Source organism: Homo sapiens, chromosome 10 (assembly GCF_000001405.40).
Source record: "Homo sapiens chromosome 10, GRCh38.p14 Primary Assembly".
NCBI classification, from domain to species: domain Eukaryota; kingdom Metazoa; phylum Chordata; class Mammalia; order Primates; family Hominidae; genus Homo; species Homo sapiens.
The window spans coordinates 4,940,684-5,012,772 of NC_000010.11; the positions used below are offsets into that span (position 1 = coordinate 4,940,684).

The window sequence follows — 72,089 nt, forward strand, 5'->3', positions numbered from 1 at the left end:
CTTAGGCCATGCACTATTCCTTCATTGCCATTGTCAGGGCCATGTTTGCTACTTCTGGGACTGGGTTTTATTACTTTCCTTCACCTTTTCTGCTTTGCATGGGAAATGCAGATACCCATGTAGGCACAAAAGGGCATTTTCTTCCCTCTCTCTTCTGAAGTTTTGATAATTAGAGTGTATAAAACAAACTGACAAGTGAAAGGTTAATATAAAAAGACAGCAAATTTGTATATATGTACATGGACATCAGATTCCTGCCAATAAGAGACTCCAGGGTGGTCCTGATGACAGAGGGTTTCATCACATCCTGAGGCTACAGAGAGAACAGGGGCTTGGGGTCTCTGGGGGAGGTGGAGTCTCAGGTAATGGGGGAGTGGAAGAGGCACACATGGTGAGCCAAGGCTGTCCCCACATAGATGTGAGCCTCTCAGGGGCTCGCCAAGCTGACCTCAAGAAGGTAGGTGGCGGCCTGTGGAGAAGCTTCTCAGTCAGACCTTTAAAGTGTCAGGATCTTAGTCTGTTTTTCCTGGAAGTTAATCTTTCCTTGATCCAATAAGGCATATAAAGGGGTCCTCAGAGAAAGGCTTTTACCCTCTGTTCACTTCACTAATGTACATTTCCTCAGCACTTACAAATCTCTGCGAGAGAAGAAAGCTTTTCAGGTCTATTTGTGTGTCAGCAGCCTCTCTGAATTGTGACCCCTCTGAATAGCCACATAAAATATGCCAAAAAAGTACATTTTGAGTGGCACATTTTGCTTTCCTTCGCCCTGTATAACACGTCTTAAAAACAAGAGTGTACCATGAGGTCCACAGCCGGTGGCCCCACTCCTGCCTCCTGAACAAAAGCTTCAACAAAAGGGATAATTTAAAAATGAGCAGCTCTATTTCATGGGCCACTTTCCAACCACCTGGCACTAAAGTAAAAGACCGGTGCAACTCAGAACAGGTACAATGATCCAGGCTTGTGACTGGCAGGTCTAGAATGCCATAGAAGTCCCCTAGTCACTGTGAGTCAGCAAGATTTTCCAGAGAAGGAGGTTGGAGATAACACTATGGAATCACTTTTAGAGGATCACGCCTGGTGGATGTGAGTGCCTTATTGAGGGGTGGGGTAGAGCAGACTTTTCTGACACGTGAAAGCAAATGGGCCTGCTCCACCCTTCAGTGCAAACCAGCCATCTGAAGCTGCTCTTATTTAATCATAGGGAAACAGTCACTTGCTTCAGTAGAAAACATTTTCAACTTACTCTACTATCGCATAAAGCAAAGGCATACAGTTGAAACCACTTGTGCTTTTAACATTTCTGGACCCTCCTATACCTATGAATAAATTTAAATGACTTGCTTATTCCAAATGAAATCCCTATGTTATTTAGGAAACATGTTTAGGAAAATACTGGACTGGAGAGAAAAACAACTCACAAAGAGTCCTGTACTCTTCCGGTGACCTACTTCACATTTAGAAGTTTGGTTAGTTTTTATGCCAGTCAAAACATCCTGCCATGTAACTATGGAGCATGTTCAGTAAAATCAAATGTTTTGCCCACACAGACAATAAAAATGAACTTTAATGTTTTTTGCCTTGGTCTTCAAAAATGCACCCAAAGGAGAAACACTGCATTTCCCAAACAGGACAAAGTGATTTGGTGCCAATCTCTTAAGAATGAAGAATGAAGTGTTTAGCTAGTTTGAGAGTCAAGAAAAATTGAGAAATGCAGAACTCAAGTTTCACACTAGAATATCGTTGTTACAAGTAACAGGAGGAAAGAAAAACCCATAGTCTTGGCATTACCCATCATTTTTTAGGGAATTTTCTATACCTTCTCTGTATATTGATTTTTCAACCTTGGATGCCAAGAAGGTATAAAATCCCATGTCCAGGCATCAGTACACACCCTCTTCTCTCAATGAGAGAAAAATACCTAGGACTTGTGGGGATACAAGGAACCCTTTGGCCAAGTGATTAGTCTTTGGTCCTTAACACTCAGCCTAGTACATTTTGGGCTGGGAGAGGGGAGGTGGAAAAATGGGGAATATTAACCTCACGACTAAACAAACACTAATGTTCCTTAGTGGAAAAAAGGTTATCCTGTTGAACCAGCAAAATGACTAGAGGTTTCTGCAAACGGCTAGAGGTTTCTGCAGACATTCTAGTTCATCAAAATATTTTAATTAATTTTAATAATCTTAGCGAGGTGCTAAAAGAGGGACCCTAATGGGATGTGAGACAAACACAAAGAGATTTTAGTTTTATGAAAAGCAAACTCTATGACTTCACAAACTAGATTTTGTATTAAGGTCGCAATGTAGCCAAGTAATTCTGGGCATGACTGTTTAAAACAGGAATGTGAAACCAGAGAAAGGCAGCCCTCCTTTGGCTGGGCGATGGCATAGCAGACCAGGAACTTTCCCCCACATGGTGCTCTATACAGGACAGGGGTGAATCAGCTCAGCTACACCATGTGCCTTAGAGACTCTGAACATGAGACATGTGGAAAAAGACCCTAAAAAATAATTACAGGCAGAATGCAGGAAAAACAGCCAGATGGCCAGGCATGGTGGCTCATACCAGTAATTCCAGCACTTTGGGAGGCTGAGCCAGGAGGATCTCTTCAGCTCAGACCAATCTGGAAAACACCTTGAGAACTCATCTCTGCTAAAAAGAAAAAATTTTAAAAATTAGCTGGGTGTAGTGGCACCTGTCTGTAGTCTCAGCTACTTGGGAGGCTGAAGTAGAAGGATTGCTTGAACCCAGGAGGTCAAGGCTGCAGGGCATTGTGATTGCACCATTGCACTTAAATCTTGGCAAAATTTTTTACAGTGGCAACACAGGTTATGGGATGGAGAGAAGAACAAGCCTGGCTAGCAAAAGAGGTTTCATTATTTAGATGAAATCTCCCAGGAAGCAGCCCTCAGAGAGAACAGCTGAGAAATGTTTTTCTTTAGACCTTTAAAGGTATCAGATTCTCAGTTAATCTTTCTTCTATCCAAGGGAGATTCTCAGAGAAAGCCCAGCTGTAACAATGCAAATTTTCTCTACAGATGCAAGTATTTCCCACTAAAGACAGCTTTTTGTCCCTTCTAATATTTCCTGCTTTTCTGAATAGCTGTCTTGAAATGTGTCAAATAAATGTATTTTAGTGTAAAATGTTTTGGTTCCCTTGAAGCTCAACTTTGAGTCCAACTAAGACAAGAGGGGATTTATAACCATAGAGCACGGTGAGGTCAGAGGAGAAAAATTACTAAGAGAAAGCACCCAGAGATGAGGGTGGCAGCAGCAAGGCAGAAATTCTGGAATACCAAATGATATGGTTTGGCTCTGTGTCCCCACTGAAAAATCATGTCAAATTGTAATTCCCAGTGTTGGAGGAGGGGCCTAGTGGGAAGAGATTGAATCACGGGGGCTGACTTTCCTCTTACTGTTGTCATAATAGAATTCTCATAAGATCTGGTTGTTTGAAAGCATGTAGCACCTCCACCTTCTTTCTCTCTCTCTCTCTGCCTCTCTCTCTCTCTCTCTCTCTACCTCCCCCTCTCCTGCCAGCCAAGTGAAGACATGCTTGCTTCCCCTTCACCTTCCTCCATCATGGTAAGTTTCCTGAGGCCTCCCCTGCCATGCCTCCTGTGCAGCCTGCAGAACTGTGAGTCAATTAAACCTCTTTTCTTTGTAAATTACCCAGTCTCAGGTAGTTCTTTATAGTAGTGGGAGAATAAACTAATACCGAAAATTGGTACCAAATAGTGAGGCATTGATATAAAGATACCTGAAAATGTCAAAGCAAATTTGGAACTGGATAGTAGGCAGAGACTGGAAGAGTTTGGAGGGTTCAGAAGAAGATGGAAAGATGAAGGAAGGTTTTAAACTTCCTAGAGAATTGGATACTTCTGTAGAAAATGCTGATAGTGATATGGACAATGAAGTTCAGGCTGAGGATTTCTCAGATGGAGATGAGAAACTTATTGGGAACTGGAGTAAAGGTCACTCTTCCTGTGCTTTAGCAAAAAGATTGGCATCATCATGTCCCTACCCTAGAGATCTGTGGAACTTTGAACTTGAGCAAGATGATTTAGGGTACCTGACTGAAGAAATTTCTAAGTGTCAAAGGAAGCAAGATGTGTCCTGCCTGCCTCTAACAGCATATTCTCATATGCATGCCCAAAGAGATTATCTGACACTGGAAGTTACATTTAAAAGGGAAGCAGAACATAAAAGTTTGAATAACTTGAGCCCCACCATGTAGTAGAAAAGAAAAACTCATTTTCTGAGGAAGAATTCAAGCCAGCTGCAGAAATTTGCAAGATAAAGAAGAGCCAAATGTTAATAGACAAGACAATGGGGAAAATGCCTCCAGGATATTTCAAAGACCTTCAAGGTAGCCCCTTTTATCACAGACCTGGAGGTTTAGGAGAGAAAAATAATTTCATGGGCCAAGCCCAGGGCCCTACTGCTCTGTGAAGCCTTGGGACACGGCACCCTGCATACCAGCCACTTCAGCCCCAGCCATGGCTAAAAGGGCCTCAGACACATCTTGAGCTATTGTTTTAGAGGATGCTAGCCCCAGTGTGTTGTGACTTCCATGTAGTGTTAAGCCTGCAGGTTCTCAGAGTCCAAAAGTTGAGGTTTGGGAGCCTCTGCCTAGATTTCAGAGAACGTTTAAAAATGCATGAATATCCAGGAAGAAGGCTGCTGTGAAGATGGAACCCTTATGAAGCACCTCTGCTAGGGCAATGTGGAAGGGAAATATGGGGTTTGAGTTCCCACACAGAGTTCCCACTGGGGCACTGCCTAGTGGAGCTATGAGAAGAGGGCCACCATCCTCCAGAACCCAGAATGGTATATCCACTGAAGGCTTGTACTGTGTGCCTGGAAAAGCGGCAGACACTCAGTGCCAGCCAGTGAAAGCAGCCATGGGGCCTTTACCCTGTATAGCCACAGGGGTAGAGCTGCCCAGGACCCTGGGAGCCCACCTCTTGCATTAGTGTGGCCTTGATATGAGACATGGAGTCAAAAGAGATTATTTTGGAGCTTTGAAATTTATTGACTGCCTTTCCGGGTTTTGGACTTCTATGGGGCCTGTAGCCCCTTTGTTTGGGCCAGTTTCTCCCTTTTGGAACAGAAGCATTTATTCAGTACCCATACCCGTATTGTGTCTAGGAAGTAACTGACTTAGTTTTGATTTTATGGCTTATAGTTGAAAGGGACTTGCCTTGTCTCAGATGAGACTTTAGAATTGGACTTTTGATCTAATGTTGTAATAAGTTAAGACTTTCAGGGACTGTTAGGAAGGCATAATTGTCTTTTGAAATGTGAGAAGAATGTGAGATTTGGAAGGGGCTGGGGCGGAGTGATATGGTTTGGCTCTGTGTCCCTACCCAAATCACATGTGAAATTGTAGTTCCCACTGTTGGAAGAGGGGCCTGGTGGGAGGTGACTGAATCATGGAGGCTGACTTCTCTCTTGCTGTTCTCATCATATGGTTCTCATGAGATCTAGTTGTTTGAAAGTGTGTAGCACCTCCCTCTTCTCTATTTCTCTCCCTCCCTCTCTCTCTCTCTCTCTCCCCTGCCAGCAATGTGAATATGTGCTTGCTTCCCCTTTGCCTTCCTCCATGATTGTAAGTTTCCTGAGGCCTCCACAGCCATGCTTTCTGTACAGCCTGTGGAACTGTAAGTCAATTAAGCCTCTTTTCTTTGTAAATTACCCAGTCTCAGGTAGTTCTTTATAGCAGTGTGAGAATGCACTAATGCACAAGAATACAGTCACAGCAAAGTTTCCCTACTCTCATATTTCCTCAGTACTAATCAAATATGCCCATGCTCTGCTCTTGGCCCTCTATGGGAAGGTGGGGTTTTCAATGCCTTACATCATCTGGGGACCCAAGGCTGGAACTGCTCCCTCAGTGAATCACTGGGGGTGGAATTGAGATAGATAGGGGGTCCATATGCTTAGGACAGTGGATGTAATTGGGCTGTACCAATGAGGAGTCTGTGTAAGGGAGGGAAGTTCTGTGTCTACAGAAAACAGGGGAAAGTTATGTTACTACAGGTAGAAATTATGAGCCCCTGGGGACATCCAATATCAATCTTCTTTTACCTAATTTGGTACATAACTGTCAAGTATGTTTTCCTTTATACTGGAGAATAATGTTAAAAATGAAATCTCCTGCCAATCTAAAAAACTCCTCCATAAAAATGTAGAAAAGAAAGAAAATAATTTTCTTATTCAAAAGGCATTAAACCACACTGCAATGTGCACCACAGGTAAGGTCTAATGAGATTAAAAGGCAGAAATGAATCTGACCTCTTTAAAAAGCCAAGGAGTACAGCCTTTACACACATCTTCTCATGATAAATGATAACTGGTCCTCACATAAGAAGGCCTAACAACACTGTTTTTTGATAACATTCTTTCATGGCTTCATCCCAAATTCACCTGGTAATTGGGTTAGCCATCTGTGCTAGTCAATCACCTGTATCACTAGGAAAAATGACATTTCTCCATGACAAGCAGGCAGTTGTAGCTTGGAGCAAGGGACCCAGGGAGATAGGAATTTTCCTTTTTTAATGTTTACATTTCCAAAGAGCTGGCTCTCTTACCCTTAACAAAACACTCACATGTTGCAATTCTGGTAAGAGGCTTAGTTGGCTTTTAAAAATATTTACATGAATATCAAAGGGACTGAGGTAGGATTTACAAATACAATTTTTTCTCAAGGAAATAATCTAAGAAATGGGCAGAGAAGAAAAGTCTCTATCCTTGTTGGCAATAGAAAAAACTCAGTTTTAACAATTGACCCTTAGAGAAGTCTAGAAACTTGAACATCAAGCAAACATGATTTCTAAACAGAAGTCTTTAAGAAACATAATTACAGTTACATGATCTCCTTTATGAAGTGGATATTGACCTGATATTTTAATGATCAAATATAAGTGCTTATTTTGACTTATGCCAGAATTTGCTATGAAATTAATCATATTTTTAAACCTCTAATACTTAGCTTGCTGCTCAGTACTAGAAGCCAGAGGTAAGTGTCATATTAGTCAGCCTTCATTCTCACCTGACTGTAGATACTAACTATGAAAGCTAGAAAAAATTTCTGCTATTGCTAAAGTCGAACATAAACAAGGTTGAACACTGGTTAAAATGGTGACGATGGATTTTATTAGTAATCCAGTGTTGTAATAGGGAAGAGGTCCAGTATGGACTGAACTGAACTTTGATTCATACAAGGTGACTCACCATTTTAAGGGAGAACGGGTGAGAGGGAAAGGCTGAGCAGGGACTGAGTGGAATCAGCAAAGTGGAAAATTTCAAAAAACAGAAAGGGGCTGGTTGGCCAATGTGATTATTCCCTCTGGGTTTGCAAACAAGAGCTAATGGAAGTTGGGCTCCTGCCCTGACATGAGGATTCAAAGAATAGTGGCCTGTTTTCAGATCTTTAAACTATTTTATGATCTTTCCGTTGAAACTTTTTGTCAGTGTTAAGGGAAATGAGAGAAAGTACCCTATTTTCAGACATCTATGTTGATACATAACCAAGAGGTTAAAGGAAATAAACTAATGGTGCACCACTTGGAAAAAGTTTGTCCTGACTCCCAGGGAGAGAAAGAAAAGGAGCTAGAGAGTCAGCAGTTGTTAAATGTGCTTAACCCACTTGAAACTGGTGCCACATTACTTAGTCAAGAGGTGGAGGAACCACCATCCCTGGAGTATAAAGAGGCTGCAAACATAGTCTCTCCCTCCTGAACTAGGCAAGGCACTGATTTTGGCTGGAGATCTACCAAGCTGGGGCAGGGCAATTTCCCCTCTGACAATATCCCATGGGAATTAATCAGCAAGGGACTTCAGCTCGATATTATTGGGCATACAGGCCTTTTCCTACATCTGATGTACTGAATTGGAAAACTTCCAATCCTTTCTACAGGGAAGATCCTCAGAAGATGACTGAATTGTTTACCACTATTTTTGCCAGCCATCACCCTACTTAGGCTAATTTGCAAGCCCTCCTAAATATTATGCTTACTGCAGACAAGAGAAAGCAAGCATTAGGCAATGGAAAGGAGGAAGCATGGTGTCTTCATGAAAAAAGCCCAGATGATACCCCAGACCCTGATAAGATTCTACATGCTGACCCAAACTGGGTCCCAAGTGAGGAGGATGGGGCCTGGACAAATCATCTGGAGTATTCTAAAGGGTGATAGGTCAGGGGTGCCGAGACCTAAAAGTCTGAAAAAAGTGCAGGAGCTTCAGCAGAAGCCTAACAAGGATTCCCTCAGAGTTCATGGATGTATCTGTCAAACATATAGAAAGCATACAGACTTAGACCTGCAGGATCCTGAAAATGTCAGAATGATAAACATGACTTTTATAGAGCAAAATGCCCCAGACATCACAAAGAAGTTACAAAAGCTGGAGGGGAGCTATTGGAATGAACACTTCTCAATTAATTGACATTGTGTTCAAGGCCTTATAATAGCAGAGAAGCCAAGGAAACCAAGGCACTACTGAAGGCAGAGATACTCATAGCTGCCATGGGAGGAAACCTGAAGAGAAAGGAACCCCCAAGGTGGAAAGGGAAAGTAGAAAAAGATCAATGGGCTTACTGTAGGGTGACAGTGCTTTGGAAGAAAGACTGCCCCAAGCTGAGTCAGGGGGAGCCCAAGTCACTTATGGCTGTTAAGTTTGGAAAAAATCCAAGGAGGACCGAGGGTGCCCAAAGTTCCCAAAAGCTCCAACCCTGTCCAGCATTAGGATTTCACCACAGGACATTCGGGTAAAACTGACAGTAGGGAAACAAAAATTGGACTTCTTAATTGATACGGGTGATACTGACATCCCAAAGTGTGGACTTTCTGACACCTATGTCAATATGGTTGGGGTGAATGGAGAGCTAAAACTGGTTGGGGGGGGGGGGTTGTGACCCTTATCCTGCAAGGTGGGCAATGAGGTATTGATAATAGCTAATCAATTATTTTATGTGTGGGACTGCCCAACCTCTGTGCTTGGTAGAGATCTCTTGTGTAAGTTAGAGGCATTAATTGTCTTTGAACCAGAGAAACGTCCAATGTGCCTCCAGGTACCCCCAGAATCCAGATTGCAGCTACAGGCCCTCCTGATGAAATCAAAAACTCCACAGCTTGAAGTAGAGATGATTCCACCGGAAGTCCTCAATAAGGTAAAGCCGGAAGTATGGGCTTCCGACCAACTGGGGAGGACAATTAATGTGAATCCCATAAAAGTCAGGCTAAAGGAAGGTATCTGACCTGATTAAAATAAACAGTACCCCTAAAGAAAGAGACTCTAGAAGGCATACAGCCAGTACTGGTTCGATTCTTTTGACATGGCTTAATAAGACTTTGTCAGACCTTGTATAATACACCCATCCTGCCAGTAAAGAAGCCTCACTCACACAAGTACAGGTTTATGAAAGATCTAAGGGTGACCAATGATATCGTGGAAGACATCCACCCCACTGCGACCAATCCATACACTATGTTTACTTCCTTGCCCAGAGACCATGAATGGTCTACAGTGTTAGATTTACAGGATACTTTCTTTTCTATACCAGTGGACCCAGAAAGTCAATTATTATTCACTTTTGAGTGGACAGACCCTGAAACAGCTTGCACGATTTCAATACTGTTGGACAGTGCTTCCTCAAGGGTTTAAAAATTCCCCAACTGTATTTGGGGAAGCAGTGGCTCGGAACATAAGAGACTTACAGTTGGAAAATGGGACACTACTACAATATGTGGATGATCTGCTAATCTTAAGCCCCTCAAGGCAAGAGTGTCAAGATAACACTGTACAGACTCTAAACTATTTGGCAGCCTGTGGGTACAAAGTCTTGAGCAAAAAGGCACAGATATGCAAACAAACTGTAGAATACTTAAGATTTCTATTACAGAGAGGAACCAGAGCCCTGGCAGAGGAGAGGCCAAATGCAATTGCCTCTGCCGCAATGCCCAGAACCAGAAAGTAGTGGAGGGCCTTCCTGGGAATGCAGGGTTCTGTAGAATTTGGATTCCCAATTAGGCACTGGCAGTAAAGCCACTATATGAACTGTTAAAAGGGGCCAACCACGACCACTTTGTATGGGAAGTAAAACATCAGACTGCATTTGAACAACTAAAGCATAAGTTAACATCTGCCCCAGCTTTGGGACTGCCAAATTATCATAAACCCTTCCAACTTTATGTGCATGACAGACTGGGTCTAGCACTTGGGGTCCTAATGCAAAAATTTGCAACCAGTGGCTTATTTTTCAAAACAGCTTGATTCAGTGACAAAGGGCTGGCCCCGTTGTCTCAGCGCAGTAGCTGCCACCTGCCTGTTGCTCAAGGAAGCTAAGAGGATGACTTTAGGTCAGCCCATCACGATTTATGTGCCCCATGAAGTCCTGGAGTTATTAGAGCAGAAGGATGGCTACTGGCTAATGGTGGGCAGATTAGGCAAGTATCAGGCTATCCTCCTTAATGATCCTGAAGTAAACTACAGGCCAGCCACTGGAGCCTTAAACTCTGCCACTTAGTTGACACCTACTGGACAACCAAAGGAACTAGTACACAACTCCCTAGCGGTTATAGATCAAGAGTCTTCCAGTCAACCAGATCTGAAGGACACAGCCCTCCAGGGTAGAGACTGGATGCTCTTTGTGGACAGAAGCAGCCTGGTCACCAACAGAAGGAGGAATACTGTCTAGGCTATAGTGTCTCTCTCGGAGGTGATAGCTGCAAGAGCTCTCCCAACAGGGACTTCTGTGCAAAAGGCTGAGTAAATCGCCCTTATGAGAGCCTTGCAACTGACCAAAGGGAAGAGAACCAATATCTAAACTGATTCCAAATATTCTTTCATGATAGTCCATGCACACAGAGCTATTTGCAAGGAAAGGGGACTGCTAAACATGTGTAATACTAAAATTAAATATGCAGAGCCACGTTGGAGCTATTGGAGGTGGTGACAACCCCAAGGGAAATAGCTGTTAGGCATTGTCCATTGCCATCAGCACAGGAATTCCAATCTAGCTAGAGGGAACACTTTCACTGACTGCACAGCCAGGCACACAACCAACAGCAGTGCTGAGGTCCAGGCATCTTTAATTCCCCAAATAGATCTGACAGCTTTCAAATCCCAGTATCCTCTTGAGGATAAAAAGGCTACCAAGGACAGAGGATGTATTCAAGATAAGAAAGGTTGAAAACTAATTGATGAAGGCGTGGTTTGGATGCCGACACACCTTGTTCAACCAATGCCAAAATATACACATGATAGCATGCATTTCGGATGAGATGCCTCATTAACTTTCTTGCAAAAATATATAAAAGGAAAAGGCCTGAAGGCTCACTTGGAAAGTATAACACAACACTGAGACCTTTGTGCTGAAAACGAGCCCAGTAACCATAGCAGAGGACAGCCTGGACAATAGGAGAGAGGTTTTGCTTTGGAAAACTAAATTTCTAAATTGACTGGGGCATGTCTCAGATATTTGGGGCTCACAATACCTAAATAAATTAAAAGCAGAAACTAAAACATGTTTTTGAAGCAATGTTAGTATTCATGATAACCTTATTCATAATAATTTTATTCACAATAATCAAAAGGTGAAAATGCAAGTGAGCATCAGCAAATGAAAGGATAAACAGAGTTTTGTGTCTACACACAAAGGGACATTATTTAGTTTTAAAAAGGAAGGAAATTCAGATACGTGCAATAATATGGTTGAACCTTGAGGACATTTTACTAAGCTACATAAGCCAGACACAAAAGGACAAACACTGTATGACTCCAACTATGTGAGGTGCCTAGAATAATTAAATGCAAAGACAGGAAGTAGAATGGTGGTTGCCAGAGGATGAAATAAGGGGGAAATGGGAAATTGTTGTTTAGTCAGTAGAGTTTTAGTTTGGGATGATTAAAATTGTAGTATACGTATACTGGTGATGCTTGCTCAGTAAAGTGGATGGACTTAATGCCAATAAACTATACGTTTCAAAATGGTTAAATGATGAATTGTATATTATATATATTTTACCACACTAAAGAAAAGGTTTAATGACAAGTGACAAAGCCAAGATACATTGAAGATCTACACCCATTTCCTTCTTTCCTAGGCCCTGGAGAAATGCAGAGATGCAGGTTTAATGAAGTCCATCAGGGTGTCCAGTTTCAATCACTAACTGTTGGAACTGATCCTCAGACAAGCCAGGACTCAAGTACAAGCCCATCTACAACCAGATGAGCCCTTAGGGCCACTGGGGCCATTTCTGACTTTGTGCTCTTCACACACTTCCTTACATTAGAATAATGTAATTGTTCAGTATGTTGTGCTTTAATTTTTTAAGAGAATGTCAAAGGCTAGCCATGACACTGTTATGTGTATTTCTTTTAATTTAACTTTTCCATAAATATTAAATAATGTAATTGTTCAGAATTAGTATCAGAATTGTTTCATAAATATTAAATAAGTTAATTGTTCAGAATTAGAATTAAATAATGTAATTTAGGTCTCCAAAACTTTTTTAATTTTCAATATTTTTAACTTTTATTTTAAGTTGAGGGGTGCACGTGCAGGTTTTTTATAAAGGTAAACTCATGCCATGGGGGTTTGTTCTACAGCTTATTTTGTTACCCAGATATTAAGCTTAGTACTCATTAGTTATTTTCAACATCCTCTCCCTTGTCCCAATTTTGATAAATTGGTAAAGGCAACAGCCTGAATAGAGGTGCATTCAAAAAAGTGTAGGAAGAGAAGAATGATACAGAAGTGTAGAAAGTATTCAAAGAATGGGTTATAAATACACCTGACAATTGAGATGACAATTTTCTTTGAGATGGCAGAAAAAACAGCATGCCTATATGCTCTTAGGAAGAATCTAGTAGAAAGAGAAAAACTGATGATGCAGGAGAGAGAGGATCAGAATTGCTGAATCATGTTTGCATTCATTTCCTATTTCTGCTGTAAAAAAATATCACAAATGTTGTGGCCTGAAACACCATAATTAATTTTCTCACAGTTCATCAATTATGAAACATCATAATTTTCTCAAATTCCAATGAATTTGGAATCAGAATTCCAAAATCTGGTTCAACAGGCTAAAGTCAGGGTGTCCACAAGGTTGTATTTCTTCTTGAGGGTCTAGGGGAAAATGCTATTCTGGGCCATTCCAGGTTCCAGAGAATGTGTTCCTTGGCTCATGGCACTTATTCTATCTTGAAAGCCAACTACATGGCATCTTAGGATCTCTGTCCTATGCGTCTTTCCTTACACATCCTCTTTGATTGTGGCCCTCCTGGGTGCCACTTGTAAGGATTTTGAGATGACATTGCCTATCCAGATGATTCAGGAAACGCTTCTATCTTAGGATCCTTAACATAATCACATCTGCAAAGTTTGTTTTGCCAGGTCAGGTAACATAGTCACAGCTTCCAAAGATAAAGGCATGAGTTATTGGCAGGGCAGGGGGAGGGAGCAGTATTGAGCCTACTGTACTAGCTTTGTGGAGAACTTGAAGCAAGTAAGCCTTAATTTTCTAGCCTTGCTAATAGAAAGTACTATATCACCAGCCACTAGGTCCTGAAAAATCTAGATTTCATCTCAGATATAATGAAATAAAAACCTGTTCCTTAGCTCTGATATCATTTATACCCTATCATATGTCCCCTTCTAGTCATAGTCCCTTTATTCCCTTAGTTTACCATTTCTCCCAGGATTTGTGAATATCTTTTTTCACTGTACATGCAGAGAACTCCAGCATTGCTGTTCTTTACATTCTCAACAACTGAAAGTTTCTACTCATACTTAGATTATACTTCAGGCAACTACTTCTATGCTATAACTTATACAGACAAAGAAGTACTTATAACTGCTCTATGAACCTTTAACTTTAACACACTTCATACTAATGAAGCCTCTTACGCTTCGATTTTCACTACACATCAGTTCATCAAGTTCTTAATTCATTAAGGGTTTCGGTCATTGGGTCTCTCATGTTTCCTCTTTCCAAATTCATTAAGGGTTTCGGTCATTGGGTCTCTCGTGTTTCCTCTTTCCATTCTTTCAATCTCCACACAAGTTTACATATTCAGATTTGCTTACATAATAAAGTAAATTGAAATCCTCAGACTACACTCATTCTCTCTAAATTTCTCCTTTAGGTTTTCTGCTGGTTGGGGTCTCTTGTCCTTGTACCTATTGATCTGTGCTTATAGCAAACAAACTGGATCAATCTGCTTATAGCCAGAACAAATTGCCCTGATTGTATTTTTGTAGATCATCTAGCCAAAAGCTAAAATCCTACACCAGAGATTCTTATTCATTTGATCTGTAGAAAAGTTTAGGTATCACTATGTTTCCTTTATTTTGTTTTTGGATTTGTATAAAATTAAAGTTTACAAGTGCAGTTTGCTACATAGATATATTGCACAGTGGTGAGGTCTGGGCTTTTAGTGTAGCTATCACCTGAATAATGTCCATTGTACTTACCCAAAAATTTCCCAGCCTCCCAGCCTTCTGAGTCTCCACCAGTGGAAGACGGAGGATCCAGTGGGCAGATATCAAGTGCCTATAGGTGTGCCTAGGCATGGAGTTGGGAAACCTCTGCTCTTTGATGAATTTTAAAGAGGTTATTTGGGTTTTGTTGTAATTATTGTTGTTGGGTTGAGTTCCTTATAAATTCTGGATATCAGTCCCCTGTTAGATTCACAATTTGCAATTATTTTCCCCCATTGTATAGGTTGTCTGTTCTCTGTTGATTTTATTTTATTTTTTTTTGCCTTTACAGAAGCTTATTGGTTTAATTAAGTCATATGCGTCTCTTCCTATTCTCTCATTTGTGTTTTTGAAATCTTAGTCTGAGTTCCTTGCCAGGACCTACTTAAGAATTTTTTGCCCCAATAAGTTTTCCTTAGATTTTCTTCTAGCACTTGATAGTCTCAGGTCTTACATTTAAGACTGATTTATTTCCAGTTGTTTTAAAAGCTTGCAAAGCTATTTTGAGGCATAAGCAAGGTTGCAAATGTCTAACTTTTTGAAAATATCAATTTTTCATTATGGTTTAGGGGTTAGGATTGTATTATCACCAACATGCATTTTATGAGAAAAGCTTTGCTAAGGTCACTCATGTTTATTTCCTTGCCCTTGGCATGAGCTACAGTGGGAAGAGTGCTGCAACCCAGCCCTAGCCAACACCGCATGAGAGGGACTGTGCTGCAGGCTTCTGAGAAGGTATCTCTCACATCTAGAAAGAAGCTTTTAAGATGTGGCAGCCCCTCTTCTTAAAGTGGCTCTTGTCCTGTTGCCCTGGGAGTTCTAAAATTGCTGCAGCAGCCTCCACCCAGCCTGAGGATGACATCAATACATAGAGGAAGAAGAGTCAGGAAAAGATGAGAGAAGTTACAGACTCTCTTGGGCGACCCCGAGAGCTTACCATTCCTCAGACTTCTTCACATGGTGCTAACAGATTTGTATATGTAATGAGACAGTTTCCTGATTCCCCTTGGAGGACTTGCGAGGGGTGTGGCTCACCGGTTCAAACTGCTTGAGGGAGGGGGAGCATGGAGATGGGCAGGTGCACAGGCCAGGGCGAGCGCTTTGGGCTCTGGCTCCATGGTAGTGTCTAGTGGTGGGTGCCTGCAACCACAGTGTTGTAAAGCTCTTTCAGCTTTGCCATCTGCAGACGGCTTGAGTCTGCAGCTCCATGGACCCTCTGACTTATCTCAAAGGCAGAGGGCCAGTGTGACAGCTTTCTATATCCCAAGCTCTTGCCAGGCATCCCAGAAGAGTCAGATCACATGTGGGCTCAAAGGATGAGGGCAAGATTTTATTGAGTGGTGGAGGCAGCTCTCAGCAAGATGGATGGGGAGCCGGAATGGGGGAATGAGTAGGAAGGTGATCTTTCCTTGGAGTCAGGCTGCCCAGTGGCCGGACTCTTCTCCAATCCTCCTAGGCCAAATTCCTTTCAGTGTCCAATGTCCCTCCTCTTCTCTCTTTCTGTGTGTCATTGTTCTGCCGTCCATCTGGTTGCCTCCTTGTCTCTTCACCTGCTGGTCTGCCCAGGAACTTAGGTTTTGGGGGTTTTTATAGCAGCAGAATGGAGGTGTGGTGGGCCAAAAGGCAAATTTTCGGGGCATGAAAACTGAAATGCCTGTTCTCATTTAGGGGCACGGCTATCCAGGCTTGAAGGTGGGGCCTTTGCTGGGAAACCACCCTCTTCTACCCAGTATTTCCCTGTCTCCTGTCCATATCACATGGAGTTTAAACCATTCAGAAATAGGTTTTTCTCACCTGGTTTTATGCTAACCAAAACAACTATAATATTAATACTTTTCTCTTTACAACCTCCCCTGCTTGTTGACCTATCCAGGAGTGGTCGCAAGGTGTGCAAGCTGCTGAGTCACCCTGACTGCATCAACCCGAGTAGATTGTAGGGGTGAACAATAGTATCGAGAAATAGTAAAATAGCAAACAGTGCAGACAAGGCAGACGTCTCAAAAAGTGCTCAGTGGAATTGTCACTCATCCAGAGTCAACATTGGTGACACAGTTGTTTCTTCAAACAGAGTTCCCTCTATGAAAAAACTGAGCAAGGTGGAATTTACTTTAAATTTCATGGGTTGTGAAATTTCAACTAATGTCATAATTAAAACTTCCTACATATTGCCTTAGGCACCTCTGTCTTTTCCCCAAACTTTTCTCCAGGGCATCAGCAGCACCTCAGCCTCTTCCACAGCCTCCCAGCTCTTCCTTTTTCCTCCTGCACGGCTTTTGGCATCCCACCATTTTCCACAGCAATGCAGGCTAACTGTGAGCTTCCACAGCCTCTCACAGACATGACTTCACCCACAAGCCTCTGTGAGGCTCAAGTGTACCCCTTTTTGTTCACATAGAACCTCTTCACCCCAGAGAATTGAGTCAACCAAACAGGAAATCTCAGGACAAACAGTGCTGGCAAACATCATTTTGTTTAAAGTATCATATCAATATATATTTGTTGAGAAAATATTCGGAGTTCTTTGCAAACTGTAACACTTGTTCAGAAAAAATAGTGAGAAGAAATTAGGATCATTTATTTACTTGAGGCACATGAGTGTTCTCTATGTATGACTCAAGGACATCCCACTTCTGTCCTCCCTGATCTTCCATCTTCCATCTGCTTTCCATCCTCTTCCCATCTCCCTTTCCTCATATTCCTCTCCCTCTCCCTCACCTGTAGGACTGAGAATTCCTGTGGTCTCCTGAGATCAGTTTCTTTCCACCACATTGTAAACAAGCTGTGGAAAGTTTTAGTTCTTAGCGACTCCACGACCCACACTAGTCAGGCAGAAGCCCCCATGTACAAGGTACCCCTTGAGCCTTGGCAAGGTGCATGACACACACTTGGTCACTGGAGGAAATGATGAGTAGAGAGTGACAAATAGAAGAGGGGAACTTTAAGCTTGAGCCCTCTGGAGTGTAAGAGTGGTTGAGGCTTGGCACTTGCCACCTAGATTTCAGACAATGTGTCAGGAATCCTGGATACCCAGAGAGAATCCTGTTCCAGGGCCGGATCCCCAACATAAAGCTTTTATTTAGGCAATGTTGAGCACTAATATGTGGTTGGAGCTCTGCAGGGGGTCTCCATGGGTGCACTGTGTAGCAAAGCTGTGGGAGAAAGGCCTTACCCCTCAAAATTCCAGAATTATAAATCTACCAGGCGCTAACAACTTCAGCCTGGAAAAGCCATGGGCATTAAACTCCAAACTGTGAGAGCAGCCATGTGGGCTGCACCCTGCAAAGCCACAGGTACAGTGCTTCCCAAAGCCCCCAGAAGCCTACCCCTGTCACCAGTGTGCCCAGAATGAAGAATATAGAGTCAAGGAAGATGATTTTGCAGCTTTAAGGTTTAATTTCTGCCCTGTCGGCTTTATGACTTGCATGAAGCCTCTTCCTCTTCTCTTTAAGCTGACATTTCCCTTTTGAAATGAGATTGTTCAACCACTGCCTATAAAACCATTGTAATTTGGAAGGAAATAACTTGGTTTTTGATTTCACAGGCTCATAGCTGGTAGAAATTTTTCTTGGATCTCAGATAAATCTTTGCATTTTAGACATTTAAGTTGATTCTAAACCTGATAAGGCTTTAGAGACTCTTGAGGTAAACTGATTGGATTTTGTATGTAAGAAAGACCTGAAATTTATGTCTGCAGCTTTTTCTCCTTTATATCCTCAACTAACAATATTTTGGGGTTTCTATGATTCTTTGCTAAAATTTGGATTCCCGTTTCAATTTCTCTTGTGCATAATCTGTAATTATTTTCTCTGTAGTTACCATTGGAATGACATACTGCATCCTATAGTTATACCATCCACTTTGAAATCAATGTGAATTTAACTTCAATTCCATACAAAAACTTCTTTTCCACAGGTACCTTTCTGCTTCACATTATTGATGTCACTAATTGCAACTTTATACATGGTGTACATGTTAACAGAAAGGTATTCTTATTGTAATGTAAATCTTGAAGAAAATGAGAGTAAAAAACAAATTTCACAAATACATGTTTCCACGTTTTTCATACACCTACCTTTACGAGAGGTCTTTATACCTCTATATGACTTCACGTTGCTGTCTAAACTTCTTTCATTTCAAAGTGAATGACTCTCTTAAGCATTTCTTGTAGAGCAGTTCTAATGGCAATGAACTCCTGCAGCTTCTACATCACATAGTCTTACTAACTTTGTAATTTTTAAGAAATAATTTGGCTGGGTGCAGTGGCTAAGGCCTGTAATCCCAGCACACTGGGAGGCCAAGGTGGGCGGATCACAAGGTCAAGAAATAGAGACCATCCTGGCTACCATAGTGAAACCCTGTCTCTACTAAAAATACAAAAATTAGCTGGGCATGGTTGTGCACGCCTGTAGTCCCAGCTACTCAGGAGGCTGAGGCAGGAGAATTGCTTGAACCTGGGAGGCAGAGGTTGCAATGAGCTGAGATCGCACCACTGCACTCCAGTCTAGTGACAGAGCAAAACTCTGTCACAAAAAAAAAAAAGAATTTTTTTTGCCAAATATGGAATTATTGGCTGTAATTTTTTTTAATTGATCACATTAAATGTATCACTTACTATATCCTCCAAAGACTCTCGTAAGAAATCTGTGGATCACCTTGTTCAGGATCCCTTGTACCCCATGATTCTTGTTTCTCTTCCTACTTTTTGTTTTGTTTTGTTTTGTTTTTTATTTATTTATTTATTTATTTTTAATTTTATTATTATTATACTTTAAGTTTTAGGGTACATGTGCACAATGTGCAGGTTTGTTACATATGTATACATGTGCCATGTTGGTGTGCTGCACCCATTAACTCGTCATTTAGCATTAGGTATATCTCCTAATGCTATCCCTCCCCCCTCCCCCCACACCACAACAGGCCCCGGTGTGTGATGTTCCCCTTCCTGTGTCCATGTGTTCTCATTGTTCAATTCCCACTATGAGTGAGAACATGTGGTGTTTGGTTTTTTTTGTCCTTGCGATAGTTTGCTGAAAATGATGGTTTCCAGTTTCATCCATGTCCCTACAAAGGACGTGAACTCATCATTTTTTATGACTGCATAGTATTCCATGGTGTATATGTGCCACATTTTCTTAATCCAGTCTATCGTTGTTGGTCTTTTAGGTTGGTTCCAAGTCTTTGCTATTGTGAATAGTGCTGCAATAAACATACGTGTGCATGTGTCTTTATAGCAGCATGATTTATAATCCTTTGGGTATATACCCAGTAATGGGATGGCTGGGTCAAATGGTATTTCTAGTTCAAGATCCCTGAGGAATCACCACACTGACTTCCACAATGGTTGAACTAGTTAACAGTCCCACCAACAGTGTAAAAGTGTTCCTATTTCTCCACATCCTCTCCAGCACCTGTTGTTTCTTGACTTTTTAATGATCGCCATTCTAACTGGTGTGAGATATTTTTTTTTGGGAGGGGGGATTGAGTTTTGCTCTTGTTGCCCAAGCTGGAGTGCAATGGTGCAATCTCGACTCACTGCAACCTCCACCTCCTGGGTTCAAGCTATTTTCCGGGATTAGCCTCCTGAGTAGCTGGAATTACAGGTGTGCACCCCCATGCCTGGCTAATTTTTTGTATTTTTAGTAGAAATAGGGTTTCACCATGTTAGCCAGGCTGGTCTCGAACTCCTGACCTCAGGTGATCCGCCTGCCTCGGCTCCCAAAATCTCTTGCTATTTAAAGATTATCTCTTTGTCTGGCTTTTAGAGTTGGATGATAACACATACAGATCTGGGTCTCTTAGAGTTTATACTATTTGCAGTTCTTTAAGTGGCCTGAATTTGTAGATTGTTGTCTTTAACCAATTTGAAAAAGTTTTGATGTTTTTATTCTCCAAATAATCTGTCTACCACCATGGGTTTGCACTTCTCCTTCTGGGAATCCAATACTATCATACTGGTCGGCTTGAAGCTGTCCCATAAGTCCCTTAGGACCGGTTCACATTTCTTTATTCTTGTTTCGTGTCCTTAGACTCAGGAACTTCAAATGCGCTATCCCTATGTGTATTGATTATATCTTCATCCTGCTCAAAGTTGCTATTGAAACACCCTCTGGTGAGTTCTTCATTCAGGTACTTTTTTTGCTCCAATTTTTTCCTTTTTTATAATTTCTATATTACTACTGTATCGTGATTTTCTTATTGTTTTCAGATTTTCTGTAGTTCTTAGTCCATATTTTTCATTAGCAATTTTAGCATATTTAAGCAGCTGTTTAAATGCTTCTCTACTAATTTTAATGCCTGTGATTCTTCAGGAAAGATTTCTACTAATTTATTTTCTTTCTCATAATGAACTGTGATTTCTTGTTTCCTTGTATGCCTTGTCATTTTATTTTATTTTTTTGAGCCAGAGTCCTGCTCTGTCGCCAGGCTGGAGTACAGTGGTGCCATCTCGGCTCACTGCAACCTCTGCCTCCTGGGTTCAAGCGATTCCCCTGCTTTAGCCTCCCGAGCAGCTGGGACTACAGGCGTCCGCCACCACGTCCGACTATTTGTTGTTGTTGTTGTTGTTGTTGTTCTTGTTGTTGTTGTTCTTATTTTAGTAGAGACAGGATTTCACCATGTTGACCAGGATGGTCTCCATCTCCTGCCCTCGTGATCTGGCCGCCTCGGCCTCCCAAAGTGCTGGGATTACCACTGCTCCAGGCCTGTATGCCTTGTTATTTTATCTAATTGGGCATTTGAAAAAATAAACATCTTTTTTACTGTATATAGATTTGTTCTATGTCATGACAGTCATTAACTTATATGTGTGGCAGGTTCTCAGTCAAGGCATCAGCCCTACATAAAACCTCAAGTCCTTCTTAGTTTGTTTCTGAACATGCACCTACGTGGACTGTGTTTGCCCTTTTATGTATCCCCAAATAACCAATGGCTTTTGAATTGCTTACTATTATGAAATTTCGCATCCCAGTTTCTCCTCAATGGCTTAGATGGACTATTGCATGTCTCTTCCCCTGGCCTTTTGCCTATAACATCTGTATGTGTATAGTCACCCTGAATCTCTACTGAGCCACTCCAGAAATAAATAAGTTTATTTCAGTCAATTTTAGGTATTTTCTGATGTTTCCATGAGTTATATGGGAATCTTAGAATCCACCATCTTGTTGAAATTACTCTGTGAAAAATTTCAATATCTTTATAATATTACATTTATGTCAATGATAACAATTTACCTATTTTTCAATTTCTGTTTGTTTTATGAAAAAGCAAATAGAAGCAATCAGGGCACTGCAAGTTGTGACTACTCCAAGATGTGAATCATGGATCATGCAAATTACAATCATGTTTTAACCTGACCTCCAAAGGGAGAATAAAGTAAAAATTATCCCATGCGAGGATTATTCACCAGTTTATATGTCATTAGTTACCAGTTTTTCTTTATGAATAATGTTTAGCAATATTATAAAGTATATCTAATAGTTATCATATTTTGGCTTGTTACTTTTTGGTAGCAATTCATAAAAATGGCTGGAAAAGACAAATAAGGCACTGTTTGCATGTTACAAATTATATCCAAAGTCCAAAAGCTGTTAATAAGAAATCTTCCAATAAAACCACATCATATTTTCTTTTTTATTTACACCCACATCAGGATTACAACTTTATCAGGACTGCACCTTGATCAGGAAGGGATGTTTCTCTTACAAGGCTAATAAGAAAGGAACAATAAATTTGCTGATGAAAAAAGTAATGCATTAAAAAATTTTAACTTTAATTTTTAATTGAGGGCAATATTTTAAAGAAATGCTCATTAGTCATTCCTTTAAATTGTGTGTGTGAGAGAGAGAAAAATGAAAATTAGTCATTTCAAATGCTGCAAGATGCAGAAGGAACTCATCATCATGACACAAACAAAAAAGAGCTGTGCCGCTAGAGGTTTCTGTATTCTTATGTAAAGTCACAATTTGTTCTACAAATCTCTTTGAGTAATTTATGTCTCATATATAGAGATCTGGAATAGCAAAAATACTTCAGAGGAAATTAATGAGTGTATCATGACCACATAATAATTTACTTATGAATTTTCTTAGGTAAGAAACGGTTGAACTGGATGCAATTTTTATCACAGCTTGTGTAAGACTGCCTCTGTCCCTCCTCTCACATGCCATTGGTTAACCAGCAGACAGTGTGCTCAGGGGCGTTGCCAGCTCATTGCTCTTATAGCCTGTGAGGGAGGAAGAAAGAAACATTTGCCAGCCAGGCTAGTGACAGAAATGGATTCGAAATATCAGTGTGTGAAGCTGAATGATGGTCACTTCATGCCTGTCCTGGGATTTGGCACCTATGCGCCTGCAGAGGTAACAATAATATTTTTAGTGTTGAGAGTTCAAAGGAGCTAGAGTAAGTGGAAGCTGACCAGGTTGTCAGGCTTGTGTTCCTATGTTACTCTGCATGACTCCCCTTTAAACGTCAGTCTTTGTTCTGCAATGCCATCTTGTCACAGGGTCATCTACTGCTTATTTGTGGCACTGTTTTGTCTTCTGTTTATGTTTATTTCACAGCTTGTCAGAGTCTATACAACTCAGCAGAAAGAACACGGCTTGCCTGCTCCCTCTCTTGAAGATTGATTGCAATGGGAGTGGTTTCTCTGTTTCTTTGTATAGTCGAACAGATATTTACTTCTTCCAAGAAGATACAATTCAGAGGAATTTTTATGGCAAAAGTTAGTGGAGACGGGGTGGATGAAATCTGTTGGGAGAGTATCACTGTTCTGATGGGCGGCCTTGAGCACCACACTGTAATACTAGACCTGGCCTAAAGAGAATTTCTCATGTACTATTCTCACCTCTGGGAAAATTACCTGAAACGATAAAATATCCTCATTTTAAGAAAAAAAAAATACTAGAACCTAACAAGGAAAATTTAAATTCTTTTTCTTTGTTAATATGGGTCAAATTTGTATCAAAATATTGTAACAGAAAAATTTCTTGTTTCTCTGACAGGAAAATTAATGGAATAGATTTTCTTTTCTAGACTTAGCTATTTCTACACTGGAAGAAAACTTGTATCTCAAGACTGTCTTGGGAATACAATGTGTGTGAATAGGGACTAGTTACATAAAATTTGGGTTTCACATTTCTGATCTATACAATATAAGGATTTACAAAGGGACATTTTGAAGACCATTGACAGGAGTGGTTTACTTTGTAATATAAATTGACATGGAGAGGAAGTAAAGATGAGGATACCACTAAAGCTCCAGCTTTGGTAAGCCTTTGAGTACTCATACAGCAAAGAAATGATCAAGGATGGTATGAGGAGAGGGCTGTGAGACCCAGTATCTAGTTCCTTGTAATTCTATGGGAAAAAGAAAGCCTCTGAAATACTTTCCAGATAGGAAAACAGTTTGCTTTGTTTCTGTTTTTGTCATTTAAAAGATATACTTTCAAATCTGTATCCAAATTTGTTACGTAAGTCAATAATTGTAAATTTCACTGCAATCATATGTTTCCTAAAAGAGTTGCCTTGAACTTATGGAACTGAACCCCATTTTGCTAATCACTTACTCCTTGCAGTCTATTTCTTATACAAATCAATATCCTTAGAGTATACATTTTTACACCTACTATTTAGTTCTGTCATGCCGACAGAATGGCTAATGGCTGTGTAGAAAAGACTTGACATAATAGACTGCTATCCATAGACAGGCCTGTTTCCCATATAAACCTGCTGGTATCTGATAAGGTGGATTTCTCACTATTTCCTAACTGATAAGAATGGTGGCTGTAAGTAACTGCTTGTGCAAACTGCGGAGTTTCTGTGCACCTGCTTTCCTTTTGGAGACTTTTGGAAGTTTTGTGCCTGCGAAGCAGAGTGAGTCAATGTAACCAGTCCCAGACAAAATCTTAGTAATGGAGTATGTAGAGAGCATCTCTTGTAGACAACAGTTCACATACATTGACAAAATATGATTCCGGGTAAAGTCAGTGCATTCTGTGCAATATGGTGGGAGAGGAATCACAGGAGCTTACACTGTATTCCTTCATATTTCCTTCCATGTGGCTATTTCCTCGTGTTAATTTCTTTTTTTGTTTGTTTGGTTTTTGTTTTGTTTTTCTGAGATGGAGTCTCGCTTTGTCGTCCAGGCTGGAGTGCAGTGGTGCGACCTCAGCTCACTGCAAGCTCCGCCTCCTGGGTTCACGTCATTCTCCTGCCCCAGCCTCCCCAGTAGCTGGGACTACAGGCGCCTGCCACCATGCCCGGCTAATTTTTTCTATTTTTAGTAGAGATGGAGTTGTTAACCAGGATGGCCTTGATCTCCTGATCTCATGATCCGCCCAGCTCGGCCTCCCAAAGTGCTGGGATTACAGGTGTGAGCCGCCACGCCTGGCCATTCCTTGTGTTAATTTTACCATACTAAAAATAATTAAGATTATATCTATAACTATAGGTTGCATCCTGTTAATTTTTCCAAAAAATGACTGAACCTGAAATTGTTTTGGGGACACTTCCAAACTAGTGGTCAAGCAGTGATTTTTCTGGGACTGCAGAAGTTCCTGCTGTGCCCAACCTTTATTACTAACTGGGAAAGACCCAGGGAGACTGGGATGGGCTCATGATTCTACATACAGAACTCATCCAAGAAAGGAGGAAAAGCTGATTTTTGTGAACGTCGCTACTTGTGCCTGAACTAACTCTCAGGCACATTAGTCAGAAAATACTACCTATGGTTACTCCCCCAGGTTCCTAAAAGTAAAGCTTTAGAGGCCACCAAATTGGCAATTGAAGCTGGCTTCCGCCATATTGATTCTGCTCATTTATACAATAATGAGGAGCAGGTTGGACTGGCCATCCGAAGCAAGATTGCAGATGGCAGTGTGAAGAGAGAAGACATATTCTACACTTCAAAGGTACTGTGCCTATGATGAGCTTGTGTGCACATGTATTTATTGTGATTGTGTGGAGGTGGCAGTTCTATGACTGGATCCATAGTATAGGGTGAATTGTGCTTATTTATTACGATTTATTCACACTTACTCATGTATTAAAACTAATATCAAAGGCAGGAAGTGAAGATGGCTTTCTCATCTTTGCAGTGTTCCAATTCATGCCTTCAAAGTGCCTTTACTTTTTGAGCTCAGCACAGATCAATATGGTTTAACATAGACTATAGAATCAGAAAAAATCCTAATCATATTATATTATTTCTTACCTCCTGGGTGAGTTTCTTACACTTGTTATGATTCTCAGTTTCCATTATTATGTTGATCATAGAGAGAGAAAGCAATATAAGCAAGCTCTGTGAGTATTAAAGAATAACGCCTACATTATCTCAAATTGTGTCCAGCCCAAGTTGACATATTAAAAACTCTGTTTGCTTCCTCAGTTTCTAAACCACAAAGATACTTAATCTTGCCCATTGGGCTGAATAGATGAAATAATTACACTACTAACATGAGTTGTAAAACTTACCAAAGATAATTCAGATAATGGGTATGCTTATGATTTGATAACAACTTTTACCTTTTGAGTAATTTCACTCTTTCATTCAATATATGTACTAACTATATATCCAACATATTATAAAGTTCATCATGATATGGCAGAACAAAAGGCATCACAAGAAGAGAGAGAATAATTTTGCCTGTGGTCATTAGTTTTGAAGTAGTAGAAAATGTCTAAATATTAGGTGGAGCAAACTAGTAAAATTGGCTCAAGTTTTCATTACACAACTTCCTTTCTCTAACCTCTGCAGCTTTGGTGCAATTCCCATCGACCAGAGTTGGTCCGACCAGCCTTGGAAAGGTCACTGAAAAATCTTCAATTGGATTATGTTGACCTCTACCTTATTCATTTTCCAGTGTCTGTAAAGGTAGGCAGCTTGTGTGATCAAATTAATTTCACTTTTGTTCTCAGCATAAATATTGTTTTTATGGATATTTGAACTAAGCATTTTCTTAGGAGGACATAGGGATTATAACATAGAAGAAGAATCCTAAATCTAACTCCTAATTCCTTTCTATGGGATACATTTTGAATCCATACTTCCGTGATTGCATGTCTATAAGAAAAGAAAGTGCAGAACTCTCAAAGCCTCTGCCTCAAAAACTTGAGGAAATGATAGTCATCTCCTTGAAGGCACAAGGTCTTAGTTATGATTCCTGATTTCACCTCTTGGGATGTTCACAGACACAGAGTTTCATGAAGCTGTGGTGTCCAGAAAACCTGCTGCACATAGGGTGCACAATGAGTTTCCATCTTCTTGCCTCTTTTTAAGGGGCGAGAACTCAGTCCGGGAGTGTCTTAAACTACAGACCTTCATGGGAAACCTTGTTGCTTCTGCTTCCTCTCTTTTCACACTGGAGGTTTTATTTTTGCTTAGCCATGAATTCTTGGGTCATTCATAACTTTTGTCTTAAGGTACTGAAAACTAGTCAGGCTAGTTAATGCAAAAGGGTATATTAGATATGATAATGGGAAATCAAAGCCAGGGCTACATTAAGAATTTGATAAAAACTCTAAAAATATATCCTTTCTCCACCCTTATCTCTGCTTTATTACAAAAGGCTTTTTAAGTATTTGTTCCAACCTTTTTCGTTGGTGGCATTTATGGCTTTGGAGCACTGTCAGGCCCATGTTCATTACCGTGAGCTCCTGTGCATCTCCTAATTTCCAAACTAGCCTTGAAAACACCTCCATTGACCATGATTGGTTCATGGTCCTGTGCATGGAACATCATATGTTCAGGGAGATAAAGAACTCTGATAGTGGCACCTGGGTAAAAAGTACAATCCATTATATCTGGATATCAAGATCTTTTGCAGTTGAAGAGAGGTATTGCCACAGAGAAAATTATAGGAGCAGAAGAAAGTCAATGAAAGTCAATGATGACACTCCATTAGGAACCAGAAAGAGGTATTTATTTATACATGTAATAGTTGTAAGAGATTAGAGGGAGCCTGTCACCTGAAGACATTCCTTATACCTTCATATGTAGTACACTCTGTACATACCACTCTCTGGAGCACTGCATCACCTACCTCATGGAGGATTAGTGTCCTTAAATGTACCTCAGAGCATGGCTATGTGTGGAGAAATTGACTTGTGACATCACTAAACTGACTGCTTCTACTTCAGCCAGGTGAGGAAGTGATCCCAAAAGATGAAAATGGAAAAATACTATTTGACACAGTGGATCTCTGTGCCACATGGGAGGTGAGTGTTTGGAGGTGAGAGAACGGATAAGAAAGATGAGGTAGGATACATCTGTTTCCTATCTTCTTAGTACAAGTATGGAAAATGCACCATTGGATCAAAAACTTAGGAACTTTACAAAGGTAGTTTTTGTGAGCAGTGAGGAAAAAGAAATGACAGGCATACAAAAGAGAGAAGTGGAGGAGAAGAATTGGGGGTAAGGAGGACTGGGATTTATTTCCTTGCCTTTTCACTAATCTCTCCAGTTTCCCAAGGAGGAAACAGAAATACTTACTCTTGCAATCACTATCTTCTTCCCCAATTTTCTGTTTTATTTTTTCCCTTTTAAGAACCACGGCTAGCTAGTTTTATTGTCATATCTAGACAGTTGTTACTTTCACAGTTCTGTGTCACATTTATCTTGATCTTCCACACCTCACAATTCCTTTTTCCCAGGCCGTGGAGAAGTGTAAAGATGCAGGATTGGCCAAGTCCATCGGGGTGTCCAACTTCAACCGCAGGCAGCTGGAGATGATCCTCAACAAGCCAGGGCTCAAGTACAAGCCTGTCTGCAACCAGGTGAGCACCCTCAGCCTCCTCTCCTTTCTGTTCTTCATGCCCCTCTTTCTGTCCTATTGCCAAGTATCCATTCATTTAGTCCCACTTATCTTTGTAAAAGAGAAGATTCTAGAGAGCAAAGACTCTGTCTCGAAGGGCATAGAGGGATCTTACTTGTACCCGGCTTAGAAAAGTCTTAGAAAAGGTGTTGTAACTTTGATGCTGAATTGTGTGTTATATTTATGGGAGGTCAATTCAATCAAGGAGGCCAAGGATTGTCAATTAGACTCAGGGAAAGGTGGACTTACCCCTAAGCTATGAAAGATGACCAGAGAATGGATGGGTGAAGGTGATTTGGAGGGAACTGTGCATAGATATGAAGCCGTGAAGAGATGGAATGAACAGTACATAAGGAGAGAGTGAGAGCAAGAGAAGAGAAATACTAGGGATTCACATGGGCTTCGGATGTCTCAGTGCCTCTTGGTGTCTCTGCTTTCACACTTCTTGACCAAGGGCATAGATACACTAAAAATTATCTGCAGACAATGAAGGTCATCCATGGTAGAAAGAGAAAATAACCTGTTTATGGGAGATATCTGTTCACAGTGGATGAAATCCACACTGAGGAAGGTTCAGCAGAACATGGAGCTGACCTATGACTGCCCCCGCTCCTAGTTGGCTGCTCTTCTTTGGAGTCTGTCATGCAATCAGCTGCTTAAACACATCTATTCTCTATGTGTTCCTTTTGTAGCCTAGAGATAATTCCATCTTTTCCTTGAGTCCTGACTGGTGATTCCAGGCCTCCTTGATCAAATTGACTGTCCCCAAATGTTACACACATTTCAGCATTAAAGTTACTACACTTTTCCCAGTAAATTACATTTTTTTGTTTTATTTTATGTTTTAAAACTTAGAGTCAATCAGTGAAGATCTACAGTGGAAATACATATGTATAAAATTAGTGAATTTGGTATAATGATACGGTGCTGTGATAATTTAATAAAAGCATTGAGAAATTAATGTGGTTTTAATACTAGTAGTTCCCCAATTTTTTAATATGGCCATTTTCACACTTTCCAAAAATTTGATAAAAATAATACTGGAGACCCATGTTACCATTTATATTCAAAATTACTAACATTTTGCAATGTTATATGGAGTATATCTGCATAAATACATATAATGTTTCTAGAACCTCTTCAAGGTAAATTGTAAAGATGACAATTGACCCCTAGAGACCTCTCAAAGCATGTCACAGGAATGAAGATATTCTCCCAGTTCCAGTGTCATTACTGTATCTAAGAACATCATCTATAGTGCCCTCATGTCATTTGGTATCCAGTCCATATTTGAATTTTTCCTTGCTTAATCAAAATATCTTTTGTAGCTCTTCTTTTTTTAACCAGAATTCAATTGTTTTTATATTGTTGTATTTTGATATCAGTTAACTTGTTTTTCCCAGTTGTTGAAGGTTTCTGTAAATTAGAAGTTAGATGAGAGTGTTTTATTACATTGACTTAAACCTTTGGGGCAAGAAAATATTTTTATCATGCTGTGTTTTTCAAATTGCACCACACTAGACTGCATACAATCACAGAATGCCCCACTAGTGGTGAAGGTAGTTTTAAAAACTTGGTTAAGCTCCAACAATGATAGACTGGATTAAGAAAATGTGGCACATATACACCATGGAATACTATGCAGCCATAAAAAATGATGAGTTCATATCCTTTGTAGGGACATGGATGAAACTGGAAATCATCATTGTCAGTAAACTATCGCAAGAACAAAAAACCAAACACCGCATATTCTCACTCATAGGTGGGAATTGAACAATGAGATCACATGGATACAGGAAGGGGAATATCACACTCTGGGGACTGTTGTGGGGTGGGGGGAGGGGGGAGGGATAGCACTGGGAGATATACCTAATGCTAGATGACGAGTTAGTAGGTGCAGCGTACCAACATGGCACATGTATACATATGTAACTAACCTGCACAATGTGCACATGTACCCTCGAACTTAAAGTATAATAAAAAAAAAAAAACTTGGTTAAGCTAACAGTGGTCAGATCTGTTGTTTTTAACTCATGTTTTCTCTTTAACAATTACTAGTAATCTGCTGGGGGATAATTCTCAACAGAAGAAGTCATATTCCCATGACAAATTTTCACATATGATTGAGTATACATCAGTGATTTGAACTTTTTTCTACTGCATTTCTGTTTTCTTCTTTGTTATTTCTTATTTGTTATTTCCTTGGGGTTTTTACATAATCATTTACAATTTTAACCACTTGTTTAACTATTCTTACCTGACATTTAATTAAAAATGATTTCTCACCAAGTAAAAATAATAAACTACTATTCCTCTAAGTGAGGGTAAAGGTGAACTTCTTCCTTCAATTAGCAATGTACTGTGAACGTAATTACTGTAATGACCACCATCAGAGTAGACAAAGATTGTTGTTCTTTTTCTCATTGTCGCACTAATTACTACAGACTCACGGATTCTTGTGTTATGATTTTTAATTTATTTTACTCATTTTTTAATGCTCACATCTACTCAGCATATATATATTATATATATATATATATAAAATATATATGAAAGAAGAATGTGATCAAAGACTCATGAGGGCAAGTGTAAAAGACAAAAGCACTTGTTTCATAGGGAACCCACTGGTGACATTTGAGATATCAACATACAAATCCATCATACAAAAAGGAAAAGTAATGAAAGACTGTGAAAATTATCAGTATTTATGTGTGTATGTATATTTTCTAGTTCATCTATATAGATATATATCATAGATGGCATATATGATATATATATTATATGTCAGATCAATTAGAAAACATACATATACATGTATGCATTTTTGGTATTAATTAGGAAACTAGTTCTTTTGTCTTTCAGACCTGCCCTCATGAGTCTTTGACCAAATTCTTGATTTCTGGCACGATTTGATGCCCAAGGCTCAAAGAATCTTACCTCATCCCAGCTCTGAAATTGGCCGTGTCTCGTTCTAGTGGTCGGAGTTATTGAGAAACCAGGATAGGGTTCATGGAGTTGCTTGTGCTCAGAAATAGCATTTCTATTTTCTTAGGAGAGAGGGGCATAAAATTTATTTTTATGAAAAAGATCATTTTTGACAATAATATTCTCAGTTCAAATTTAATGCTCTACATTATTCAGCTTCTTTTACTTTGGTGATTTTAATATTAGTGTAACTTTTGGATTATCTGATGCTTTTCCATCTTGCTCGTCTGCAGGTGGAATGTCATCCTTACTTCAACCAGAGAAAACTGCTGGATTTCTGCAAGTCAAAAGACATTGTTCTGGTTGCCTATAGTGCTCTGGGATCCCACCGAGAAGAACCATGGTAATAAGAGATACAGGAAGTTTACCTAAAACACCGGTTTGATAAAAAAAATTTAATCAGATCATGCTGTTTCCTGGAGTTCACTCACAGCTGACTTGGGGTGAGGGAAGAATTTGCATTTCTGACGAGATCCCAGGTGATGTTGAGGCTGCTGTTCGGGGGCCTCGCTTGAGAAGCTCCGGTGCAGAGTGGACGCCTTAGTCTGTTTAGGGAGCCGCCTAACAAACTGTATCCCCAGCCTCAGGGCCTCAGCCTTTCTGCCTTTCCTTCCAGGGTGGACCCGAACTCCCCGGTGCTCTTGGAGGACCCAGTCCTTTGTGCCTTGGCAAAAAAGCACAAGCGAACCCCAGCCCTGATTGCCCTGCGCTACCAGCTACAGCGTGGGGTTGTGGTCCTGGCCAAGAGCTACAATGAGCAGCGCATCAGACAGAACGTGCAGGTGAGGAGCGGGGCTGTGGGCCTCAGGTCTCCTGCACAGTGTCCTTCACACGTGTGCTTCTTGTAAGGCTCTCAGGACAGCCTTGGGCCAGCTCCATTTCCCTGTATTTCCTATGCATGAACTCTTTGTGTACGTCATAAGGGTTTCTTCTACTCTAGCACAGGAGAGGCAACAGAGGTGGAGAGAAATAGGATGGGATCAAAACTACAGATTTGGGTTAGCGTTAAGTCAGTGATATCCATATCCCTCTGCTGGGGCCATGTCCTTTTCTTTATTTTTTATAATGAAGCATTGATTAGATGTTCTTTAGTCTCCAACTCATGGCGGATTTTTCTTCTTGTATGTTTATGTAGTATAAATTCCTTATATTTATTCTCTTAGAATTTTATCTTTGCGAAGTGCTTGTTTAACTCTGCCTTTTTTTTTTTGGCGAGGTGGTTGTGTGTCTTTATTTTTATGTGTAGGAGACCATATTTATACCAATACCTTAGGATATAAGACAAACCCACTTAATATAGAGGCTTAATGCAAAAGCATTTATTGAGCTCAAGGTTCCATGGTTAGAAAATTAGCCTGGGCTCAGCCTAAACTCAGTCCATTCCTTCTGTTCCTGGCTGGGCTCTCATGTGTGTTCAGGGCAGTGAGGCAGCTCTGCTTCAGGATGTCCCTGGGGCATCTGTGTGAGCGCCCCCCTCTCCCATGCAGTTCTTTATCCTCCAGCCATCCAGCCCAGGGTTCACCTCAGCACAGGGCATGACCCCAAGGCAGTGAGTGGACATGTGCAAAGCCTTTTCAGGTCTAGGCTCAGAGCTGCCAACCATTGCTTCTGGGAAATTCTATCACCTAATGCAAGTTACAGGACAGGTCAGACTCAAGGGGTGGGGAAAAAGACACCACCTCTTGTTGGAAGGAGCTGGAAATTCATATAACCAAGCAAGTGGATACAGGGACATGTGATTGTTAGAGGGCATGTTCCTAATTAATCTATCATTTATACGATATGTGTGAAATAACATATTAATAGTTATATGTATGAATATGAATATATATAAATTGATATACTATTTCATATATTCTTAAGAATACATCCAAGTCTCTAAAGAATTAATATCCAGAATACATGCATATATATGTTTTCTAATTAGTTATATACAGATATATGAAATATCATATATGATATATATTATAAAACCTATGTCACATATATGACATATATCATGTATATGTATATGTGTCACTATTTGCTAAAACATTAAGTAAAATCAGTGTAGAAATCCATAGGATACTCTGAAATAATGATACAGAGAATGAGAAAGAAAGTAAAAAATGACAATGAAACAATTGATGAATCTAGGTAATGGCATTTACTATATTATTTTAAAAATATTTTTAGACATTAGAAAACCCACAAAACTAAAAGGAAATATTATGAAATAACTGTGGAAATTATCAGTATTTATACATATGTGTATGTTCTCTAATTCATCTAGTATATATAGATATATGACATATGTGTTATATAATATATATGTTAGATTAACTAGAAACCATACATATATATGTATTTATTCTGGATATTAATTCTTTAGAGACTTAAATGTATTCTTGAAATAACATCTCCCAAATTTTACCTGTGTTGTCATATTCTCTGTGGTTATGTTTTCACAAACAAAAGTTTCTATCCTTCATGTAGACTAATTTTTCATGCCTCTTTCTTGTGGTTGGTGAGTGTTGTGTCTTATCCTATATTGGGAATATCACAATATATTACTGTGTTATCTTACAAAATTGTTAATATTCTTTCCTTATAAATTTGGTTAATTCTAATGGGATTGACTTTTTAAATACTGTATGAGATAAGGATCCAAATATGCATATCTAATTTTTGAATTTTTAGCAAAATTTCCCACCAACATTTATTGAAAAGTTCATATTTGCTCACATAACTTGATTTTTTTACCTGTAACATATATGAAATGTCCATGAGCAATTATCTGGCCTCTCTTCCATCTTCAGTTAACTTATTTACTTTTCTGTACTATGATGTTAAAAAGTAAGTTTCACTTCCAGTATGGTACAAATATTTTTCTAACTTCTTCATTTATTTAATAATATCTTAGCTATTCTTGACTAATGTGTTATTTAAAACTTTGAATCATCTTATTAACTTCCACAAGCAAATAAATGTTTAGTCTCTTGTTGACATTGTAATAAGCCTCCAGATCAATGTGGAGAGAACTAAATGTTTGACAATATTGAGATTTCCAATGCATGATCATAATATGAATTTCCCACTTATTAATAGCCTTTTAATAAATATATAATTAATTTCATAACTTTCTCTGTTACTGATGATTTTAATAGTTTTTGATAACTTTTCATTTTTGTTTTATGGATTTTCTAATATATAGAAATATTAAAAGAATAATGCAACAAATCTTCTTACCTACATTCATCAAGTGTTACATTGCTGTCATTTTTTACTCTCTTTCTCTCATTTTCTGTATTACTCCTTCAGTTTCCCTATGGATTTATACACTTATTTGATTGAATGTATTAGAAAGAGTGACATCTTTTTGATATTTAGAGTCTCCCAAATTTACATAGTGAGAGTACCCACACCTTTTGAATGTGAAATCGTTAGTATTTAGACAATTATTGGCTTGAGTGATGTTGAAAACTAATTTTTCCTATTATACCTGTTCATTGGAGAGATAGATATTCAATGTTATTCATCAAACCTACTAAATTATGCTAGACATTACAAAATTTGCCTCTAGATTCTTGTGGGTCTTCTAGGTACATGACCCTATCATGTGGGCACAAAGTAAGCTCTGTTTCTTCTTCAGCTTCCTCTGAGATATTCTCTTCATCTGCAGTGTTGTGCAGTTTCAAAATATTTTATCTGGGAATGGATTTCTGCTTATTTTTGACTGGTTTTCATTGACCACTTGGGTGTTTAGAGAGGTCTTTCATAAATTTTGGAAACGTATCAATCTTTTAAGTATTGTCTCTGCACCCTACTGTCTGATGAACTTGGTTGTTCCCAATTGGCAATGATGTAATCTAAAAATAATTAAAGTTTTCTATTACTTTGATAGGTGTTTGAATTCCAGTTGACTTCAGAGGAGATGAAAGCCATAGATGGCCTAAACAGAAATGTGCGATATTTGACCCTTGATATGTAAGTAATTTTGGAGATGGTTGTCCTAATTTATTTTCAGAGGAGGAACGTAGGATGGGTGTTGAGAGTGACCTCCACACCAGGGGCACAGAGGCCAACGTGAGACAGAGGTGAGACAGGAGCTTTCTGGAAGTCTCCTCCTGGATTCACTCCAGAGCTCTGTTCTCTGGCAGGGAGAGTGGCCTGGGGTCAGCATGGGTCAACCTGTGCCTCTGCTCTCGTGACTCCAAGGAACTTTCCAGAGCAGCCAAGATCATTGCTGAATCTGCACCTTCCATGTAGGCCTGCTGTTTGTGCTACTGTCTAGTGTACACACTGTGGATATTGCCCATGTGGTCGCATTAGATGTTTCCAAATCTGTGCTTCTATCTTGTTCTTCCCAACCTGCTCAATGTCTTACCAGATCAAAGGCAGTTCCGTCAATCTTGTGGGCCAGGTTCCAATTCCCACCTCTTTCACATGGAATTGCTTGCTGGATCCTGTCGATTTAGCATTTTTAATCATTTCAAACCTTTTTCGTGCCTGTCTTTGCATGTTTGCCCATGAGCCAAACACTGCATTTGCCTCCAGAAAGTCTGTCTTAGTGAAGCGAATAGGAGCACTTGGCCTTGGTGTTCTGCAATATGGAGATCTCAGTGCAGAGAATGAAGAAATGTTAAAATCAAATGCAGAGTGTAGATGCAAAAGCACCATTGTTGGAGATAATTTATAACCAATAACAGAAGTTTACTATTCCTCTGTGTTCTAAGGTTCTAGGATTCATAGAAGGTCATTCATATAATGAGGGAAAAAAGAAGTTATGTAACTGCTGGCAGTAGGGATTTCAACAAGTAATAGAGATGATGAGATAATGTGTGAAAAAAACAAGCACAATGGTACATCATAAGTACCCAAAATTTGGTGGATATTATTAGTAGTATTTTATTCATTTAGAGGAAAATACAAAATGAAAACGGAGATGATAAAAAGAAAAGGAAAAGTGGCAAGCATTAGAAAGTTTTAAAACCAATTAATGTTTTTGGGGATCATGAAATCAATCACTAGTGTTATTTTGTAGAACTCAAATATGGTCTGGAGTAAACCACTTGCGAGCTTCCAAGTGTTTGCTCTTGGTGTAATCAAAAAGGATAGGCTCAATTCCCTAATTAATAAGTTGTAATTGTACATGTGAGCAGTCATTTATCTGTGTCTTTACATTTTGTGTTATTTCTGCCTATAAAATGGTTTATACATTGTAGCTCTTTGGATATTGGACCCTATATCAAAAACAACAATTTACATTTCTGAATCTAACCAACTATGTTGCATATGATAGGCAGGTAGTAATATGTAAAGTAATTAAGTATAATTGCTACCAGTATAATCATCACACTCAAAATTGTTTATTAGTGATGAGCATATGTCTTGCTTATTCCTCTTCAATGTAAGGCAGTATAGTTCCATTTTTACTGAGAATTTGAAATAGAAAAGGTCAGTATATCTCTTTGCTCTGTTGACAGATGTAGAGAAATATGTTTGAACATTTCACTTTGTGTGTTTTATGTGTTAAGTTCCAGGCAGGGGAATAGAATTAAATTATTCTTTATTTTGAAAATACAGATATGATAAAGTCACATTCATTAAACAAAGAAACACAGATTCTAGAGCAGTCAGAAAATGAACTTCTTAACATCTACACTAGCGGCAGCTTCCTAGAAATCACTGCACTACCCGCTAGTAACGGAGTCATTGCCATTCAGAGTGTGCATTTTTTTTTCTCTTTCCAGTTTTGCTGGCCCCCCTAATTATCCATTTTCTGATGAATATTAACATGGAGGGCATTGCATGAGGTCTGCCAGAAGGCCCTGCGTGTGGATGGTGACACAGAGGATGGCTCTATGCTGGTGACTGGACACATCGCCTCTGGTTAAATCTCTCCTGCTTGGTGATTTCAGCAAGCTACAGCAAAGCCCATTGGCCAGAAAGGAAAGACAATAATTTTGTTTTTTCATTTTGAAAAAATTAAATGCTCTCTCCTAAAGATTCTTCACCTACTTTGGTCTCCATAACTTCTATGTTTTCTTTCCTTCTGACACACTAGTGCCCCTAAATTGTGATTTGCCTATACGTTTAGGGCCGGGGTTGGAAGATGTTAACAACCATTTAAGATTCATTTCTGCAGTGGGAGTGGGTGGAGTTTCACCCTCTGGGAAAGGGGCAGGTGACAGGTATTTATCAGTCAGTGCCTCTCTAGCTCTTGTAGGAAGAAGCACACGCAGGATGGAGTCTAGAGGATGAGCGATATTGACTAGCAATTCATGGGCTCCCTCCAGCAGTGCGAGGGTCAGAGTTTCTGGAGCCTTGGGAGGAGGCATCCCTGTGAGGGGGGGTTAGGGAGATGGGAGGGCACCAGGAAAAGTGATTAGAAGTCAGGTATGGGAAGGCTAAATAGGACAGAGTCGAGTACATCTCTGCTTGGAAAAACATATCAACACCCTTTTTTTTGAACATTATATCTTGCTCATAAAAGAAAACTTTCCACATTGTTTTAACAAACCCCACAGCTGAGAGTCAGGCCTGAATCTTTGATGTGTGCCCATTCACAACGTTGACCCTATTGGTTTGTGGTGGGGCAGGGCATCAAAGACATCATTGACTAATCACATTCCCCTGAATAGCTCATATTTAGAAAATATTCTTAGATTCTAAAAATGTACTATTAATTTGTGATATTCAGTCTTTTAAATATTTTATACATTAAACAGGCATAGTTACAAATATAAAACAAAAATATCCCAAAGCCATTATGCATGGCACTCAAGATTAAAATGGGAAATAATACATCTAATAAATCAAATGTTCCAAGACTTCAAAGGTCTTTTGGAAACAGGCTATGTAAAACAGCACACTGGTTTCAAACTTTGGTAAATTTTAAGAACAACTCTTACAAAGGCATTTAATTCTTATACATAATTTTCAGGGGACCTAAGTTAATCAGCTAATCATGAAGACATGATTTTCATTTTAGAAAACACTTTTGAAAACTTGGGATAATCTCATGCCTTAATGATCAAAGCATTATGAGAAGGACAGTGGTTTTTAACCTGGGCATATGTTCTAACACATTTACTCTCCACTATTCGTACTCTGGTAGCCATGTTAACCCCATCAGAGATTCCTTCTCAAGCCATGTCTCAGAGCTGAGAGGCATCCCAGCAAGTTTTGCAGCTCACAGTTTTTTCCGTAAATTACTTATTCTATAAAATTGGAGTAGGCCATAAACTTTGGAGGGCCCTAGACCAATTTTTTGGATTATTTTTCGTCTTCTATCATTCCGCTGATCTTAGATATTCTCTGCATTAAATATTAAATATCACTTCTAGGCTGAAAAATCCCCCTAAAAATATTTCTAGCTCAGATTTTTCCTCCAAATTCTGCAATAGAAGATCACAATGTGAACTCTGCATCTCCATGTTAAAGTCTAATGGACATTCACACTTAGCATGTCTCAAAGAAATCTCATGTAAACCATGGCCATCCTGTTCTACCTTAACTTTCTGAGTCTATGGAATGATAATTTCACATCTCATAAACTTGACTGATGTAAGTGTCAAGAAAAGATTGACATTTTGTTAAAAGTTAGTAGTGAAGTGTGTAACGCTTAAGCAAACTTTCATATTTCAAATCTCTTTAGCAAGTGTAACTCTTTTTTCAAGATGTGAAATAATCATTAGGTCAGTCATTTGTAAATAGTACATCTGCTATGGACTTTTTCCAGTTCTTCACCATCCATTTTTATAAAACTCTTATTGTTAAAAAAAAAGTTACTCAGAATTTCATAAAGCCAAACACCTGATTTCAGGAACACTTGAGATGTAAGAAAATTTTATAGGGACCTCCAATCACTAATTTTCCTATTTTTTCTCTCAAAGAAATGCTGAAGGGAGGAATTCAGGTTGAATGAAAGGAAATAGTAACTTACAGCCATATAGAGTTATAAAGACTTCTTGTAAATGTGAACATATGGTAAAATATAAAAACATGTATTTTTGAAATTTTGGATTCTACTCATTATTTTACTTCAATTTAAGATATAAATGTATAGAAATAAGTATAATTCTAAGCTAATACGTATGCAATGTAGGAAGCTGTAATTACTGACCAAAACTATGTGAAGTGGAGAAAACCTGGGGAAGTGGATGGTTTTAGATGAAACTGAAGTTAAATTCATATTGATTTAAAGTAAATTGTTATAACTTTATAAAGTTTTTCATCATCACCACAGCAATCACAAAGAGAATAATTATGAATATACGCAAGAGGAAATGAGAAGGGAATCCAAATGTCATTAAAAAAAAATCACGCCACCTCACAAAATGGTAACAGTGGATATAAAGGATAGAAAGCTATAAACCTGGTAGGAAAACATTGAAAATGGCACAAGTGACTCCTTCCCTGTCACCAATGACAGTCATGTGTTGCATAATGCCTGGGCTATCTTCTGAGAATGGCTTTGTTAGGCAACTGTGTCATGGTGGGGACATGATAGCATTAGAGAGAATTCTCTCAAACACTGTCATGGCCTTATCAACTATGCTTCTGTAATATTCTGAATCCTTCGCTGCCTTTCCAACAGTGTTTACAACGGTTTCCTAAGAAATGAAATCCATTTCACCAAACCACTTTTCTTGCTCATCCATAAGAAACACTTCTCCTTTGTTAAAATTACATCATGAGATTGCAAGCATTCAGTAACTTGCAAGCTCCAATTTGAATTCTAGTTGTCTTGCTATTTCCACCACATCTGCAATTACTTTCTCCACTGAAATCTTGCATTCCTCCAAGTCATCCAGGAGGGTTGAATTCACTTCTTTCAAACTCCTGTTCAAGTAAATGTTTTGCCCTCCTGTCACGAATCATGAATGTTTTTAATGGCATCTAGAATAGTAAATCTTTTTCAGAAGATTTTCAATTTTCTTTTCCCAGGTTCTTCAGACAAGTCACCATGGTAGCTGTAGACTTATGAAATGTATTTCCTGAACCATAAAACAAGAACATCAAAATTACTCTATGATCCATGGGAAACAGAATGCATGTTGTGTTAGCAGGCATGGAAAGAACAGTAATCTCTTTCAACCTCTGTAAGAGAGTTCTTGGTTGATTAGGTACCTTGTCGATAGGCAGTTCTAATTTCAAAGAACTTTTTCTTTTGCTGAGCAGTAAGTCTTAACAGTGGGCTTAAAATATTCAGTAAACCATTATTTAAGGAGATGTGGCTTAAATATCTAGGCTTTCTTGCTTTATTTATAGAACACTTACAGAGTAGATATAGATTAAATCTTAAGGACCCTAGGATTGTTAGAATAGTAAATGAACATCATATGTTGTAATATAGTTAGCCAGGGAGGGGAAAGATCTCTACAAGAAATAATTTTAAAAACTACTCAAAGAAATCAGAGATATCACAAAATGACAAAACAAGTACAGGGGCAGCAAAAGGTAACAGATGTCAACTATGAGATCTCATCAAGAACTAAGAAAATGGAGAAAAGTACCAGATGGCAGATGGGAGGCAGTGTGAGCATGCCTCTCCCACTTGGAGATTAGTGTGTAGAGATTTACATTGTGAATTTCTTTTCAAGAACCAATGCAGAGACTTAACAGATATATGAAAAAATTTCACATACACTCTGAAGAAGTCTCAGGCACAATCCTACTCCATGAAATAAGAAAAAACCATCACATCCCCAGATTCTGAGGGGAGAGAGTTCACTCCAGAGCATACATCCCCACTGGGGATCTGGAAATTCAGGCCACAAGAGAAGGCTTTGATCCTGTGCGGACAAGTGCCTTGAGCAGAATCCACAGGGGAGAGCTGGAAGTGCATGGCAGATATGAGCACAGAAGCTGGGTGTCCAGCCTTGTGGGCAGACCGGGAGGGATGTGGCCTGAAAGCCATGGTTATTATCTCAGCGTGTAAGCTGATGATCTGAGGCTGGTCAGAGTTCTGTGCGCAGACTGCCTGGATGTAAACCTGGCACTGTTAGCAGAGCACTGCATGAATGAAAGGAATGAAAATAGCCTTGCCAACTGCATAGGTGCTGGGTGAGGCTCACTGTGGGGGGCGCACGGCAAGCTATTCAACATTACGTACAGGCATTTGAGGTCGGGGCATGGAAAAATACTGAGGCAGTGTGTGTATGTTATTTGTGCTGAGAATGAAACTCCTTGACCTTGAAAACAGGACAGGGAGTGGTGTGTGTGCTGTGATAAGGAATGCTGAAAACGGTCTCCTGAGAATGCGGTTTGAGTGCTTTTACAAGGCCACAGGTGTCTCACGACCTGACCTCATAAAGCCATCTAGTGGATGTTTGTGGCTTAACAAGCCCCTTCAATAAGTACTTGGCGGAGGGATGCTGGGGGGACCTTCTTAGAAGAGCTGCGCCCCACCCCCCTCCCTGGACAGCCCAGCTACAATTGTCTGAGAACTCACTGCAAGCTGTAAGCGGCCCACTACTTCCCACTCCCTTTTTTGAACTCTTCTGTGCAGCAGAGGCAATTAAACTCTCCTCTGGAACATTACCCCAGCAGCCTGAGAACCACCCCTTGGCGCTCACAGGGGCTGCAGCCTGCCTTATCCAAGGACAGTTAGAGTGCAGACCCACCTAACCCTGGACCCACTGGTGGTACCCATCCACCCATCCTGGTAGCTTAACACAAAGATACACTTTTAGGAGCTTCATAGCCCCTCTTCCCCCATTGCCTGAGAAACCACTTTCCCTGGGCAACTTAGGGCAAGCTCAAATCCCACTGCTACCACCACAGCTGGTGCTCTTTTGCAAGTGCCACCTCCTAGCTGGAGACCAACCAGCACAGTCCACACAGCACCTCAAGGAAGAATAAATAGAACTGTTCCCAGGAAGGAGAAAATGCCTGCATGAGCTCAGCTGTTACCACTGCGTACCACACCCTGACCAGTCAGAGGTCTTGAGTCGGTCCGCATGACAAGTTCACCGCTCGCATAACCAGCATTCAAGAAAGCCAGCACACTAAGCCTATCTACAGCCAGGGAGTCTCAGAGTCTACGTCACTCCCCTGCCACCTCAATCAGAGCTGGTGCTGGTATCCACTGCTGGGAGACTTGTGCTGAGGTGAAGCCTGGGCTGGATGGCTGGAGGATGAAGAACTGCACGGAGGAGATGGAGGCACCCAGACAGATGCCCCATGGACATCCTGAAGCAGAGCTGCCTCACTGCCCTGCACACACATGAGAGCGCAGCCAGGAACAGAAGGACTGGGCAACATTCAGGCGGAGCCCAGGCCAATTTTCTAAACATGGAATATGAGTTAAATAAATGGCTTCGTATTAAAGCCTGTATGTTAAGAGGGTTTGCTTTATATCCCAAAGTATTAGTATAATCATGATCTCCTATGCATAAAAACAGGACAAACAACCCAATAAAAGAGTCAGAGAGTTAACAAGCGCTTCACAAAGATAAAACTCTAAGAGAATAAATATAAGAAGTATATACTATGTGAGTATATATGGAAAAGAAAGAAATTCACAATGATTTGGAGACTAAAGAACACCTAATTAAACTCCTTGTTTATGAAAATGAAGAAAAGGAGATGTCCCTGGCAGAGGGATACAAGGTAAATTGTCAACTCAATGCTGAAACCCAAATCTCTTGTTTGGGTCCCATCCTAATTCTCTCCACCCATGCTGTCTTTCCTGTGGTAAAGTGGAAAACCCTTATGATGAACACAAAGCATTTGTGCATAGAATATGCCAGGGAAAAGGAGATGGCCCAAGGGTGTCCTCAGAACCTTACAAGAAGCACATGTTTGAAGGACACTATGCAGGAGCCCTGAGGCCCACAGCCCCGCTCCTCACCTGCACGTTCTCTCTGATACGCTGCTCATTGTAGCTCTTGGCCAGGACCAAGAAAGGAGAGGAGGCTGATGGCATTCACCTGGAGAGTGCTTCTCCTGTGGGGGTGCAATCATCATGAATTGTTCCAGGAAGGCTCTCTATAGGTGCATCCACTCTGCGCTCCTGTGGGATAAGCCCCAGCTGTGTCTACAGTGGTGCACCAGCGGGGAACAAGGACTGCTTCTCCAGGACCTTTCTCAGTCACAGAAGCTGCCTGCCTGTTGGGGCAGAGGGGCAGGCTTTTCCTACTGCACCCAGCTCTGCAGTTGTTTGTCTGCTGCAAGAAATTTCCCAACAGTGGAAAGACCTGGGATTCAAGGGCTGCCATTCAGGTTTTTCTGTCCCACTGGTGTTCCCTTATGTGGTACTCTTTTCCCTACCCTCAAAATGGGACTTCGAGAGAGCTGGACTACAGTGATTGCTACTGCTCTTCTGGGCCTAGCCGCCCAGTGGGCTCCCAGACTCCAGGCTGGTGCTGGATTTGTTTGCAAAGGATCCAGTGATGTGACCTGTCGTCAAGTCTCCCAGCAGTGGACACCAGCACCAGCTCTGATTGAGGTAGCGGGGAGCAACGTAGACTCGGAGATGCCTTGGATGTAGGTAGGCTCAGTGTGCTGGCTTTCTTGAACACTGGTTATGTGAGCGGTGAACTTGTCATGCGGACCGACTCAAGACCTCTGATTGGCCAGGATGTGATACGCAGTGGTAATAGCTGAGCTCATGCAGGCATTTTCTCCTTCCTGGGAACAGTTCTATGTATTCCTTGAGGTGCTGTGTGGACTGTGCTGGTTGGTCTCCAGCTAGGAGGTGGCACTTGCAAAAGAGCACCAGCTGTGGTGGTAGCAGTGGGATTTGAGCTTGCCCTAAGTTGCCCAGGGAAAGTGGTTTCTCAGGCAATGGGGAAAGGGGGGGTATGAAGCTCCTAAAAGTGTATCTTTGTGTTAAGCTACCAGGATGGGTGGATGGGTACCACCAGTGGGTCTAGGGTTAGGTGGGTCTGCACTCTAACTGTCCTTGGATGAGGCAGGCTGCAGCCCCTGTGAGGGCTAAGGGGTGGTTCTCAGGCTGCTGGGGTAATGTTCCAGAGGAGAGTTTAACTGCCTCTGCTGCACAGAAGAGTTCACAAAGGGAGTGGGAAGTAATGGGTGGCAGCGAGCTTCACCCAGCACGCATGGAGTTGGCAAGGCAGTTTTCATTCCTTTCATTCCTGTAATGCTCTGCTAACAGTGCCAGGTTTACATCCAAGCAATCTGTGCACAGAACTCAGACAAGCTCCAGGTCATCAGCTTTCCCACAGAGAGAATAACCATGGCTTTCAGGCCACGTCCTTCCTGGTCTGCCCACAAGGCTGGACACCCAGCTTCTGCGCTCATGTCTGCAATGCACTTCCAGCTCTCCCCTGTGGGTTCTGCTCAAGGGCACGTGTCCTCACTTGAGATTATATCACAAAATTCAGTTGGGAGCTTCTTTTACCCTGTGATCCCTCTCTGAGCTCATTAGCTGACTTCGCCAAGGGTCCCTGTGACATGTAGTCAGGAATGGCTTCCCTGAGTTCACACTCCTGCTGCTTCTATTTGTATATTTCACTGGCTCACTAAATCCATTCCCACTCTGCATAGGATCAAAGCCTTATCTTGTGGCCTGAATTTCCAGATTCCCAGTGGGGATGTGTGCTCTGGAGTGGACTATCTCCCCTCACAATGTGGGGCTGTGACGTTTTTTGCTTGTTTCATGGAGTAGGCTGGTGCCCGCTTCTTCTTCAAAGTGTATGTGGATTTTTATTCTTTTTTTGGTTTTTGTGTTAAGTTCCTGCATCAGTTCTTGAAAAAAAATTCACAATGTAAATCTCTACATACTAATCTGTCCTTCAAAGTGGGAGAGGCATGCTAACACCGCCTCCCATCTGCTATGTGGTACTTTTGTCCATTTTCTTAGTTCTTGATGAGATCTCATAGTTGGCATCTGTTACCTTTTGCTGCCCCTGTACTTGTTTTGTCAATTGTGTTATCTCTGATTTCTTTGAGTAGTTTTTAAATTTTTCTTGTAGAGATCTTTCCCCTCCCTGGCTATCTATATTCCTAAGTATGATGTTCATTTACTATTCCAACAATCCTAGGGCCCTTAAGATTTAAGCTACATCTACAATGCAAGTGTTCTATAAATAAAGCAAGAAATCCTAGATATTTAAGTCACATCTCCTTAAATAATGGTTTACTGAATATTTTAAGACCACTGTTAAGAAGTCCTGCTCAGCAAAAGAAAAACAATTTTTTGAAAATAGGACTATGCCGGGACCAGCTCGGTCGGGGAGATGCTAACCCAGCGGCGCTAGAGGAATTAAAGACACACACACAGAAATATAGAGGTGTGAAGTGGGAAATTAGGGGTCTCACAGCCTTCAGAGCCGAGAGCCCTGAACAGAGATTTACCGACATATTTATTAACAGCAAGCCAGTCATTAGCATTGTTTCTACAGATATTAAATTAACTAAAAGTATCCTTATGGGAAATGAAGGGATGGGCCGAATTAAAGGAATAGGTTGGGCTAGTTAACTGCAGTAGGAGCATGTCCTTAAGGCACAGATCACTCATGCTATTGTTTGTGGCTTAAGAATGCCTTTAAGCAGTTTTCTGCCCTGAGTGGACCAGGTGTTCCTTGCCCTCATTCCCCTAAACCCACGACCCTCCAGTGTGGGCGTTATGGCCATCATGAACATGTCACAGTGCTGCAGAGATTTTGTTTATGGCAAGTTTTGGGGCCAGTTTATGGCCAGATTTTGGGGGGCTTTTTCCCAACAGGACTGCCTTTTGGCAATGTACCTAATCTGATAGCTTTCTTATAGAGAGGCTGAAACAGATTACTGCTGTTTCCGTGCCTGCTAATACAACGTGCATTCTGTTTCCCATGGGTCATAGAGTAATTTTGATGTTCTTGTTTTATGGTTCAGGAAATACATTTCATAAATATATGGCTACCATAGTGATTGGTCTGAAGAATCTGTGAAAAGAAAATTGAAAATCTTCTGAAAAAGATTTACTATTCTAGATGCCATTAAAACCATTCATGATTCGTGACAGGAGGGCAAAACATTTACTTGAACAGGAGTTTGAAAGAAGTGAATTCAACCCTCCTGGATGACTTGGAGGAATGCAAGATTTCAGTGGAGAAAGTAATTGCAGATGTGGTGGAAATAGCAAGACAACTAGAATTCAAATTGGAGCTTGCAAGTTACTGAATGCTTGCAGTCTCATGATGTAATTTTAACAAAGGAGAAGTGTTTCTTATGGATGAGCAAGAAAAGTGGTTTGGTGAAATGGATTTCATTTCTTAGGAAACCGTTGTAAACACTGTTGGAAAGGCAGCGAAGGATTCAGAATATTACAGAAGCATAGTTGATAAGGCCATGACAGTGTTTGAGAGAATTCTCTCTAATGCTATCATGTCCCCACCATGACACAGTTGCCTAACAAAGCCATTCTCAGAAGATAGCCCAGGCATTATGCAACACATGACTGTCATTGGTGACAGGGAAGGAGTCACTTGTGCCATTTTCAATGTTTTCCTACCAGGTTTATAGCTTTCTATCCTTTATATCCACTGTTACCATTTTGTGAGGTGGCGTGATTTTTTTTTAATGACATTTGGATTCCCTTCTCATTTCCTCTTGCGTATATTCATAATTATTCTCTTTGTGATTGCTGTGGTGATGATGAAAAACTTTATAAAGTTATGACAATTTACTTTAAATCAATATGAATTTAACTTCAGTTTCATCTAAAACCATCCACTTCCCCAGGTTTTCTCCACTTCACATAGTTTTGGTCAGTAATTACAGCTTCCTACATTGCATACGTATTAGCTTAGAATTATACTTATTTCTATACATTTATATCTTAAATTGAAGTAAAATAATGAGTAGAATCCAAAATTTCAAAAATACATGTTTTTATATTTTACCATATGTTCACATTTACAAGAAGTCTTTATAACTCTATATGGCTGTAAGTTACTATTTCCTTTCATTCAACCTGAATTCCTCCCTTCAGCATTTCTTTGAGAGAAAAAATAGGAAAATTAGTGATTGGAGGTCCCTATAAAATTTTCTTACATCTCAAGTGTTCCTGAAATCAGGTGTTTGGCTTTATGAAATTCTGAGTAACTTTTTTTTTTTAACAATAAGAGTTTTATAAAAATGGATGGTGAAGAACTGGAAAAAGCCCACAGCAGCCGTACTATTTACAAATGACTGACCTAATGATTATTTCACATCTTGAAAAAAGAGTTACACGTGCTATAGAGATTTGAAATATGAAAGTCTGCTTAAGCGTTACACACTTGGCTACGAAGTTTTAACAAAATGTCAATCTTTTCTTGACACTTACATCAGTCAAGTTTATGAGATGTGAAATTATCATTCCATAGACTCAGAAAGTTAAGGTAGAACAGGATGGCCATGGTTTACATGAGATTTCTTTGAGACATGCTAAGTGTGAATGTCCATTAAACTTTAACATGGAGATGCAGAGTTCACATTATGATCTTCCATTGAAGATTTGGAGGAAAACGCTGAGCTAGAAATATTTTTTGGTGGATTTCTCAGCCTAGAGGTGATATTTAATGCAGAGAATATCTAAGATCATCAACGGAATGAGAGTAGACCAGAAATAATCCAAAAAATTGGTCTAGGGCCCTCCAAAGTTTATGGCCTCTTCCAATTTTATAGAATAAGTAATTTACAGAAAAATTGTGAGCTGCAAAACTTGCTGGGATGCCTATCAGCTCTGAGACATGGCTTGAGAAGGAATCTCTGATGGGGTTAACATGGCTACCAGAGTACGAATAGTGGAGAGTAAATGTGTTAGAAAGTGTGCCCAGGTAAAAAACCACTGTCCTTCTCATAATGCTTTGATCATTAAGACATGAGATTATCCCAAGTTTTCAAAAGTGTTTTCTAAAACGAAAATCATGTCTTCATGATTAGCTGATTTGATTAGTTCCCCTGAAAATTATGTATAAGAATTAAATGCCTTTGTAAGAGTTCTTCTTAAAATTTACCAAAGTTTGAAACCAGTGTGCTGTTTTACATAGCCTGTTTCCAAAAGACATTTGAAGTCTTGGAACATTTGATTTATTAGATGTATTATTTCCCATTTTAATCTTGAGTGCCATGCATAATGGCTTTGGGATATTTATGTTTTATACTTGTAACTATGCCTTGTTTAAAGTATAAAACATTTAAAAGATTGCATATAACAAATGAACAGTACATTTTTACAATCTAAGAATATTTTCTAAATATGAGCTATTCAGGGGAATGTGATGAGTCAATGATATCTTCGATGTCCTGCCCCACCACAAACCAATAGGGTCAACGTTGTGAATGGGCACACATCAAAGATTCAGGCCTGACTCTCAGCTGTGGGGTTTGTTAAAACAATGTGGAAAGTTTTCTTTTATGAACAAGATATAATGATCAAAAAAAAGGGTGTTGATATGTTTTTCCAAGCAGAGATGTACTCGACTCTGTCCTATTTAGCCTTCCCATACCTGACTTCTAATCACTTTTCCTGGTGCCCTCCCATCTCCCTAACCCCCCCTCACAGGGATGCCTCCTCCCAAGGCTCCAGAAACTCTGACCCTCGCACTGCTGGAGGGAGCCCATGAATTGCTAGTCAATATCGCTCATCCTCTAGACTCCATCCTGCGTGTGCTTCTTCCTACAAGAGCTAGAGAGGCACTGACTGATAAATACCTGTCACCTGCCCCTTTCCCAGAGGGTGAAACTCCACCCACTCCCACTGCAGAAATGAATCTTAAATGGTTGTTAACATCTTCCAACCCCGGCCCTAAACGTATAGGCAAATCACAATTTGGGGGCACTAGTGTGTCAGAAGGAGAGAAAACATAGAAGTTATGGAGACCAAAGTAGGTGAAGAATCTTTAGGAGAGAGCATTTAATTTTTTCAAAATGAAAAACAAAATTATTGTCTTTCTTTTCCGGCCGATGGGCTTAGCTGTAGCTTACTGAAGTCGCCAAGCAGGAGAGATTTAACCAGAGGCGATGTGTCCAGTCACCAGCATAGAGCCATCCTCTGTGTCACCATCCACACGCAGGGCCTTCTGGCAGACCTCATGCAATGCCCTCCATGTTAATATTCATCAGAAAATGGATAATTAGGGGGGCCAGCAAAACTGGAAAGAGAAAAAAAAATGCACACTCTGAATGGCAATGACTCCGTTACTAGCCCGTAGCGCAGTGATTTCTAGGAAGCTGCCGCTAGTGTAGATGTTAAGAAGTTCATTTTCTGACTGCTCTAGAATCTGTGTTTCTTTGTTTAATGAACGTGACTTTATCATATCTGTATTTTCAAAATAAAGAATAATTTAATTCTATTCCCCTGCCTGGAACTTAACACATAAAACACACAAAGTGAAATGTTCAAACATGTTTCTCTACATCTCTCAACAACAGATCCCACATCTGTCAACAAAGAGATATTCTGACCTTTTCTATTTCAAATTCTCACTAAAAACAGGAACTCCTTCTGCCTTACATTGAAGAGGAATAAGGAAGATATATGCTCATCACTAATAAACAATTTTGAGTGTGATAATTATACTGGTAGTAATTGTACTTTATTTTATTACTTTACATATTACTTACTACCTGCCTATCATACGCAACACACTTGGTTAGATTAGAAACGTAAATTATTGTTTATGTTATAGGGCCCAATATTCAAAGAGCTACAATGCATAAACCATTTTATAGGTAGACATAATCCAAAATGTAAAGACACAGATAAATGACTGCTCACATATACAGTTATAACTTGTTAATTACGGAATTGAGCCTATCCTTTGTGATTACACCGAGAGCAAACACTTGGAAGCTCGCAAGTGGTTTACTCCAGACCATATTTGAGTTCTACAAAATAACACTAGTGATTGATTTCATGATCATAAAAAACATTAATCAGTTGTAAACATTTCTAATGCTTGCCACTTTTCCTTTTCTTATTATCATTTCCATTTTCATTTTGTATTTTCTGCTAAGTGGATAAAATACTACTAATAATATCCACCAAATTTTGGGTACTTATGATGTACCATTGTGCTTGTTTTTTTCACACATTATCTCATCATCTCTATTACTTGTTAAAATCTCCACTGCCATCAGTTACATAACTTCTTTTTCCCTCATTATTTGAATGACCTTCTATGAATCCTAGAACCTTAGAATATAGAGGAATAGTAAACGTCTGTTACTGGTTATAAATTATCTCCAATAATGGTGCTTTTGCATCTACACTCTGCATTTGATTTTAACACTTCCTCATTCTCTACACTGAGATCTCCATATTGCAGAACACCAAGGCCAAGTGCTCCTATTCGCTCCACTAAGACAGACTTTCTGGAGGCAAATGCAGTATTTGGCTCATGGGCAAACATGCAAAGAAAGGCACGAAAAAGGTTTGAAATGATTAAAAATGCTAAATTGACAGGATCCAGCAAGCAATTCCATGTGAAAGAGGTGGGAATTGGAACCTGGCCCACAAGATTGACGGAACTGCCTTTGATCTGGTAAGACATTGAGCAGGTTGGGAAGAACAAGATAGAAGCACAGATTTGGAAACATCTAATGCGACCACATGGGCCATATCCACAGTGTGTACACTAGACAGTAATACAAACGGCAGGCCTACATGGAAGGTGCAGATTCAGCAATGATCTTGGCTGCTCTGGAAAGTTCCTTGGAGTCACGAGAGCAGAGGCACAGGTTGACCCATGCTGACCCCAGGCCACTCTCCCTGCCAGAGAACAGAGCTCTGGAGTGAATCCAGGAGGAGACTTCCAGAAAGCTCCTGTCTCACCTCTGTCTCACGTTGGCCTCTGTGCCCCTGGTGTGGAGGTCACTCTCAACACCCATCCTACGTTCCTCCTCTGAAAATAAATTAGGACAACCATCTCCAAAATTACTTACATATCAAGGGTCAAATATCGCACATTTCTGTTTAGGCCATCTATGGCTTTCATCTCCTCTGAAGTCAACTGGAATTCAAACACCTATCAAAGTAATAGAAAACTTTAATTATTTTTAGATTACATCATTGCCAATTGGGAACAACCAAGTTCATCAGACAGTAGGGTGCAGAGACAATACTTAAAAGATTGATACGTTTCCAAAATTTATGAAAGACCTCTCTAAACACCCAAGTGGTCAATGAAAACCAGTCAAAAATAAGCAGAAATCCATTCCCAGATAAAATATTTTGAAACTGCACAACACTGCAGATGAAGAGAATATCTCAGAGGAAGCTGAAGAAGAAACAGAGCTTACTTTGTGCCCACATGATAGGGCCATGTACCTAGAAGACCCACAAGAATCTAGAGGCAAATTTTGTAATGTCTAGCATAATTTAGTAGGTTTGATGAATAACATTGAATATCTATCTCTCCAATGAACAGGTATAATAGGAAAAATCAGTTTTCAACATCACTCAAGCCAATAATTGTCTAAATACTAACGATTTCACATTCAAAAGGTGTGGGTACTCACTATGTAAATTTGGGAGACTCTAAATATCAAAAAGATGTCACTCTTTCTAATACATTCAATCAAATAAGTGTATAAATCCATAGGGAAACTGAAGGAGTAATACAGAAAATGAGAGAAAGAGAGTAAAAAATGACAGCAATGTAACACTTGATGAATGTAGGTAAGAAGATTTGTTGCATTATTCTTTTAATATTTCTATATATTAGAAAATCCACAAAATGAAAATGAAAAGTTATCAAAAACTATTAAAATTATCAGTAATTGCCGGGCACGTTGGCTCACGCCTATAATCCTAGCACTTTGGGAGGCCAGCGCAGGAGGATTGCCTGATTTCAGGAGTTAGAGAACAGCCTGGGCAACACAGTGAAACCCGTCTCTACTAAAATACAAAAAATTAGCTGGGCATGGCAGCATGCGCCAGCAGTCCCAGCTACTCTGGAGGCTGAGGCAGGAGAACTGCTTGAACCCGGGAGGTGGAGGTTGCAGTGAGCCGAGTTCGTGCCACTGCACTCCACCCTGGGTGACAGAACGAGACTCTGTCTCAAAAAAAAAATGATCAGTAATGGAGAAATTTATGCAATTAATGATATATTTATTAAGAGATGATTTATTAATAAGTAGTGGGATATTCATATTATGATCATGGACTGGAAATCTCAATATTGTCAAAGATTCAGTTCTCTCTGCATTGATCTGCAGGCTTATTACAATGTCAATGAGAGACTAAAACATTTACTTGCCTGTGGAAGTTAATAAGATGATTCAAAATTTTAAATAACACATTAGTCAAGAATAGCTAAGATATTATTAAATAAATGAAGAAGTTAGAAAAATATTTGTACCATACTGGAAGTGAAACTTACTTTTTAACATTATAGCACAGAAAAGTGAATAAGTTAACTGAAGATGGAAGAGAGGCCAGATAATTGCTCATGGACATTTCATATATGTGTCAGGTAAAAAAATTCAAGTTATGTGAGCAAATATAAACTTTTCAATAAATGGTAAATTTTGCTAAAAATTCAAAAATTAGATACGCATATTTGGATCCTTATTTCACATAATATTTTAAAAGTCATACCCATTAGAATTAACCAAATTTATAAGGAAAGAATATTAACAATTTTGTAAGATAACACAGTAAAATATTGTGATATTCCCAATATAGGATAAGACACAACACACACCAACCACAAGAAAGAGGCATGAAAAATTAGTCTACATGAAGGATAGAAACTTTTGTTTGTGAAAACATAACCACAGAGAATATGACAACGCAGATAAAATTTGGGAGATGTTATTTCAAGAATACATTCAAGTCTCTAAAGAATTCATATCCAGAATAAATACATATATATGTATGGTTTCTAGTTAATCTAACATATATATTATATAACACATATGTCATATATCATATATATCTATATATACTAGATGAATTAGAGAACATACACATATGTATAAATACTGATAATTTCCACAGTCTTTCATAACTTTTCATTTTTGTTTTGTGAATTCTCTAATGTCCAAAAATATTTTTAAAATAATTTAATGAATGCCATTACCTAGATTCATCAATTGTTTCATTATTGTCATTTTTTATTCTCTCGTTCTCTGTATCACTATTTCAGAGTATCCTATGGATTTCTTCACTTATTTTACTTAATGTTTTAGTAAATAGTGACGTATATACATATACATGATATATGTCATATATATGACATAGGTTTTATAATATATATCATACGTGATGTATATTTTATGTATCTAACTAATTAGAAAACATACACATATGTATGTATTCTGGATGTTAATTCTTTAGAGACTTGTATGAATTCTTGAGAATATATGAAATAATATATCTATATATATTCATATTCATACATATAACTATTGATATATTATTTCACACATATCATATAAATGATAGATTAATTAGGAACATGCCCTCTAACAATCACATGTCCCTGTGTCCACTTGCTTGGCTATATGAATTTCCAGTTCCTTCCAGTAAGAGGTGGTGTGTGTTTCCCCACCCCTTGAGTCTGACCTGTCCTGTAACTTGCATTAGGTGATAGAATTTCCCAGAAGCAATGGTTGGTGTCTCTGAGCCTAGACCTAAAAAGGCTTTGCACATGTCCATTCACTATGCTGGGGTCATGCCCTGTGCTGAGGTGAACCCTGGGCTGGATGGCTGGAGGATAAAGAACTGCATGGGAGAGGGGGGCACTCACACAGATGCCCCAGGGACATCCTGAAGCAGAGCTGCCTCACTGCCCTGAACACACATGAGAGCCCAGCCAGGAACAGAAGGAATGGACTGAGTTTAGGCTGAGCCCAGGCTAATTTTCTAACCATGGAACCTTGAGCTCAATAAATGCTTTTGCATTAAGCCTCTATATTAAGTGGGTTTGTCTTATATCCTAAGGTATTGGTATAAATATGGTCTCCTACACATAAAAATAAAGACACACAACCACCTCGCCAAAAAAAAAGGCAGAGTTAAACAAGCACTTCGCAAAGATAAAATTCTAAGAGAATAAATATAAGGAATTTATACTACATAAACATACAAGAAGAAAAATCCGCCATGAGTTGGAGACTAAAGAACATCTAATCAATGCTTCATTATAAAAAATAAAGAAAAGGACATGGCCCCAGTAGAGGGATATGGATATCACTGACTTAACGCTAACCCAAATCTGTAGTTTTGATCCCATCCTATTACTCTCCACCTCTGTTGCCTCTCCTGTGCTAGAGTAGAAGAAACCCTTATGACGTACACAAAGAGTTCATGCATAGGAAATACAGGGAAATGGAGCTGGCCCAAGGCTGTCCTGAGAGCCTTACAAGAAGCACACGTGTGAAGGACACTGTGCAGGAGACCTGAGGCCCACAGCCCCGCTCCTCACCTGCACGTTCTGTCTGATGCGCTGCTCATTGTAGCTCTTGGCCAGGACCACAACCCCACGCTGCAGCTGGTAGCGCAGGGCAATCAGGGCTGGGGTTCGCTTGTGCTTTTTTGCCAAGGCACAAAGGACTGGGTCCTCCAAGAGCACCGGGGAGTTCGGGTCCACCCTGGAAGGAAAGGCAGAAAGGCTGAGGCCCTGAGGCTGGCGATAGTTTGTTAGGCGGCTCCCTAAACAGACTAAGGCGTCCACTCTGCACCGGAGCTTCTCAAGCGAGGCCCCCGAACAGCAGCCTCAACATCACCTGGGATCTCGTCAGAAATGCAAATTCTTCCCTCACCCCAAGTCAGCTGTGAGTGAACTCCAGGAAACAGCATGATCTGATTAAATTTTTTTTATCAAACCAGTGTTTTAGGTAAACTTCCTGTATCTCTTATTACCATGGTTCTTCTCGATGGGATCCCAGAGCACTATAGGCAACCAGAACAATGTCTTTTGACTTGCAGAAATCCAGCAGTTTTCTCTGGTTGAAGTAAGGATGACATTCCACCTGCAGACGAGCAAGATGGAAAAGCATCAGATAATCCAAAAGTTACATTAATATTAAAATCACCAAAGTAAAAGAAGCTGAATAATGTAGAGCATTAAATTTGAACTGAGAATATTATTGTCAAAAATGATCTTTTTCATAAAAATAAATTTTATGCCCCTCTCTCCTAAGAAAATAGAAATGCTATTTCTGAGCACAAGCAACTCCATGAACCCTATCCTGGTTTCTCAATAACTCCGACCACTAGAAGGAGACACGGCCAATTTCAGAGCTGGGATGAGGTAAGATTCTTTGAGCCTTGGGCATCAAATCGTGCCAGAAATCAAGAATTTGGTCAAAGACTCATGAGGGCAGGTCTGAAAAACAAAAGAACTAGTTTCCTAATTAATACCAAAAATGCATACATATATATGTATGTTTTCTAATTGATCTGACATATATATATCATATATGCCATCTATGATATATATCTATATAGATGAACTAGAAAATATACATATACACATAAATACTGATAATTTTCACAGTCTTTCATTACTTTTCCTTTTTGTATGATGGATTTGTATGTTGATATCTCAAATGTCACCAGTGGGTTCCCTATGAAACAAGTGCTTTTGTCTTTTACACTTGCCCTCATGAGTCTTTGATCACATTCTTCTTTCATATATATTATATATATATAATATATATATATATGCTGAGTAGATGTGAGCATTAAAAAATGAGTAAAATAAATTAAAAATCATAACACAAGAATCCGTGAGTCTGTAGCAATTAGTGCGACAATGAGAAAAAGAACAACAATCTTTGTCTACTCTGATGGTGGTCATTACAGTAATTACGTTCACAGTACATTGCTAATTGAAGGAAGAAGTTTACCTTTACTCTCACTTAGAGGAATAGTAGTTTATTATTTTTACTTGGTGAGAAATTATTTTTAATTAAATGTCAGGTAAGAATAGTTAAACAAGTGGTTAAAATTGTAAATGATTATGTAAAAACCCCAAGGAAATAACAAATAAGAAATAACAAAGAAGAAAACAGAAATGCAGTAGAAAAAAGTTCAAATCACTGATGTATACTCAATCATATGTGAAAATTTGTCATGGGAATATGACTTCTTCTGTTGAGAATTATCCCCCAGCAGATTACTAGTAATTGTTAAAGAGAAAACATGAGTTAAAAACAACAGATCTGACCACTGTTAGCTTAACCAAGTTTTTAAAACTACCTTCACCACTAGTGGGGCATTCTGTGATTGTATGCAGTCTAGTGTCGTGCAATTTGAAAAACACAGCATGATAAAAACATTTTCTTGCCCCAAAGTTTTAAGCCAATGTAATAAAATACTCACATCTAACTTTTAATTTACAGGAACCTTCAACTGGGAAAAACAAGTTAACTGATATCAAATACAACAATATAAAAACAATTGAATTCTGGTTAAAAAAAGAAGAGCTACAAAAGATATTTTGATTAAGCAATGAAAAATTAAAATATGGACCGGATACCAAATGACATAAGGGCACTATAAATGATGTTCTTAGATACAGTAATGACACTGGAACTGGGAGAATATCTTCATTCCTGTGACATGCTTTGAGAGGTCTCTAGGGGTCAATTGTCATCTTTACAATTTACCTTGAAGAGGTTCTAGAAACATTATATGTATTTATGCAGATATACTCCATATAACATTGCAAAATGTTAGTAATTTTGAATATAAATGGTAACATGGGTCTCCAGTATTATTTTTATCAAATTTTTGGAAAGTGTGAAAATGGCCATATTAAAAAATTGGGGAACTACTAGTATTAAAACCACATTAATTTCTCAATGCTTTTATTAAATTATCACAGCACCATATCATTATACCAAATTATAACAAAATTATAACAAAAAATGTAAGTTACTGGGAAAGGTGTAGTGATTTTAATGCTGAAATGTGTGTAACATTTGGGGGCAGTCAATTTGATCAAGGAGGCCTGGAATCACCAGTCAGGACTCAAGGAAAAGATGGAATTATCTCTAGGCTATGAAAGAACCATGCATAGAATAGATGTGTTTAAGCAGCTGATTGCATGACAGACTCCAAAAAGCAGCCGACTAGGAGCGGGGCAGTCATAGGTCAGCTCCATGTTCTGCTGAACCTTCCTCAGTGTGGATTTCATCCACTGTGAACAGATATCTCCATAAACAGGTCATTTTCTCTTTCTACCATGGATGACCTTCACTGTCTGCAGATAATTTTTAGTGTATCTATGCCCTTGGTCAAGAAGTGTGAAAGCAGAGATATCAAGAGACACTGAGACATCCGAAGCCCATGTGAATCCCTAGTATTTCTCTTCTCTTGCTCTCACTCTCTCCTTATGTACTGTTCATTCCATCTCTTCATGGCTTCATATCTATGCACAGTTCCCTCCAAATCACCTTCACCCGTCCACTCTCTGGTCATCTTTCGTAGCTTAGGGGTAAGTCCACCTTTCCCTGAGTCTAATTGGCAATCCTTGGACTTCTTGATCGAATTGACCTCCTATAAATGTAACACACAATTCAGCATCAAAGTTACAACACCTTTTCGTAAGACTTTTCTAAGCAGGGTACAAGTAAGAGGACTCCATGCCCTTCTAGGAAGAGGCTTTGTTCTCTAGAATCTTCTCTTTTACAAAGATAAGTGGGACTAAATGAATGGATACTTGGCAATAGGACAGAAAGAGGGGCATGAAGAACAGAAAGGAGAGGAGGCTGAGGGCGCTCACCTGGTTGCAGACAGGCTTGTACTTGAGCCCTGGCTTGTTGAGGATCATCTCCAGCAGCCTGTGGTTGAAGTTGGACACCCCGATGGACTTGGCCAATCCTGCATCTTTACACTTCTCCATGGCCTGGGAAAAAGGAATTGTGAGGTATCATTTGTGTAGTCGACTGAAGAGCAAGATAAATGTAACATAGAACTGTGAAAGCAACAACTGTCTAGACGTGACAATCAAACTAGCTAGCCGTGGTTCTTAAAAGGGAGAAAATAAAACAGAAAAATTGGGGAAGAAGATAGTGATTGCAAGAGTGAGAATTTCTGTTTCCTCCTTAGGAAAGTGGAGAGATTAATGTACAGGCAAGGAAAGAAATCCCAGTCCTCCTTACCCCCAATTCTTCTCCTCCACTTCTCTCTTTTGTATGCCTGTCATTTCTTTTTCCTCGCTGCTCACAAAAACTACCTTTGTAAAGTTCCTAAGTTTTTGATCCAATGGTGCATTTTCCATACTTGTACTAAGAAGATAGGAAACAGATGTATCCTACCTCATCTTTCTTATCCGTTCTCTCACCTCCAAACACTCACCTCCCATGTGGCACAGAGATCCACTGTGTCAAATAGTATTTTTCCATTTTCATCTTTTGGGATCACTTCCTCACCTGGCTGAAGTAGAAGCAGTCAGTTTAGTGATGTCACAAGTCAATTTCTCCACACATAGCCATGCTCTGAGGTACATTTAAGGACACTAATCCTCCATGAGGTAGGTGATGCAGCGCTCCAGAGAGTGGTATGTACAAAGTGTACTACATATGAAGGTATAAGGAATGTCTTCAGGTGACAGGCTTCCTCTAATCTCTTACACCTATTATATGTATAAATAAATACCATCTTTCTGGTTCCTAATGGAGTGTCATCATTGACTTTCATTGACTTTCTTCTGCTCCTATAATTTTCTCTGTGGCAATACCTCTCTTCAACTGCAAAAGATCTTGATATCCAGATATAATGGATTGTACTTTTTACCCAGGTGCCACTATCAGAGTTCTTTATCTCCCTGAACATATGATGTTCCATGCACAGGACCATGAACCAATCATGGTCAATGGAGGCGTTTTCCAGGCTAGTTTGGAAATTAGGAGATGCACAGGAGCTCACGGTAATGAACATGGGCCTGACAGTGCTCCAAAGCCATAAATGCCACCAACGAAAAAGGTTGGAACAAATATTTAAAAAGCCTTTTGTAATAAAGCAGAGATAAGGGTGGAGAAAGGATATATTTTTAGAGTTTTTATCAAATTCTTAATGTAGCCCTGGCTTTGATTTCCCATTATCATATCTAATATACCCTTTTGCATTAACTAGCCTGACTAGTTTTCAGTACCTTAAGACAAAAGTTATGAATGACACAAGAATTCATGGCTAAGCAAAAATAAAACCTCCAGTGTGAAAAGAGAGGAAGCAGAAGCAACAAGGTTTCCCATGAAGGTTTGTAGTTTAAGACATTCCCGGACTGAGTTCTTGCCCCTTGAAAAGAGGCAAGAAGATGGAAACTCATTGTGCACCCTATGTGCAGCAGGTTTTCTGGACACCACAGCTTCATGAAACTCTGTGTCTGTGAACATCCCAAGAGGTGAAATCAGGAATCATAAATAAGACCTTGTGCCTTCAAGGAGATGATTGTCATTTCCTCAAGTTTTTGAGGCAGAGGCTTTGAGGATTCTGCACTCTCTTTTCTTGTAGACATGCAATCACGGAAGTATGGATTCAAAATTGCTTTCTGTTCCATAGAAAGGAATTAGGAGTTATGTTTAGGGCTCTTCTTCCATGTTAAAATCCCTATGTCCTCCTAAGAAAAAGCTTAGTTCAAATCTCCATGAAAACAATATTTATGCTGAGAACAAAAGTGAAATTAATTTGATCACACAAGCTGCCTACCTTTACAGACACTGGAAAATGAATAAGATAGAGGTCAACATAGTCCAATTGAAGATTTTTCAGTGACCTTTCCAAGGCTGGTCGGACCAACTCTGGTCGATGGGAATTGCTCCAAAGCTGCAGAGGTTAGAGAAACGAAGTTGTGTAATGAAAACTTGAGCCAGTTTTACTAGTTTGCTCCACCTAATATTTAGACATTTTCTACTACTTCAAAACTAATGACCACAGGCAAAATTATTCTCTCTCTTCTTGTGATGCCTTTTGTTCTGCCATATCATGATGAACTTTATAATATGTTGGATATATAGTTAGTACATATATTGAATGAAAGAGTGAAATTACTCAAAAGGTAAAAGTTGTTATCAAATCATAAGCATACCCATTATCTGAATTATCTTTGGTAAGTTTTACAACTCATATTAGTGGTGTAATTATTTCATCTATTCAGCCCAATGGGCAAGACTAAGTATCTTTGTGGTTTGGAAACTGAGGAGGCAAACACAGTTTTTAATATGTTAACTTGGGCTGGATGCAATTTAAAACAATGTAGGTATCACTCTTTTATACTCACTGAGCTCTCTTATATCGCTTTCTCTCTCTCTCTGATCAAAATGACAATGGAAACTCAGAATCATAACAAATGTAAGAAACTCACCCAGGAGGTAACAGATAACATAATATGATTAAGATTATCTCTCATTCTATAGTCTATGTTAAACCATATTGATCTGTGCTGAGCTCGAAGAGTAAAGGCACTTTGAAGGCATGAATTGGAACACTGCAAAGATGAGAAAGCCATCTTCACTTCCTGCCTTTGATATTAGTTTTAATACATGAGTAAGTGTGAATAAATCGAAATAAATAAGCACAATTCACCCTCAACTATGGATCCAGTCATAGAACTGCCACCTCCACACAATCACAATAAATACATGTGCACACAAGCTCATCATAGGCACAGTACCTTTGAAGTGTAGAATATGTCTTCTCTCTTCACACTGCCATCTGCAATCTTGCTTCGGATGGCCAGTCCAACCTGCTCCTCATTATTGTAAACATGTGCAGAATCAATATGGTGGAACCCGGCTTCTATTGCCAATTTGACGGCCTCTAGAGCTTTACTTTTAGGAACCTGGGGGAGCAACCAAACGTAATATTTTCTGACTAATGTGCCTGAGAGTTAGTTCGGGCACAAGCAGCAACGTTCACAAAAATCAGCTTTTCCTCCTTTCTTGGATGAGCTCTGTATGTAGAATCATAAGCCCATCCCAGTCTGACTGGGTCTTTCCCATTTAGTAATAAAGGTTGGGCATAGCAGGAACTTCTGCAGTCCCAGAAAAATCACTGCTTGACCACTAGCTTGGAAGTGTCCCCAAAACAATTTCACTTTCAGTGATTTTTTGGAAAAATCAACAGGACGCAACTATAGTTACAGACATAATCTTAATTATTTTTAGTATGGTGAAATTAACACAAGGAAATAGCCACATGGAAGGAATTATGAAGGAATGCAGTGTAAGCTCCTGTGATTCCTCTCCCACCATGTTGCACAGAGCGCACTGACTTTATCCAGCATCATATTTTGTCAATGTATGTGAACTGTTGTCTACAAGAGATGCCCTCTACATACTCCATTGCTAAGATTTTGTCTGGGACTGGATACATTGACTCACTCTGCCTAGCAGACACAAATCTTCCAGTCTCCAAAAGCAAAGCAGGTGCACAGAAACCCCACAGTTTACACAAACAGTTACGTAGAGCCACCATTCTTATCAGTTAGGAAACAGGGAGAACTCCACTTTCTCAGATGCCAGCAGGTTTATATTGGAAATAGGCACATCTATGGATAGCAGTCTATTATGTTAGATCTTTTCTACCCAGGTTTTGGCCATTCTGTCTGCATAACAGAACCAAATACTAGGAGTAAAGATGTATACTCTAAGGATATTGATTTGTGTATGTAAGAAATAGGCTGCAGGGAGTAAGTGATTAGCAAAATGGGGTTCAGCTCCATAAATTCAAGGCAACTCTGTCAGGAAACATATGATTGCAGTAAAATTTACAATTATTGACTTATGTAACAAATTTGGATACAGATTTGACAGTATATCTTTTAAATGACAAAAACAGAAACAAAGCAAACTATCTTCCCACCTTGAAAGTATTTCAGAGGCTTTTTCCTGTGAAATTACAAGGAACTAGATACCGGGTCTCACAGCCCTCTCCTCATACCATCTTTGATCTTCTCTTCGCTGTGCAAGCAATCAAAGGCTTACCAAGGCCGGAGCTTCAGTGGTATCCTCATCTTTACTTCCTCTCCATGCCAATTTATATTACAAAATAAACCACTCCTGTCAATGGTCTTCAAAATGTCCCTTTGTAACTCCTTATGTCTTATAGATGAGAAATGTGAGACTCAAATTTTATATAACTAGTTCCTATTCACACACATTGTATTCCCAAGACAGTCTTGAGATACAAGTTTTCTTCCAGTGTAGAAATAGCATTTAGCTATTTCTAAATCTAGAAAATAAAATATATTCCATTAATTTTCTTGTCAGAGAAACAAGAAATTTTTCTGTTACAATATTTTGATACAAATCTGACCCATATTAACAAAGACAAAGAATTTAAACTTTCCTTGTTTGGTTCTAGTTTTTTTTTTTTTTTCTTAAAATGAGGATATTTTATTATTTCAGGTAATTTTCCCAGAGGTGAGAATAGTACATGGGAAATTCTCTTTAGGCCAGGTCTAGTATTACAGTGTGGTGCTCAAGGCCGCCCATCAGAACAGTGATACTCTCCCAACAGATTTCATCCACCCCGTCTCCACTAACTTTTGCCATAAAAATTCCTCTGAATTGTATCTTCTTGGAAGAAGTAAATATCTGTTCGACTATACAAAGAAACAGAGAAACCACTCCCATTGCAATCAATCTTCAAGAGAGGGAGCAGGCAAGCCGTGTTCTTTCTGCTGAGTTTTATAGACTCTGACAAGCTGTGAAATAAACATAAACAGAAGACAAAACAGTGCCACAAATAAGCAGTAGATGACCCTGTGACAAGACGGCATTGCAGAACAAAGACTGACGTTTAAAGGGGAGTCATGCAGAGTAACATAGGAACACAAGCCTGACAACCTGGTCAGCTTCCACTTACTCTAGCTCCTTTGAACTCTCAACACTAAAAATATTATTGTTACCTCTGCAGGCGCATAGGTGCCAAATCCCAGGACAGGCATGAAGTGACCATCATTCAGCTTCACACACTGGTATTTCGAATCCATTTCTGTCACTGGCCTGGTTAGCAAATGTTTCTTCCTCCCTCACAGGCTATAAGAGCAATGAGCTGGCAACGCCCCTGAGCACACTGTCTGCTGGTTAACCAATGGCATGTGAGAGGAGGGACAGAGGCAGTCTTACACAAGCTGTGATAAAAATTGCATCCAGTTCAACCGTTTCTTACCTAAGAAAATTCATAAGTAAATTATTATGTGGTCATGATACACTCATTAATTTCCTCTGAAGTATTTTTGCTATTCCAGATCTCTATATATGAGACATAAATTACTCAAAGAGATTTGTAGAACAAATTGTGACTTTACATAAGAATATAGAAACCTCTAGCGGCACAGCTCTTTTTTGTGTGTGCCATGATGATGAGTTCCTTCTGCATCTTGCAGCATTTGAAATGACTAATTTTCATTTTTCTCTCTCTCACACACACAATTTAAAGGAATGACTAATGAGCATTTCTTTAAAATATTGCCCTCAATTAAAAATTAAAGTTAAAATTTTTAAATGCATGACTTTTTTTCATCAGCAAATTTATTGTTCCTTTCTTATTAGCCTTGTAAGAGAAACATCCCTTCCTGATCAAGGTGCAGTCCTGATAAAGTTGTAATCCTGATGTGGGTGTAAATAAAAAAGAAAATATGATGTGGTTTTATTGGAAGATTTCTTATTAACAGCTTTTGGTCTTTGGATATAATTTGTAACATGCAAACAGTGCCTTATTGGTCTTTTCCAGTCAGTTTTATAAGTTACTACCAAAAAGTAACAAGCCAAAAACCTGATAACTATTAGATATACTTTATAATATTGCTAAACATTATTCATAAAGAAAAACTGGTAACTAATGACATATAAACTGGTGAATAATCCTCACATGGGATAATTTTTACTTTATTCTCCCTTTGGAGGTCAGGTTAAAACAAGATTGTAATTTGCATGATCCATGATTCACATCTTGGAGTAGTCACAACTTGCAGTGCCCTGATTGCTTCTATTTGCTTTCTCATAAAACAAACAGAAATTGAAAAATAGGTAAATTGTTATCATTGACATAAATGTAATATTATAAAGATATTGAAATTTTTCACAGAGTAATTTCAACAAGATGGTGGATTCTAAGATTCCCATATAACTCATGGAAACATCAGAAAATACCTAAAATTGACTGAAATAAACTTATTTATTTCTGGAGTGGCTCAGTAGAGATTCAGGGTGACTATACACATACAGATGTTATAGGCAAAAGGCCAGGGGAAGAGACATGCAATAGTCCATCTAAGCTATTGAGGAGAAACTGGGATGCAAAATTTCATAATAGTAAGCAATTCAAAAGCCATTGGTTATTTGGGGAAATATAAAAGGGCAAACACAGTCCACATAGGTACATGTTCAGAAACAAACTAAGAAGGACTTGAGTTTTACGTAGGGCTGATGCCTTGACTGAGAACCTGCCGCACATATAAGTTAATGACTGTCATGACATAGAACAAATCTATATACAGTAAAAAAGATGTTTATTTTTTCAAATGCCCAGTTAAATAAAATAACAAGGCATACAGGCCAGGCACGGTGGTTCACACCTGTAATCCCAGCACTTTGGGAGGCCAAGGTGAGCAGATCACGAGGTTAGGAGATGGAAACCATCCTGGCCAACATGGTGAAACCCCGTCTCTACTAAAATCCAAAAAAAAATAGATGGACGTGGTGGTGAGCACCTGTAGTCCCAGCTACTCGGTAGGCTAAAGCAGAGGAATCGCTTGAACCCAGGAGGCAGAGGTTGCAGTGAGCCGAGATGGCACCACTGCACTCCATTCTGGTGACAGAGCAAGACTCCAGCTCAAAAAAATAAAATGACAAGGCATACAAAGAAACAAGAAATCACAGTCCATTATGAGGAAGAAATAAATCAGTAGAAATCATTCCTGAAGAATCACAGGCATTAGAATTAGTAGAGAAGCATTTAAACAGCTGTCTTAAATATGCTAAAATTGCTAATGAAAAATATGGATTAAGAACTACAGAAAATCTGAAAAAATAAGAAAATCACAATATAGTATTAATACAGAAATTATAAAAAGAAAAGGAAACAAATTGGAGCTAAAAAATATACCTGAATGAAAAACTCACCAGAGAGTGTTTCAATAGCAAATTTGAGCAGGATGAAGATATAATCAATACACATAGGGATAGCACACTTGAAATTCCTGAGTCTAAGGACATGAAGCAAGAATAAAGAAATGTGAACAGGTCCTAAGGGACTTATGGGACACCTTCAAGCCAACCAGTATGATAGTATTGGATTCCCAGAAGGGGAAGTGCAAACCCATGGTAGTAGAGAAATTATTTGGAGAATAAAATCATCAAAATTTTTCAAATTGGTTAAAGACAAAAATCTACAAATTCAAGTAACTTAAAGAACTGCATATAGCATAAAGTCAAAGAGACTCAGACCTATATGTGTTATCATCCAACTCTAAAAGCCAGACAAAGAGATAATCTTTAAATAACAAGAGATTTTGGGAGCCGAGGCAGGCGGATCACCTGAGGTCAGGAGTTCGAGACCAGCCTGGCTAACATGGTGAAACCCTATTTCTACTAAAAATAGAAAAAATTAGCTGGTCATGGGGGCGCACATCTGTAATTCCAGCTACTCCGGAGGCTAAGCCAGGAAAATAGCTTGAACCTGGGAGGCAGAGGTTGCAGTGAGTTGGGATTGCACCATCGCACTCCAGCTTGGGCTTAAACTCCATCTGAAAAAAACAACAACAAAAATAAAAAGTACGAAGATAAACATGACTCATGGGGTACAAGGGATCCTGGACAAGGTGATCCACAGATTTCTTATGAGAGTCTTTGGAGGATATAGTAGGTGATATATTTAATGTGATCAATAAAAAAAAATTTCACCGAATCCATATTTGGCAAAAAAATTATTTCAGCCTCTTTTTTTTTTTTTCGGAGTTTTGCACTGTCACCAGGCTGGAGTGCAGTGGTACATCTCAGCTCACTGCAATCTCTTTCTCCCGGTTCAAGCAATTCTCCTGCCTCAGCCTCCTGAGTAGCTGGGACTACAGGCGTGCACAACCATGCCCAGCTAATTTTTGTATTTTTAGTAGAGACAGGGTTTCACTATGGTAGCCAGGATGGTCTCTATTTCTTGACCTTGTGATCCGCCCACCTTGGCCTCCCAGTGTGCTCGGATTACAGGCATTAGCCACTGCACCCAGCCAAATTATTTCTTAAAAATTAGAAAGTTAGTAAGACTATGTGATGTAGAAGCTGCAGGAGTTCATTGCCATTAGAACTGCTCTACAAGAAATGCTTAAGAGAGTCATTCACTTTGAAATGAAAGAAGTTTAGACAGCAACGTGAAGTCATATAGAGGTATAAAGACCTCTCGTAAAGGTAGGTGTATGAAAAACGTGGAAACATGTATTTGTGAAATTTGCTTTTACTTTCATTTTCTTCAAGATTTACATTACAATAAGAATAACTTTCTGTTAACATGTACACCATATATAAAGTTGTAATTAGTGACATCAATAATGTGAAGCAGAAACGTACCTGTGGAAAAGAAGTTTCTGTATGGAACTGAAGTTAAATTCACATTGATTTCAGAGTGGATGGTATAACTATAGGATGCAGTATGTCATTCCAATGGTAACTACAGAGAAAATAATTACAGATTATGCACAAGAGAAATTGAAACGGGAATCCAGATTTTAGCAAAGAATCATAGAAACCCCAAAATATTGTTAGTTGAGGATATAAAGGAGAAAAAGCTGCAGACATAAATTTCAGGTCTTTCTTACATACAAAATCCAATCAGTTTACCTCAAGAGTCTCTAAAGCCTTATCAGGTTTAGAATCAACTTAAATGTCTAAAATGCAAAGATTTATCTGAGATCCAAGAAAAATTTCTACCGGCTATGAGCCTGTAAAATCAAAAACAAGTTATTTCCTTCCAAATTACAATGGTTTTATAGGCAGTGGTTGAACAATCTCATTTCAAAAGGGAAATGTCAGCTTAAAGAGAAGAGGAAGAGGCTTCATGCAAGTCATAAAGCCGACAGGGCAGAAATTAAATCTTAAAGCTGCAAAATCAACTTCCTTGACTCTATATTCTTCATTCTGGGCACACTGGTGACAGGGGTAGGCTTCTGGGGGCTTTGGGAAGCACTGTACCTGTGGCTTTGCAGGGTGCAGCCCACATGGCTGCTCTCACAGTTTGGAGTTTAATGCCCATGGCTTTTCCAGGCTGAAGTTGCAAGCGGCTGATAGATTTATAATTCTGGAATTTTGAGGGGTAAGGCCTTTCTCCCACAGCTTTGCTACACAGTGCACCCATGGAGACCCCCTGCAGAGCTCCAACCACATATTAGTGCTCAACATTGCCTAAATAAAAGCTTTATGTTGGGGCTCCAGACCCTGAGCAGGTTTCTTTCTGGGCATCCAGGATTCCTGACACATTGTCTGAAATCTAGGTGGCAAGTGCCAAGCCTCAACCACTCTTGTGCCCCAGAGGACTCAGGCCCAAAGCTCCCCTCCTCTGCTTGTCACTCTCTACTCATCATTTCCTCCAGTGACCAAGTGTGTGTCATGCACCTTGCCAAGGCTCAAGGGGTACCTTGTACATGGGGGCTTCTGCCTGACTAGTGTGGGTCGTGGAGTCGCTAAGAACTAAAACTTTCCACAGCTTGTTTACAATCTGGTGGAAAGAAACTGATCTCAGGAGACCACAGGAATTCTCAGTCCTATAGGTGAGGGAGAGGGAGAGGAATATGAGGAAAGGGAGATGGGAAGAGGGAGGAAAGCAGATGGAAGATGGAAGATCAGGGAGGACAGAAGTGGGATGTCCTTGAGTCATACATAAAGAACACTCATGTGCCTCAAGTAAATAAATGATCCTAATTTCTTCTCACTATTTTTTCTGAACAAGTGTTACAGTTTGCAAAGAACTCCGAATATTTTCTCAACAAATACATATTGATATGATACTTTAAACAAAATGATGTTTGCCAGCACTGTTTGTCCTGAGATTTCCTGTTTGGTTGACTCAATTCTCTGGGGTGAAGAGGTTCTATGTGAACAAAAAGGGGTACACTTGAGCCTCACAGAGGTTTGTGGGTGAAGTCATGTCTGTGAGAGGCTGTGGAAGCTCACAGTTAGCCTGCATTGCTGTGGAAAATGGTGGGATGCCAAAAGCCGTGCAGGAGGAAAAAGGAAGAGCTGGGAGGCTGTGGAGGAGGCTGAGGTACTGCTGATGCCATGGAGAAAATTTTGGGGAAAAGACAGAGATGCCTAAAGCAATATGTAGGAAGTTTTAATTATGACATTAGTTGAAATTTCACAACCCATGAAATTTAAAGTAAATTCCACCTTGCTCAGTTTTTTCAGAGTGAACTCTGTTTGAAGAAACAACTGTGTCACCAATGTTGACTCTGGATGAGTGACAATTGCACCGAGCACTTTTTGAGACGTCTGCCTTGTCTGCACTGTTTGTTATTTTACTATTGCTCAATACTATTGTTCACCCCTCAAGCTCCTGGGGTTGATGCAGTCAGGGTGACTCAGCAGCTTGCACACCTTGCGACCACTCCTAGATAGGTCAACAAGCAGGGGAGGTTGTAAAGAGAAAAGTATTAATATTATAGTTGTTTTGGTTAGCATAAAACCAGGTGAGAAAAAACTATTTCTGAATGGTTTAAACTCCATGTGATATGGACAGGAGACAGGGAAATACTGGGTAGAAGAGGGTGGTTTCCCAGCAAAGGCCCCCACCTTTAAGCCTGGATACTCGTGCCCCTAAATGAGAACAGGCATTTCTGTTTTCACGCCCCCAAAATTTGCCTTTTGGCCCACCACACCTCCATTCTGCCCTTATATAAACCCCCAAAGCCTAAGTTCCTGGGCAGACCAGCAGGTGAGGAGACAAGGAGGCAACCAGATGGACGGCAGAACAATGACACACAGAAAGAGAGAAGAGGAGGGACATTGGACACTGAAAGGAATTTGGCCTAGGAGGATTGGAGAAGAGTCCGGCCACTGGGCAGCCTGACTCCAAGGAAAGATCACCTTCCTACTCATTCCCCCATTCCGGCTCCCCATCCATCTTGCTGAGAGCTGCCTCCACCACTCAATAAAATCTTGCCCTCATCCTTTGAGCCCACATGTGATCTGACTCTTCTGGGATGCCTGGCAAGAGCTTGGGATATAGAAAGCTGTCACACTGGCCCTCTGCCTTTGAGATAAGTCAGAGGGTCCATGGAGCTGCAGACTCAAGCCGTCTGCAGATGGCAAAGCTGAAAGAGCTTTACAACACTGTGGTTGCAGGCACCCACCACTAGACACTACCATGGAGCCAGAGCCCAAAGCGCTCGCCCTGGCCTGTGCACCTGCCCATCTCCATGCTCCCCCTCCCTCAAGCAGTTTGAACCGGTGAGCCACACCCCTGTCGCAAGTCCTGCAAGGGGAATCAGGAAACTGTCTCATTTCACATACAAATCTGTTAGCACCATGTGAAGAAGTCTGAGGAATGGTAAGCTCTCGGGGTCGCCCAGGAGAGTCTGTAACTTCTCTCATCTTTTCCTGACTCTTCTTCCTCTGTGTATTGATGTCATCCTCAGGCTGGGTGGAGGCTGCTGCAGCAATTTGAGAACTCCCAGGGCAACAGGACAAGAGCCACTTGAAGAAGAGGGGCTGCCACATCTTAAGCGCTTCTTTCTAGATGTGAGAGAAACCTTCTCAGAAGCCCTCGGCACACTCCCTCTCATGCGGCGTTGGCTAGGGCTGGGTTGCAGCACTCTTCCCACTGTAGTTCATGCCAAGGGCAAGGGAATAAACATGAGTGACCTTAGCAAAGCTTTTATAGCAAAATTCATGTTGATGATAAGGCAATCCTAACCCCTAAAACCGTAATGAAAAATTGATATTTTCAAAAAGTTAGACGTGCAACCTTGCTTATACCTCAAAATAGCTTTGCAAGCTTTTAAAACAACTGGAAATAAATCAAAGTCTTAATTAAATATAAGACCTGAGACTATCAAGTGCTAGAAGAAAATCTAAGGTAAACTTATTGGGGCAAAAAATTCCTAAGTAGGTCTCAGCAAGGAACTCAGACTAAGATTTCAAAAACACAAATGAGAGAATAGGAAGAGATGCATATGACTTAATTAGACCAATAAGCTTCTGTAAAGCAAAAAAAAAAAAAATCAACAGAGAACAGATGACCTACACAATTGGGAAAAATAATTGCAAATTGTGAATCTAATAGGGCACTGATATCCAAAATTTATAAGGAACTCAACCCAACAACAACAATAACAAGAAAACCCAAATAACCTCTTTAAAATTCATCAAAGAGCAGAGGTTTCCCAACTCCATGCCTAGGCACACCTACAGGCACTTGGTATCTGCCCACTGGATCTTCTGTCTCCCACTGGTGGAGACTCAGAAGGCTGGGAGGCTGGGAAATTATTGGGTAAATACAATGGACATTATTCTGGTGATAGCTACACTAAAAGCCCAGACCTCACCACTGTGCAATGTATCTATGTAGCAAACTGCACTTGTAAACTTTAATTTTATACAAATCCAAAAATAAAATAAATAAAACATAGTAATACCTAGACTTCACTACAGATCTAATGAATAAGAATCTCTGGTGTAGGATTTTAGCTTTTGGCAAGATGGTCTACAAAAACACAAGCAGGGCAATTTGATCTGGCTGCACGCACATTGATCCAGTTTGTTTGCTATAAGCACAGATCAATAGGTACAAGGACAAGAGACCCCAATCAGCAGAAAACCTAAAGGAGAAATTTAGAGAGAATGAGTGTAGTCTGAGGATTTCAATTTACTTTATTATGTAAGCAAATCTGAATATGTAAACCTGTGTGGGGATTGAAAGAATGGAAAGAGGAAACACGAGAGACCCAATGACTGCAACCCTTAATGAACAAGAACTTGATGAACTGATGTGTAGTGAAAATCGAAGCGTAAGAGGCTTCATTAGTATGAAGTGTGTTAAAGTTAAAGGTTCATAGAGCAGTTATAAGTACTTCTTTGTCTGTATAAGTTATAACATGGAAGTAGTTGCCTGAAGTATAATCTAGGTATGAGTAGAAACTTTCAGTTGTTGAGAATGTAAAGAACAGCAATGCTGGAGTTCTCTGCATGTACAGCGAAAAAAGATATTCACAAATCCTGGGAGAAAGGGTAAACTAAGGGAATAAAGGGACTATATCTAGAAGGGGACATATGATAGGGTATAAATGATATCAGAGCTAAGGAACAGGTTTTTATTTCATTATATCTGAGATGAAATCTAGATTTTTCAGGACCTAGTGGCTAGTGATATAGTACTTTCTATTAGCAAGGCTAGAAAATTAAGGCTTACTTGCTTCAAGTTCTCCACAAAGCTAGTACAGTAGGCTCAATACTGCTCCCTCCCCCTGCCCTGCCAATAACTCATGCCTTTATCTTTGGAAGCTGTGACTATGTTACCTTACCTGGCAAAACAAACTTTGCAGATGTGATTATGTTAAGGATCCTAAGATAGAAGCATTTCCTGAATCATCTGGATGGGCAATGTCATCTCAAAATCCTTACAAGTGGCACCCAGGAGGGCCACAATCAAAGAGGATGTGTAAGGAAAGACCCATAGGGAAGAGATCCTAAGATGCCATGCAGTTGGCTTTCAAGATAGAATAAGTGCCATGAGCCAAGGAACACATTCTCTGGAACCTGGAATGGCCCAGAATAGCATTTTCCCCTAGACCCTCAAGAAAAAATACAACCTTGTGGACACCCTGACTTTAGCCTGTTGAACGAGATTTTGGAATTCTGATCTCCAGAACTGTGAGAAAATTAATTATGGTGCTTCAGGCCACAACATTTGTGATAATTTTTTACTGCAGAAATAAGAAATG

At 39.7% G+C, this 72,089-nt stretch overlaps 2 protein-coding genes and 2 long non-coding RNA genes across 10 annotated transcripts in view, besides 2 other annotated features; 2 read left to right on the top strand and 2 right to left on the bottom strand.

Moving 5' to 3' along the window:
* Positions 775-1,346: a transcriptional cis regulatory region, noted in NCBI's record as "candidate enhancer chr10.185 targeted for multiplex CRISPR interference". NCBI's record gives its function as "positively regulates AKR1C1 and AKR1C2 gene expression with high confidence in K562 cells {active_cell/tissue: K562}" and the evidence as "EXISTENCE:mutant phenotype evidence [ECO:0000015][PMID:30612741]".
* Positions 7,094-7,388: an enhancer, noted in NCBI's record as "tiled region #2775; HepG2 Activating DNase matched - State 5:Enh". NCBI's record gives its function as "activates a minimal TATA promoter and a strong SV40 promoter by Sharpr-MPRA in HepG2 cells {active_cell/tissue: HepG2}" and the evidence as "EXISTENCE:reporter gene assay evidence [ECO:0000049][PMID:27701403]".
* Positions 22,732-42,600, top strand: AKR1C1 (aldo-keto reductase family 1 member C1). The gene is made up of 9 exons (NM_001353.6): positions 22,732-22,845; positions 25,231-25,398; positions 26,244-26,360; positions 27,626-27,703; positions 28,139-28,261; positions 31,518-31,627; positions 31,901-32,066; positions 35,168-35,250; positions 37,017-42,600. Exons 1-9 carry the CDS (start codon positions 22,762-22,764, stop codon positions 37,057-37,059), a joined length of 972 nt encoding a protein of 323 aa, NP_001344.2. The 5' UTR covers positions 22,732-22,761; the 3' UTR covers positions 37,060-42,600.
* LOC124902365 (uncharacterized) lies at positions 29,130-31,978 on the bottom strand. Its single transcript, XR_007062038.1, has 3 exons — positions 31,716-31,978; positions 31,237-31,346; positions 29,130-29,715 (listed from the first exon to the last, which is right to left on the bottom strand). It is a non-coding gene; the product is annotated as an uncharacterized LOC124902365 (long non-coding RNA).
* AKR1C2 (aldo-keto reductase family 1 member C2) overlaps positions 47,092-72,089 on the bottom strand; it is a 30,226-nt gene continuing 5,228 nt past the window's right edge. The window contains exons 2-13 of one of the 7 annotated variants that reach the window (XM_047424683.1): positions 69,661-69,970; positions 66,724-66,823; positions 65,287-65,369; positions 63,069-63,331; positions 60,831-60,998; positions 59,867-59,983; positions 58,517-58,594; positions 57,942-58,064; positions 55,073-55,182; positions 54,636-54,801; positions 51,148-51,230; positions 47,092-49,355 (exon numbers count right to left, since the gene is read on the bottom strand). In XM_047424683.1, the coding sequence (XP_047280639.1) occupies positions 49,313-49,355; positions 51,148-51,230; positions 54,636-54,801; positions 55,073-55,182; positions 57,942-58,064; positions 58,517-58,594; positions 59,867-59,983; positions 60,831-60,998; positions 63,069-63,152 (972 nt within the window). In that variant the 5' untranslated portion in view covers positions 63,153-63,331; positions 65,287-65,369; positions 66,724-66,823; positions 69,661-69,970 and the 3' untranslated portion in view covers positions 47,092-49,312. Of the gene's footprint in view, positions 49,356-51,147; positions 51,231-54,635; positions 54,802-55,072; positions 55,183-57,941; positions 58,065-58,516; positions 58,595-59,227; positions 59,778-59,866; positions 59,984-60,830; positions 60,999-63,068; positions 63,332-65,286; positions 65,370-66,723; positions 66,824-69,660; positions 69,971-72,089 lie in introns of those variants that run through there. The other 6 variants (XM_047424682.1, NM_001354.6, NM_205845.3 and 3 more) reach the window with 6 other exon arrangements.
* On the top strand, positions 54,895-57,094 carry LOC101928051 (uncharacterized). Its single transcript, NR_188167.1, has 3 exons — positions 54,895-54,984; positions 55,354-55,463; positions 56,557-57,094. It is a non-coding gene; the product is annotated as an uncharacterized LOC101928051 (long non-coding RNA).

Excerpts from the sequence above, each read along its gene's own strand:
- AKR1C1 (NM_001353.6), top strand. The coding sequence starts at position 22,762 with ATGGATTCGAAATATCAGTGTGTGAAGCTGAATGATGGTCACTTCATG. Across the intron at positions 22,846-25,230 it reads GCACCTATGCGCCTGCAGAG|GTTCCTAAAAGTAAAGCTTT; the intron begins GTAACAATAATA and ends TTACTCCCCCAG. Across the intron at positions 26,361-27,625 it reads ATTTTCCAGTGTCTGTAAAG|CCAGGTGAGGAAGTGATCCC; the intron begins GTAGGCAGCTTG and ends CTTCTACTTCAG.